The sequence below is a fragment of the Bidens hawaiensis genome, unplaced genomic scaffold, assembly GCF_021521415.1.
Source record: "Bidens hawaiensis isolate Kalapana, Puna unplaced genomic scaffold, B.hawaiensis_p1.1 tig00029625_1, whole genome shotgun sequence".
Classification (NCBI taxonomy): Eukaryota; Viridiplantae; Streptophyta; class Magnoliopsida; order Asterales; family Asteraceae; genus Bidens; species Bidens hawaiensis.
This window is the reverse complement of record NW_027494909.1, coordinates 122,507-194,595: the sequence shown is the minus strand read 5'-3', so window position 1 is coordinate 194,595 and position 72,089 is coordinate 122,507. Positions and strand designations below refer to the sequence as shown.

General features: G+C 36.4%; 4 protein-coding genes across 6 annotated transcripts; 3 read left to right on the top strand and 1 right to left on the bottom strand.

The window, feature by feature from the left end:
* Nucleotides 1–39,834: 39,834 nt before the first annotated feature.
* On the top strand, nucleotides 39,835–43,526 carry LOC143579157 (sugar transport protein 8-like). The gene is made up of 5 exons (XM_077062540.1): nucleotides 39,835–39,967; nucleotides 41,088–41,294; nucleotides 41,498–41,817; nucleotides 41,911–42,534; nucleotides 43,086–43,526. The coding sequence occupies exons 1-5, from the start codon at nucleotides 39,835–39,837 to the stop codon at nucleotides 43,524–43,526; spliced, it is 1,725 nt and encodes a 574-aa protein (XP_076918655.1).
* Nucleotides 43,527–48,529: 5,003 nt separating this feature from the next.
* Nucleotides 48,530–61,141, top strand: LOC143579155 (endoribonuclease Dicer homolog 3-like). Its single transcript, XM_077062539.1, has 20 exons — nucleotides 48,530–48,618; nucleotides 49,039–49,225; nucleotides 49,342–49,476; nucleotides 49,599–49,733; nucleotides 49,811–49,880; nucleotides 50,491–50,555; nucleotides 50,650–50,781; nucleotides 56,231–56,383; nucleotides 56,468–56,597; nucleotides 56,691–56,796; nucleotides 56,927–57,119; nucleotides 57,386–57,546; nucleotides 57,629–57,847; nucleotides 57,912–58,066; nucleotides 58,142–58,407; nucleotides 58,494–59,067; nucleotides 59,154–59,383; nucleotides 59,470–59,679; nucleotides 59,769–60,245; nucleotides 60,319–61,141. The coding sequence occupies exons 1-20, from the start codon at nucleotides 48,530–48,532 to the stop codon at nucleotides 60,928–60,930; spliced, it is 4,299 nt and encodes a 1,432-aa protein (XP_076918654.1). The 3' UTR covers nucleotides 60,931–61,141.
* Nucleotides 51,054–52,783, top strand: LOC143579160 (endoribonuclease Dicer homolog 3b-like). Of its 2 annotated transcripts, XM_077062542.1 has the most exons (7): nucleotides 51,054–51,267; nucleotides 51,381–51,486; nucleotides 51,560–51,755; nucleotides 51,832–51,962; nucleotides 52,039–52,256; nucleotides 52,404–52,515; nucleotides 52,604–52,783. In XM_077062542.1, the coding sequence occupies exons 2-7, from the start codon at nucleotides 51,422–51,424 to the stop codon at nucleotides 52,776–52,778; spliced, it is 897 nt and encodes a 298-aa protein (XP_076918657.1). In that variant the 5' UTR covers nucleotides 51,054–51,267; nucleotides 51,381–51,421; the 3' UTR covers nucleotides 52,779–52,783. The 2 variants fall into 2 exon arrangements, with proteins under 2 accessions (XP_076918657.1, XP_076918658.1); XM_077062543.1 differs by lacking the exon at nucleotides 51,054–51,267 and having other exon boundaries at nucleotides 51,297–51,486.
* A 3,233-nt stretch (nucleotides 61,142–64,374) lies between the features above and the next one.
* On the bottom strand, nucleotides 64,375–68,087 carry LOC143579162 (uncharacterized). Of its 2 annotated transcripts, XM_077062544.1 has the most exons (8): nucleotides 67,554–68,087; nucleotides 66,772–66,854; nucleotides 66,482–66,582; nucleotides 66,025–66,404; nucleotides 65,744–65,938; nucleotides 65,470–65,663; nucleotides 64,692–64,845; nucleotides 64,375–64,612 (listed from the first exon to the last, which is right to left on the bottom strand). In XM_077062544.1, the coding sequence occupies exons 2-8, from the start codon at nucleotides 66,831–66,833 to the stop codon at nucleotides 64,394–64,396; spliced, it is 1,305 nt and encodes a 434-aa protein (XP_076918659.1). In that variant the 5' UTR covers nucleotides 66,834–66,854; nucleotides 67,554–68,087; the 3' UTR covers nucleotides 64,375–64,393. The 2 variants fall into 2 exon arrangements, with proteins under 2 accessions (XP_076918659.1, XP_076918660.1); XM_077062545.1 differs by having other exon boundaries at nucleotides 66,025–66,400; nucleotides 66,482–66,854; nucleotides 67,554–68,086.
* Nucleotides 68,088–72,089: the final 4,002 nt, after the last annotated feature.

Here is a 72,089-nt window from a genome sequence, read left to right as displayed (position 1 = left end):
CACTTAGTTAACTTATTCAACAGTCAAATTTCCTGTAGCAGAAATTTGAGAAGTTAACTAGTGATCTTTATCGAGTTGTCCAACCAAGTGATGAATCCCTTAGGGATTTTGTTACGAGGTTCGGTTGGGAAGCTCTGGAAATTCCTAATCTTGACATGGCTACTGCTGTTGAGGCCTTCAAGATGGGACTTCAGAGAGGCTCCCCCTTTTATGATGATCTTGTGATGACTCCTTGCAGGTCTCTAGATGAAGTAAGGAACAGAGCACTAAGATTTATACGGCTGAAAGATGACAAGAGGATCCAGGATCGTCTAGGGAATCAAACAAAACAAGAATTTCCTGACAAAAAAGATCATCCTACATGAACAACAGAAATCCATATAACAAGCTCAACAACCAGAACGTACGAGCTGTTGAAGAAGGAAAGGATGATGAAGATTATCCATGCATCTCCGAGTACTGTTTCTCCGTAGATTCCCATGGCTTGATTTGTGCCATGAAGGATCTAGGAGAGAAAGCAAGGTGGCCCCGAAAGAACGAAAAGTCGACTTCCTTCAAAGATAAGTCTAAGTGGTGTGCCTTTCACGAAGACTTTGGCCACACAACAGAAGAATATATCGGCTTGAGTAGGGAAATTGGATACCTCTTGAGCGATGGTCACTTTAAAGAACTCTTGGGAAGGAAAAAATCCAGGATCCAGGATCCTGAAGATCTTCCACAAAAAACAACGCCGCCACCGCAAGACGCTCATGTGATCAATTTTGTCTCCAGAGACTACGAAATGTTTCAAGATTCGGGTGCCATAGAAGAAAAGCCCGCAAAGGAATTCGAGTTGGACGATGAAAGAAGGCTGCTTATCCCCATTACTCGAGTGACTGATCGGAGAGTCTTCTTCGACTCAAAGATCCAGGATCCTCAGAAGGATGAGCTGGATGTCCGAATGGTGAATTTCATATCTGGAGGTTCAGACATTTGTGGAACTTCCTTCTCTGCAGCAAAAAGACTTGCCAAAGAAGTCAAGATGGATAACGGTGACCAACCGATAGTATCCACTACCTTAACAACAGACGAAAGGATCTTCTTCGACGAGGAAGAAAAACTAAACATCCAGGATCCTCATCATGACGGTTTGATCATTACTTTATTTATCGCTAACCATTATGTACGCAGGATCCTAGTAGACGGAGGGAGATCAGTCAACATTATCCAGCATGATGTCCTCAAAAAGATGAACATACTGGACTCAGAGATCATTCCTAGAATGTCAGTGCTAGTCTGTTTCAGTGGTGAAACCAAGAAGACATTGGGGGATATCAACCTACCAATTTATATCGAAGGGTTAAATTCATACCATAAATTTTGTGTTATTGATAACCTTTCTTGTTGCAATGTTATTTTAGGTAGGCCCTAGCTGCATGGGATGAAGGCGGTAGCCTCAACATATCATCAATGCATCAAACTGCCTACCCCTTGGGGAGTTGTGAAGATAGTTGGTGACCAAGCGGAGGCCAAGAACTATTATTCTTCATCAATGAAGCCAACAGCCAAACAAACTATATTGTAGCAACTACAGCAACATCCTAGGGACGTGCTGGAAGCTCGGGAAAAAGACCTTAAAGAAGTATCATTGGACCTTGAGGATCCAGGGGTAAAGGTGTTCCTAGGATCCAGTATCCCCAGCAAAATCGAGGAGGATTTAGTATCCTTCTTGGGACAAAGAAAATTTACCTTCACCTTCAAGCACTCAGACATGACAGGTATTTCAAAAGAGGTAATCACTCACAAACTAGGCCTTGATTTATTTGTTAAACCCGTCCATCAGAAGCGAAGAAAATTCACTCCTAAGAAGAACAAGATCATACAAAAAGAGGTTGAGAAACTTCTTAAGGCCGGTATGATCAGAGAGGTTCAGTATCCTCAATGGTTGGCTAATGTGGTTGTAGTTTCAAAAAACAATGGAAAGTGGAGGGTATGCGTTGATTTTATAGATTTAAACAAACCATGTCCCAAGTATCCTTTCCCGTTACCACATATAGATTCCATGGTGGATGCAACGGCAGGACATGAAATGCTTACCTTTATGGATGCTTCCTCTGGATTCTAACAAATTCAGATGGAACAATCTGATCAAGAGGATACAGCGTTCATGACTCCTACAGGCATATACTGTTATACTGTTATGCCGTTTGGACTGAGAAACGCAGGGGCAACATACCAAAGACTAGTCAACATGATGTTCAAGGATCAGTTAGGTAAGACTATGGAGGTCTACATAGATGATATGGTGGTGAAGTCAAAGAGAGCTGAGGATCACCTCAGAGATCTTGAAGAAGCATTCAATATCCTCGACCAATATAACATGAAATTGAATCCGGCAAAATGCCACTTTGGTGTTAAGGCTGAAAAGTTTCTGGGATATATGGCGACTAAAAGAGGAATTGAAGCAAGCCCCGAGCAGATTGAATCCATCCTCAATTTAAAGTCTCCTGCAAACGCAAAAGATGTCCAAAGGCTCACCATGAAGAATAGCCGCTCTAAACAGGTTCATCTCAAGATCCTCCGAAAAGTGCAAGGACTTCTATGATATCCTTAGGAAGAATAAGAAATTTGAGTGGACGGAAAAGCATGAAGCTGCACTTACAGCCTTGAAGGATTACTTATCCTTAGCTCCAGCTCTAATGAAGCCTGTAGATGGATAATCCTTATATCTATACTTAGTTGTCTTAGGTAATGCAATAAGTGCCGTCCTCGTCAAGGATCACGAGGGTGAATAGCACCCAGTGTATTATGTAAGTAAGAGTCTTTTAGACGTAGAGGCCATGTATTCTCATCTACAAAAGTTAATCCTTCCTTTAATTATGGCTTCTACTAAATTAAGACATTATTTTGAGACTCATACTATTATTTTGAGAACTAATTATCCTGTTAAGAATGTTCTCAGAAAACCAGAATTGTTAGGTAGGATGGCTAAGTGGGCTGTAAAGCTGAGTGCATATGACATTCAGTATGAGCCTAGAACAGCTATCAAATCGCAGGCACTCGCAGAATTTGTGGCTGATTTCAGCAGTGACATTCAAAAAGAAGCCGATCTAGAGGTTCAGCAACTAGATGTAACCAAGGATCCTTGGATCCTCTTCACAGATGGAGCATCCAACGTAAGAGGAACGGGATTGGGCATACTACTGAAATCACCACAGGGGGGCATAATACCCCAGTCCATTGCATGTGCATTCCAAGCTACCAACAATGAGGCAGAATACAAAGCACTCATAGCAGGTTTACTTTTAGCCAAAAGTATGAGGATCAGGTATCTTCAAGTTTATATGGATTCTTTACTCATTACTAACCACTTTAACGGTTCTTATACCGTAAAAGGTGAAAATATGATCAAATATTTAGAAATTGTGAAGGAATTAGGAAAATCCTTCGAAGTGTTTAATATAGTACAGGTACCAAGAGAGGAAAATGTTGGGGCAGACGCCTTAGCAAATTTAGCCTCATCCTTGAAAATTCCAGAAGATATGAAGATCCCAATTATTCACATACTCTCACCAGCAATAGGAGAGCAAGAAGTTGGGGAAATAACAAGTGATAAGCAGATTGTACTTTGGGATCCATTATCCTCAGCCAGTAAAGGATCCTGCATCCTCCCAATCAAAAATTACATTCAAACTGAAGAAATTCCAGCTATCAAGACCCCTAAATCCTTAAAACTCAAGGTATCACAATACATTTTATTAGATGATATGCTATACAGAAAATCTCTTGCAGGTCCATACTTGAGGTGCATCAAGGATATTGAAATCCAAGAAGTACTTAAAGACTTTCACGAAGGAGATTACGGCAACCACACAGGAGGAAGGGCATTATTCTCCAGGATACTTAGAACGGGGTACTTCTGGCCAACAATGAAGAAGGATGCAGTAGAGTATTCGAAGAAGCGTGATGCCTGCCAAAGGCATGCAAATATCTTTCATAAACCAGCAGAACAAATGTATCCTATATCCTCTTCATGGCCTTTCATGAAATAAGGAATGGACATTGTTGGGAAGCTGCCAAAAGCACCGGGTGGAAAGGTATTTATGCTTGCCATGACGGACTACTTCTCTAAATGGATCAAAGCAGAGGCATTCGTACAAGTCCGAGAAAGGGAAGTTATATCCTTTATTAAACGAAATATTATAACTAGATTTGGCATTCCCTCTGAGATTATTTGTGATAATGGTTCCCAGATTATTGGGAAAAGAACAACTAACTTTTGTGACAGCTGGGGCATAAAGATGATTACTTCAACACCAGTGCATCCTCAAGCTAATGGTCAAACGGAGTCTAGCAACAAGATCATCATCAACAACTTAAAGAAAAAGCTAGGATCCAAGAAGGGAAAGTGGGCCGAGGAACTACCATATGTTCTTTGGGCCGACAGAACAACACCCAAGAATGCAACAAGCCAAACACCCTTTTCATTGGTGTTTGGATCAGAAGCGGTAATCCCAACAGAGATGGTGGTTCCTACAGCAAGAACGAGCATTCGTTATCCTGAAACCAATGAAGAAATCCTTCTTGAAGACTTGGATACTATTGAAGAACTCAGAGACCTAGCCAAGATCAGAATGGGAGCTTATCAAAAAAGGGTAGCTGGGGCATACAACAAGAATATAAGGATCAGAAGATTTCAAGAAGGAGATCTAGTCTTGAGGAAAGCCTTCCAAAATACTACCAATCCGGCTGATGGAAAGTTAGCACCCAAATGGGAAGGACCTTATCAGATCGAGTCGGAGGCAGGAAAGGGGGCATATCATTTGCTCACAATGGAAGGCAATAGATTACCAAGAGCATGGAATGCTATCCACCTCAAGAAGTATTTTTCTGATCAGGATCCAGTATCCTGAGAGGATACATTATCTTTAAAGGATCAAGGATCCTCGAAATTGGTAATATCCATCCGATTACTTATCATTTTCAATTTCTTATTACTAATTTAAGGATAACGTATTCTTAACATTTTATCTTTTCCAAGTTTTAAGTATCAATGCAGGGTTATAATAATATGTTCGATGATCAAGAGGTTGGCCACCTCTCCTTTACGTTCAAGGTACTATCCTATTTCCCTTGGCCTAGCCCACGTTTGGGTATGACCTCCGATGGTCATATCCTGTTTGATCCCGGAATACCAATCAATAACAATAACATATCTCAATCTGTGAATATCCGATTAGTACTAGATCTAGCTCATAATTAACACCGATTCAGTGTTGTATATATATATGTATATATATTATAAATAGATTAGTAGTATAATATTAAGGTGAAGCTTGAGAGAGATCTGGACAGCAAAACTTCCCAAAACCTTTTTTCAAAACTTACATTAAAGTGAACAGTAGTTCACTATATATAGAAGGCGACCTGGTTCGCTAACATCCCCTAGCGAACCAGCTTCCCCTTCGTTACATAATTTAACATAGCGAACCACCCCCTTATTCGTTAACATCCCCTAACGAATCAGGAGGGAATACATTATAATGTCTTAGTTCGCTAACATCCCTAGCGAACTAGACTTAACTTTAACGAACTAGTCTTAGTTCGCTAACATCCCTAGCGAACTAGACTTAACCTTAACGAACTAGTTAACAATAAACATTAAATATTACATTAATTAATAAATAAAACATTAACGATAAATACAAAGACTCTAGACGTTAAACCGTGCACTAACAGACACCCCCTCGTCTTGAGCTCTTTGTGTTTAACTTATTTGAAGCGCTTGGACTGCCAGTCTCTGCAACTATGAATTCCATGTTCGTGACACACACGAACGACTCGTTGGAATTGCATAGCCAGGTCGTAATCTTCTTGGCGTTCAAACAAAATCTGCTTCCTGTGTAGCACGTCGTTGTCTATCTCTGATAAATTACCCAACCACATCGGGTCGATTATCTTGATGAGCTCGGTCTGCAATCCTCGACCACGAACAATAACGGCCTCGCGCAGTACGATTGTCATAGTACCAACGGTTGAAAGACAGATAAATATCTTGAGGCATTGTCTTCACAGGAACCTTTTTCATTGTCTTTGGCGGCTTTACTTTCAAGACAAGTTTCTTCTAGCCGGTCCTTGGATCAATCTCATCAATGCGCTTACGTCTTGTGACCTGGGGCTTGAATATTTGAAGCCATGATTGACCTCGAACAGTAAGTGTTGATGAAACCACCCAGCCGTTCGGTGACCCCCACGATTGATAAATGGACGTCTCGCGAGGGTACGTACATCCCACGATTTATCAAATACTGGACACCCTTTTCCCACTTGACTATACATACTTTAAGGTCACAGTCATAAGCCCATGAAACAATATCACCGTGTACCTTTGAAACAGTCTTGAAGGTAGTCACCTGATTAGTCTCAATCCAAGCAGCAGCAGTATCTTTTCTTTCTTGATCTACATAACGATAAGCACTGATAATTTTACCCACTTTATGACGTTTGAACCATCTTTCTACGTCATCATCAGTCACTTCTTTGAGTGAAGGAACTGTTCGCTGCACAACCTTTTCCAGTTCATCCTCAGTCTCTTTAATTACATCTTCATGAAATACCAGAGCACCTTGATCAACGTTTGCGTGTTGATACAAGTCCGGGTACTCTTCAGCAGTCACATCCTCCATCTCAATCTCTTCATCCTCATAAATAAAATCCGTATCCATACACAACGGATCAACTTCCAAATCTTCCTCAGTTATCACTTCGACATCGGGCTCAGTCTCTAAAGCAGTCAACTGATCGTCATTCAGCCCAAGCAGAATCGAAATCTGCTCCCGTGTCAAGGATCTAACCACAAACTCACCAACCTCTATCTCATCTCTGTTTACCACACTACGAACCACCCCTGATCCATCAACAAAAATCACTGTGTTAGCTGCAATCATTTCAATTGGCTTGGCAGCTGTTGGATCTTGATAGGTAATTATCTGCTTGCTCGAATCCTCACCGCCACTAACACCAGCACCAGAGGATGAACCATGCGATTGTTTAGGCTCACCTCCTGCATCAGATTCGTCAGGATCATCATCGTCATTCTTAAGTTTCTTGAGGGCATCTTCTTTACAAGTTAATTGTAAGATCAACTCTTCTTGTTCCTTTAATTTCACCCCCTGAGACTCAACAATCGTAACCAAAGATTTAGTCTCCTTCTGACAGAAAGAAATATAACTCATCATTCGTCGTTGATTCTCCATGAGTCGTTCTTGAGTTTGACGGTCAGCTGCCATTTGATTTTCATATAGATTTAACAGATTTAGCAGCATTTCAGTTTGACGACCTGGTGGCAAGTTGTATACGGATGGATGAACAGGTTGAACGAGTCCTTGAGGCCGAGTAATTCTCATGAAAGAGATATCACTAGGCGGAGGTGGAGGAAGAGTAGTTGTTGGCGGAGGAGGAGGTCTCATTGATGTGATAGGAGATACTGTAGACAACACAGCAGGAGGCCTCAGTATCTCGGTTAACGCCATTTGAGGAATAAGACCGAGCCTCTCATGTGACACCATCGTCGTCGTCAAGGTAAGCATCGGAGTGCCAGTAGTTAGCGGCACCGCCGAGCTTTGAGGAGTTGATTGACGTGGTGGTGGAGTTCCAATAATTACCCCAGCCCCAGCACACGGGGCTTCTTTGATGGTTCACCAGTAGCTACAGCTTTACCCTTTCTTTTTCTTTCCAGCTGAGCTTTCATGGTGGCAGCTAGAGCAGCATCGACTGCATCCTGTTGTTCTTTAAGAGCTCGTTCACCAGCTCCACCATCACCATCACCATCATCATTGTCACCATCATCATCTCCACCATCATTGTTCCCACCTTCTCCCCATTCACGCTCGGAATCCGAATCATCATGGATCCAGCGCTCATTAAGAGGACATACGTAATCCGGATTGATTATATGACCAATCATCCATTTATCCTGTGGCTTTTCTTTTCTATATATTAACATACGATGCACCGTTTCAGCTTTCATATGTTCCATATCAAGAACATCGTTCACCAACGATCGATCAATCACCAAGTTCGGAATCAAATCCTGAATAATTAGCTGTAAAAAGAGAGGGTACATCAAGAACTTCTTTGACGGTAGAGTTTTCTGAACTTGCTCTTTCAGATGATCAAAGATGAGTTCTGAGTAGTTGAAGGGCTTGTTCAGGATTAGAGCAACAAATGCCGATTGCAAACTTAGTCTACACTCATCAAAACCACCGCGACGTCCACTCATACAATGAAGTAAAACATGTAGCAGATACTTGTATGGTGGACACAACCCATTCTTGTTCAACATAGATTTACGAATATCACCTCCATAATTCAAGCATGTGAATAAACCCCTAACCAATGTCCTGTCAAATTCACTCGGGTTATCATCATTATCGTCAAATTGAAGTACCCGACGAATGACCTCAACATCAATCATACCTGGAATCTGATTAATTGTATCTCGAACCCAATTATCTTCCTCAACATATTCCGCCGTGTTCCAAAACTGCCTGATTATACTAAGATACACTTTAGGTTTAGCAGTGATTGCATAGTGTATCTTTGAACGTCGTAAGAAAGTCAACACAGCTCCAAACGTTCTCAAATCAGTCACATCTTGATCAACATAAGCACAAATGTTGTGCTTCTTATCGAACGGCAATAAGATCACTTCAGCTTGTTGATCTTGTTGTTGTGGTTGTCCTTGTGGAGGTTGTTCCTGTGGCGGTTAATTTTGTTGTTCTTGATCAGCCATGTTTTACTGTATAAATAAAACCGAATATGAGAATAGATATCAGAATATATAATCAAAAGATATGTATAATTAATCTATTTACGTATTAGACTATTTAAATCCTATAATTAAAATAAATGAATATTGAAATTAATTTAGATTAATTAATTAAATTTTTTTTTTTTAAATTGTCATTCGTTGGGAATCACACTGATTCGTTATAATAAGATAACGAATCAGGCGATTCGCTATCAAGTAAATGTTTTAACGAACTGAACATAGCGAATTACTATTTAATTTTAACGAACTACACGCTAGTTCGTTATATTTTAAGCGAATTCAAATCTGATTCGTGTAACATCTTATTCGCTTAGCTAGTTCGTGTAAAATCTTAACGAATTGGACACGAAACAGTTCCAATTCGCTAAGACTAACGAATGGTCATAATTAAGACTTGTTCTTTGACTTCATAAAGTCAAGGTCAAAATTAGGATGAACACAGATAGTCAACAATAAGAACCCGGGGATGATTAGGCCATAAATATCGTCGAATCATCACAATAATGAGCTCGTTGTACTCGGAATTACATACATAATCGAATATGTATGAGATTAAGACTCAAAATCTCTAAGTACATAAGTTAGACGAACCCACAGTAAACACCAATAACACGAAACAATAATTAACCCGGCAAAAAACAATCAAAACATGAATGAAGCCCACCAAGGGTATCAGAATATGATTCCGATCACAATGACATCAAAAACATACAGTTATTAACATAAATTACACACAAATAGGTTTCAAAACTTAGGAAACCCTTAAACTCTTAAAAGTTTATAATTTAACTATCAACTCTTAGCCATTTTTGACGAAAATTATATCGCCAGGATCGGCTATACCTTAGATACCCAAAAATATCTTTGAAATATCCAAACAAGAAAGTCGAGATTTCAGAGAAAATTTGAACAAGGTTTCTTAAAGATGAAGGAAGAAGGCAAACAGTGAACACCTGTTCGTTTTCTTGTCTTATATAACTTAGCACGCAACCCAAGGTACAGCTTGGATGAATCAGACGATTCATTTAAATTAAAGTTAACGAATTGGCCCATTCGCTAACTCAATTCGTTACCTTATGTTGGCGAATCGCTACTTGATTCGTTAAATTAAAGTAGCGAATCAAGTCTTGATTCGTGACGCGATTCGTTAAATATACGTAACGAAGGGATGATTCGTTACAGAGTGCGGAATCGAATTAGGTTAGCGAACCAGAGGCTAGTTCGCTAAAGAATCACCTAGTTCGTTATCCATAAATAACGAATTGGATTTTAACGAAATAAACTCTTTTATTTAATTTTAAATTAAATAATTAAATGAATTAATTAAAGAATTAAATAAATAAATAAATTAGGTTATCGAGAAACCCTTTTATCCCGACAACCAAATACGTTAAGAATGTTTCAGATTTCCGAAACATAACTTAAAATTATTTAAGTATTTTGTACAAAGAAGACGAAAATATTTTTGGTATTTTGCAAAGATTTAAAGAATGTATTGCCAAAAAAAATAGACAATCTTTTTGAGTTTTTCAATGATTTTATCAAAAACAGTACATATTTTTGTATTTTTGTTGAGTTTGAGCAGAGAATCATATTGACCAAATTGCCCTTCCATCACAGTTTTATATTTCAGCGATATTATGACTGGCGATAAGTCGGTCATTGGTATTGTTATCCACATAAATCTAATAACACACATTCAAGTATTTTTGTGATATGATTAAATAGTTCAATTAAAGCACAGAATATCAGAAACTATCAGCCTCTAATCTCGGTTCGAGCTTAATTTGATTTTTGCCAAATCACCCCAACTTGACTTAAACCATTATATTGTTAATCAAAATTTTGATACCTATTTTGAAATTTTGAGCAATGCATCAAGTTTCCTTTACTGTGAGTGAGTATGCACGAGTCCATCTGTCGGCTTACATACATTGTATCCCCTATGGTCTGTTTCTTAATGGTATTAAGACGCACGCAAGGGAGGAACAATTGTATGACTAACAGCGGATATTGATCAAGTCAGTAATTTAAATTGTACGAAGTACAGCAGTGATCAAGTTTAATGACTTTGGGTTTGCTCTAGAAGGCGAGTGAAATATTCATGCTTATGAATACCCAGATGGTTAAGCCGAATAAAGACTCACAGTGTCAAGAATCTTAACGCTTGTTATTTGCTTTATTTTATTTTTGGGTGATCAAAAAATATAAGGCTTGAGTATGACTGGTTATTACATTTCTGTCATCCTCACTGAGACTTTTGCTAGAGACTAACACCCCTTTCAATTTGGCATTTCTTTATGTTTATATCACATACTTTACTCTGCTGGGTTGTTTTAAGACCTACCAATGCACCAATGCAATTAAGCACACAGTCTTTTAAGCTTACTTTTTGCTGAATTTGGGATCAAGATAACCAATGTATTATCATGTTCTCTTTTTGCATCAAAAACTCAAAATTTTGAGGAGCATAAAATAAAGAAAAGATAAATTTAATCGCCCCAGTTAACTTAAGTTTATAAATAAATGGCTAACCATCAATTCACAAGTGAATCATAGGACCAAGACATGCAAGCATGCTTCGCAAACTTAAATAACAGACGTAATTTTCAGCGAGAAAATAATCTAAAAACGTCTGCAAAAATCTTTTTGGTTTTTCTTTGTACAAACTTTAAAAACACAATTTTTTTTTTCTTTTTCAAAAAAATTTTATAAACAAAATCACTTTCACAATCTTTTTGGATTTTCGGATTTTTCTGTACAAAACATTAGTCACATTTTTTTTTTCAAAATTTTAAAATGTTTTTGGTTTTTCTAAATATTTGAAGAGAAAAACAATAATGAACAAAAATCACAATATTTTTAAATTTTGGAATTTTTTTAATGTTTTTGGATTTTATCTAAACAAACGAAAACACACTCTTTTCGTATTTTCTAGATTTTCACCGCCTAAAACCAAAATAAATTTTAAAAGAAAGATATGACAGAAAATAAAGATAGTCATTCTTGTTTAAGGATATCAGCGAGGATCTTCAATCCGTTTAAATCAAGCAAAAATTTAAAACGCGTTTTGTCAAAAGCTTTAGTAAACAGATCGGCTTTCTGAAAATCAGTATGTACTTTCTCAAGAACAACTAATTTCTTTTCATAGCAATCCCGTATAAAATGATATCGAATTTCGATATGTTTCGTTTTAGAATGTTGTACGGGATTCTTGGTGATACTAATAGCAGCAGAATTATCAATCAAAATAGTAGTAGTAAGAAACTTCAAACCGTAGTCGCGAAGATGTTGTTGTATCCACAAAACCTGGGAACAGCAACTCGAGGCTGCAACATACTCAGCTTCGGCGGTTGAAGTGGAGACCGTTGTCTGCTTCTTACACTGCCAGGAAACAAGCCGGTTTCCTAAAAATTGACATCCTGCAGTCGTTGATTTGAAGTTGATCTTGCATCCTCCATAATCTGAGTCTGAGTAGGCAGTAAGAACAAAAGTATCATCCTTGGGGTACCACAACCCGATGTCTGGATTTCCCCTCAAATACTGAAGAATTCTCTTGACTGCAGGTAGGTGATTCACTCGTGGACTTTCTTGATACCTAGCTCAAAGACAAACAGCAAACATAATATCAGGGAGAGAAGCCGTTAAATACATTAAAGAACCAATCATGGCATGATAGAGGGTAGGATCAACAGAATCCTCCAATTCATCCGGTGATAAATTGTGCCCTACTGGAAGAGGAGTTGAAGGGATTTTTCTGGCAGAAATCTTGAATCGGCTCAAGACGTCGTTCACATATTTAGTCTGGTGAATAAAAATTCCATGAGCAGACTGGTGAACCTGCAACCCTAAAAAGAAATTCATCTCTCCCATCAAGCTCATCTCGAACTTTGTTTGTATGGACTTCTCGAACTCCTTACACAATGTGTCGTTTGTAGAACCAAAAATAATATCGTCAACATAAATCTGGACTAGAAGAAGATCATCACCAACAGTTTTATGAAATAAAGTGCAGTCAACAGTTCCTCGTTTGAAGCCATTATCAGTCAGATGGTCGGCAAGCGTGCCATACCAAGCTCTCGGGGCTTGATGTAGACCATACAGGGCCTTGTTTAATCGGTAAACACGGTCTGGATAATCAGGATTTTCAAAACCAAGTGGTTGTTGGAGAAACACTTCCTCGTGTAATTCACCATTGAGAAAAACATCCATTTGATAGAACTTGATATTCTTATAAGCTGCATAAGCCAGGAAGATTCGAAACGACTCTAATCTTGCAACTGGAGCATATACCTCTGTGTAATCAATACACTCTTGCTGATGAAAACCTTGCACCACTAGACGTGCTTTGTTTCTGAAAATCACCCCTCGATCATCCTTCTTACATTTAAATACCCACTTAGTCGGAATGGCTTTCTTGACTCTAGCAGGTTTGTCTATTAAATCCCAAACACCCAAACGTGCAAACTGCTGTAATTCTTCTTGCATAGCTTCTACCCAAGAAGGATCTTCAAGTGCCTTACGAGCTGTCGTTGGCTCAACTTGATATAGAAAGCAATTGAATTTAGCAATATTCACAATTCCTGAAGAATGTAAGTTAGTGTAAGCACACAATATGTTATTATCACTTGACGAAGCAACTTGATGACGTGTACGAACGCCCACATCAAGTTCTCCAATGATATTTTCCTGTGGATGATATCCATGAATCCGAAGAGTGGGATTCTCAGGAACAACAACATTATCAAATAAGTTAGTGTAATGTTCACCCAACTCGGGAGATGAAACATTATCACTGTCAAGATCAATAACTTGAATTTCAGCTTGATCATCATCAGAAGAAGTAGAAACATTATCAATAGCAACTGGATAAACAACTTGAGATTCTTCAGTTGGAGCATCTGGTTGAGCTTCAACTTCATTAGAACTTGAAGATCTTGGAATGGTCAAATGATCTTCAAAGTATGCTCGAACCAGATCTTCATCGATGTGTTCAGTCGAAGGAGTAAAAGAATTAAATAAACTATCGTAGTCAAACATCCAGTCTGGACCTTTCCCTTGAGGAGGAGTTGTGTACTTTTGACAGTCCACATGGTACCATTCTTCAACACAACCAGATGTGAAATTAAAAACCCTTTTCTTTGGAGATGCATATCCCAAGAAATACCCTTCGATAGCTTTTTCTTCAAATTTACCCGAATCCTTCTTCAATATTGTACACGGACACCCAAATGGTTCTAGGTACTTTAAATTAGGTTTTCTATTATTTAAGATCTCGTAGCTGGTCTTCTTGAGTCGTTTCACTGTTAGAACTCGATTAAGCGTATAACAAGCTGTATTCACTGCCTCATTCCAAAATTGGACGGGAAGCTTTGAATCAGCGAGCATTGTGCGTGCAGCTTCAATCAGAGTTCTATTTTTCCTTTCAGCAACACCATTTTGTTGAGGTACATAAGGTGCACTATATTCTCGGTGAATTCCCTTTTGAATACAAAAGAAATCCAATATAGTGTTTTTAAATTCAGTACCATTATCACTACGGATTCTCCTCACCTTTTGTTTATACTGTGATTCGATCTTAGTAATAAGATTTTGTACCAAAACCGGTGTTTGATCTTTTGAACTCATAAATAACACCCATGAATATCTTGAATAATCATCTGTCACTACAAGACAATACCAGTCTCCAGAAATACTCGCACGATTCATTGGACCAAACAAATCCATATGAAGTCGTTCAAGAGGAGTATCAATGGAATTCAATAACTTAGAGGGATGTGTCTTCTTCTTCTGCTTGCCCTTTTTGCATGCAACGCAGTGATCAGATAACTTAAAATTCCTTAACGAGACACCCTCAACTAAGTCATTTGCAATTAAATAATTCATCTTTCTGACATGTATGTGACTCATTCTACGATGCCATAGAATCGAGTCTTTCTCGGTTGCTTTCGAGACAAAACATGTTTCGATTGATGTGGATACCTTGGATCTCATATTTAAGACATAAATATCATTTGATCGTGGTGATCGCATGACAACCATGTCCTCGGGAATAACATAACCCGGTTTCAAGATAAGACATTCTTTGTCAGTAAATATCGTAGTGTATTTTTTATCACAAATCTGCGATACACTTAATAAATTATGATCAACCTTATCGCAATAATTCACTTTCTCAAACGTAATGTGACCATTTGAAACTTCACCCTCTTGTGTGATCATTCCCCCAGAATTCCCAGCAAACGCTACATAACCCCCTTGAATATTTCTTACGTTGGTTAATAGGTCGAGATTCCCAGTGATATGACGAGAACATCCGCTATCCATGATCCAGTTTTCACCAGAAATGGTCTTGGATGAACCCTACACACAAACAAAAGTGATTAGTTCAAAATGGCAGCCCAGGCCTCAGTCTTGGGCACCTTTTGGTTTTCTCTTTGATCATTAACTTTAACAGATTTCAATTGTTGTTCAGCCACTTGTGAATAAGTTACCGGCTTCCTAGACTTTCGTCTTAAGTAAGCTGCCTGAACAATGTTTGAATTCTTGTTTTGACATATAGGTTCAGTTGGAATGAATTTTGGTTTCACTTGACCGTGTGTCTCATTGACATGAAGAACCTTCCGAGGATTCACATCAGAGAACAAAATATGAGTATCATCAGCATACGACACAGGTCGTTTCAGGATCTCCTTGACCAATGGAATTGGCTTAGATTTGTCCTTGATAAAAGGATGAAGATTCTGATAGTTCTGCTGACTACAATTCCTCACAACATGACCTTGTTGACCGCATAAAAAACAAGTTCGCATGTCTACATGATGATGTTTAGAAGTAATTGGAATAAATGATGCAGATGGTTGATGATGACTCACATTTTTAGTCATGCTCTTAGCAAACTCATCAGATAATTCAGATTTCTTCTTTAAATAAAAATCTAAATTAGAACAGTTTGAAAAGCTTTTTAGTGTATCTGTCCCAGTTGACTTCACAAAGTTAGTCTTCTTAGCTTGTTTTAAAAATTGTTTTGCCTTAGTCAATGGATCACATTGAACTGATGTTTTTGTTTGAGCATACACACGTTCAAGTTCTTGAATTTTTGAAGTTTCATTGACAAAAACACTCTCAATAAGTTCAGGTTTGATAATACTTATCGGAATATCTTTTTCAGTGAACATCGTATCAATTCCGTTTAACTTAAAAACTCTAGCCGAAGAAGACTTAGAACTCGGAGGATTAATGAAACGCATTAAGTCCTCGTCAGAAATCTTTGGTTTAACTGACTTCTTTATCCTCACTGGTTTGGTTTTCACAGTTTCTTCCTTGTTCATTTGAGATTTGAATGAACCATACACAGCTTCCTCAAACTCTTGAGGTTCGCAAAGAATATGATTAGAACTAGGAATGTTCTTATTCTTGTGTATTATCTTAGGTTCAAACACATCTTCAATAATCACTTTATCAACATTTTCAACAAAGACCTTTTTACTTTCCACATGAGGTTTTTGAGGAGCAACTTGGGGTTTGACAATTTCAGGTTTAACCAATTTAGGTTTTTCAGAAATCACATATTCTTTTTGAATCAAATCCTCTTCTTTTCTTGCAAAAGAATTAATTTTATAATCATTATGAAAAGGTGGTGGAATTTCAACAAAACCAATACCTTTCTTAGAATCTTTTTTGTTTTCAAGATACTTCAATAATTTCATTCAACAGAAAAGATGAATTCCTAAATTTTCCCAATTTGTTCTTCAATTCAAGAACCCCATTCTCAAGCTCAGTTATCTTAGAACGATGTTTCAAAATTTACTGAAACTTTTGGTCATTAATGGTCATTTTCACAGATAACTCGGCTTTGAAATCGTGGTTACTTGTCGACAATGCTTCAATATTTTCTCGAGATCTCCTTTGAGATTCAAGAGATTGTCGATAAGTATCCTTAAGAGAAGCAATTTCTCTTATAAGATTATCATTTTGTTTTTTCAATGCTTCTAACTTAGATTTGTTAGATTCACAGTCAACACATGATGCTTTAACAAATGAAGTAGTAGAAATAGAATTACTAACCTCATTGATCTTGGCCATACAAGCAAACATTGATTCAGAAGGCTTGTCGCAAGAGTCGTCAGAATCAGATCCAGAATCATTATCGGAAGACATCTCACTACTAGTAGCATCTTGACAATCTTTATGTAACCCAAACATAGCCAAATTTGCTTGAACATCATTGCATATTAACCGTTGTGACCAATCAGTTCCATCTGCTAACATTGCTTGTGTTGTAGAAGAAGATGGTTTCTTTTTAGCATCACTTCCTCGTGGTGTAGAAGCATTTTGACTTTGACTACGAGGTCCAGTGTATTCTTTCCTTGGTTTGTCACATTCCTTTGCGAAATGCCCAAATTCTTGACAATTATAACACTTTACTTTTGATTTGTCAAAACCCAACTTCTTGTCTAAAGCTGGAAGATCTTTTCCAGTTCTCTGCATGAATCTTTTAACTTTACGAACGATCATAGCCATGTTCCATTTCAAATCGATGATTTCTAGATCATCTGGATCTATCTGATCATAGTCCTCATCTGTTAAATCACTTGTGGCAATTTTACTACTCACTAAGTTTTCTATGAAGACATAAAAGCCGTCAGAAAAGCAAAGTTTTGCTCAGCTTCCTTCATATTAACACTAGGTGGTGTAGCAAATGGATTGGTATTAGTTGAATTTTCAGAACCGCCCAAATTACCAGCAGAGTAAAAACAAACTTTTGGATCATTAAACATAGTTGATTCTTTTTCACTTGCCGCATGAGTAAGAAAAGTAGTGATTGGAGAGATTGTTGAACTAAGAGGCATACTTCCACCATAGAAAGCTGGATCTTGATTTTCTTTGAAGGATTTTTTACACTTAAGATCATATTCTCTAGCTTCGATCTTTTGTAGAAATTCAAGTGCCGTCAAGTCTTCATTCAGAAAATAATCATTCTCTTTCAAAACCATTAGAAATGTTGAGTAGGAACTTGGAAGCACACTTTTAATAGTGTCAATTTTATCTCTTTCAAAAATTTCCATTTTCATCTTGTCCATTTCAGCTATTAAATGACTAAATCTTGTAGTCATCTCTTCAACTGTTTCTCCTTTCAATAAATTAAAGTTTCGAAACTGAAACTTGAGCATCACTTTCTTACTCTCAGCTGTGTTTCCCATGCTTCTCATACGCAAATGTTGAAATAAAGACGCACATCTCTTGATACTACCAACTTGATGAAAGATATTTTCTGATAATGCCATAGTCAAAGTAGAATATGCTTTTATCTCGATTTCTAAAGCTTTCTTCTCTTCTTGTGAGTATTGAGAAACAGCTTTAGGAGTATATCCAATAGTATCATCACCAATCATTGGTGTAACATAAACTTCATCAAGACAATATGAGCAGTCAGGATGAACAGATCCCAAATGTGCACGAAACCGAGGTTCCCACTTGGCAAAGTCACTGAACTTCATCAATCTTGGACATTTAGAATGTGAACCTATCTCGGTATCAAGTTGCAACATCTGTTGCATCAACATGTTTTGAGACGCTAATGCATACATACCGGCCATTTTTGAAAAATTTAAGTGTTTAACGAATCAAATAATGAAATAGCTTAACGAATCAGTGAACAGTTATAGCGAACTGTGATCAGTTGTAGCGAACTGTGAATAGTTATAGCGAATCAATCCTTAACTAAGTTAAGACTGATCAGCAACGAAGTACCTTAATGAATGAGGTGAGTATTTTAACGAATCAAAAGTCAACTTAACGAGTCAACTTAACGAAACACAAATAAGGTTAACGAATCACCCTGATGGAGAAACAGATAACGAATGAGATGAAAGTTTAGCGAATCACAAGTCAACTTAGCGAATCACAAGTCAACTTAACGAATTGACTAAACGAATCACAAAGGATTAGTTTAGCGAAGCACAAAGATAATCAGTAACGAATCACTAAGAAATGCTTAGCGAATTAATATAACGAATCAGCTACAGTTGATTAGCGAATCACACTATAGCAAATCAGGTTGTTACAACCGTTTGTAACAAACTCTGACACCTTATGCCACGTGGCAAAGGTTGTTATGACACAAATCCCAAGAAGAACACGTGTCACACGAATCGGTTAATCTAGTTAGCGAACTAGATTACACGAACCAATAACTCACACGAACTGGCTAACGAACAAGGTAGCAAAGTAACCAATCTGATAACGAATCATGAGTAAACAGATAACGAATCATCAAAAGGATAATAACGAATCATGATCATCATCAAATCTTCAAATCTTCAAACTATTTTTCCAGAAATTATGAAGATCAACCCAGAAAACCAGATTTACCAAATCCATAATACTATCTTGTTTCTCAACCAAAACGCACAAATAACCTACCAATACACGCGTAAACAAAATCCGAATCCAATACATATAACTTCATAACCGATTAACACCTTAAGCCAAATCAATTTGACCAAAAACAAACACCCTGTTTCAGACTTAAACTGAAACCAAAACCAATCCACACCTCAATTCCTTTAATCCACACCTATCCATACCTTAACCAACACAAATTCCATCCAAATCGTTCATAATTCAACCAAAATAAACACAAATTGATTCAAAAACCAAACAAAAACCGAAAAACTTAATAAACATAACAATTAAAACACCAAATCAAGTGTAAAGAGCACCAACCTGGCTCTGATACCACTTGTTTGATCCCGGAATACCAATCAATAACAATAACAGATCTCAGATCTGTGAATATCCGATTAGTACTAGATCTAGCTCATAATTAACACCGATTCAGTGTTGTATATATATGTATATATATTATCAATAGATTAGTAGTATAATATTAAGGTGAAGCTTGAGAGAGATCTGGACAGCAAAACTTGCCAAAACCTTTTTTCAAAACTTACATTAAAGTGAACAGTAATTCACTATATATAGAAGGCGACCTGGTTCGCTAACATCCCCTAGCGAACCAGCTTCCCCTTCGTTACATAATTTAACATAGCGAACCACCCCCTGATTCGTTAACATCCTCTAACGAATCAGGAGGGAATACATTATAATGTCTTAGTTCGCTAACATCCCTAGCGAACTAGACTTAACTTTAACGAACTAGTCTTAGTTCGCTAACATCCCTAGCGAACTAGACTTAACCTTAACGAACTAGTTAATAATAAACACTAAATATTACATTAATTAATAAATAAAACATTAACGATAAATACAAAGACTCTAGACGCAAAACCGTGAACTAACATATCCTCTAAGGTTTAAAGGCTTTCACCTTTCCTATAAATAAAGTTTATACACTCTCGCCTGGAGCGCACGTAATCCAACGTATAGTCCGGGGCAGCGGGACCAGTACACGCTTAGTGGCTGACAATTTCGTTGTTTTAGGCTATATGGAGGATCCTACAAATTATGGTAGACGTACCATACCACCGGTTTATAACGTTTTCACGTTATCTCAAGACAAAGGTTTCTAACATTTTCATGTTAGCTAAGGTTTATAACGTTTTCAAGTTATCTTCGTTTGGGCTAAATCTCGGGTTGGGCGAGTCCCCAGTTAACATCCGTATTTGGGCTTGTCCCCAGTTTTGGGCTTGTCCCCAGTTTAACACCTGTTTTGGGCTTGTCCCCAGTTCACGGGCTTGTCCCCAGTTACATGGGCTTGTCCCCAGATTACACGGGTTTGTCCCCAGTTGCACGGGCTTGTCCCTAGTTTATTATTTGGGCTTGTCCCCAGCTTAATAGGTTTAATCCCACTAACACTATGAGTTGTTTGCAACAGATTTTATAAGTTCATTATGAGGATCAAAATTCTAAGGATCCGGAATCCTAAAGTTATTCCTTCAAGGATCACTAAGAGTTCAGTACTTATGGTAACATAGGTCTACCTAGACCTTCTGGTATGGTCTCTATTAATGAATCTATGTGTTATCTTAGTTGCAATAATTTTGGATATTTCAAGTTAGTACATTACTCCTTTGAAGATATTTTATTACTAAAATCTTTTATCTGTTTTTAAGGATACTTTATCCAAAAATTTGTCCTTTAAGGATATTCTTTTGCATGACTTTTTTCAACTTTTAAGGATATTTTATCCTCTGATTTTTCTTTAAGGATATTCTATCCTAAGTAATTTTCATAAGGATCTGTTATCCTAAAATCTTTTACTTAAGAATATTTTTCAAAACTATCAATAATACTAAAGTTATATCTAACAAACTTTTAGAAATAAACAGCAGGCAAATAGTTAAAAGATTTATATTAATTAAAATAAGCCACATGGACTTAACCAAAATTCTTAACCTGGACTTCACCATGCAAAAGATGGACCATCCATCCAGGTTACCTAAGTACTACTAACATTTCATAAGTGCAGGAAAATTAAAAGACAGGGGCAACAAAGGCTTCATCCCCACAAACAGAGGATCCCTCCACCTTTGTCACCCCCGCAAATTGTCTTAAGGATCATGGATCCTTTACCCTAGTTGCTACTGTTTATTACAGATCATAGTAATTGTTCATAAAAACATCATAAAAGCAAAATAAAACGGGCTTGGGCCTTGTCTTATGTATCCTTCATCGCCCGTTCATGCATTTGCTTCCACCTCCACCGTTGTCCGATTTCCTCCTTCAGCTTCTTCCTGACCCTTCACACAGCTCGTCCCTACTTCACCTGCTTCCACCATCATACCTTCAGCCTCATCCTCACCTCCACCCAAGTCGATCAAGGCTTGCTTCCATTATTTGATTTCCCATGAAGATTTGTCAAAGGATGGATCATTGGCCTCAGTCACCAGTTTGATCCTAGCCTCGAGGACCGCCTTGGATGCCCAGACCTTCGCCTCTTCAGTAGCCCGGTTGATTTCGTCCTGCATTTGGACTGCCAGGGCGGCATCATGCTACTCTATCTGTCTCTTCTCTTTGGTCATCTTTGAGAGGGCCTTATCCTTAGCAGCAGCCATAGATCTCATCGCAGCAAGGGTCTCTTCATGCTTTACAACAGTCTTCTCATAATGGCTTCAGGCGGAATTGATGGCCTATAAAAGAAAGCAGGGTAAGCTTGGGAGGATACTTGGATAATAAAGATTAACAAGAATAAAGGATCCTTACAGTAGAAAGCATTTCCAGAATCTACTTTTTGGCATCAAAGGGGTTCTCTGGGTCTGAAATCTTCTTCCTCTTAGCTCCTGACTTGGCTCGGGTTGTGATCGAACGAGGCTCGGACGTAGGGGTTGATTTCGGGGTCTCTTTCTTGGTAAACATGCAGTCGATATCCTTAAGGGAGAACTTGGAAGCAGACTTTCCTGATTTCGGAGCACCTGTAAACAGCAAATGACAGATAAGTTTTCAACTCTAACACTTTTTAATACTAATAATTATTACTCTTACTTGACATGATTGACTCTGAGTTTGATCCTTGAAAAGCTTCAATAAACTTTGCTTGAAAGGTTCTGATTGCAGGATCCAGTGATAAGAACTTCTTCACTCTGTCTTCAACTCCAGGTAGATCAGCCAACAAATCGAAATTTTCAACTACACAAGCAATAAAAATTTTTAGCAGAAGAATAAAGTATCCTACCTGGGTTACCTAAGGATCCTAGATCCTACCCTTTGGTATCCACTTTTTGGGAAGGTTAGTTCCACCCGGAATGGAATCCCTTCTTACGAGGAAAAATTGTTTTTCCAGAGGGTACCGTTAAGGGTGACTTTGAAAATAGGAATTTCTTGGTGAGGTTTCGATTTGAAGACGAAGCGTTTGGAACCATTGGTAACAAGATTGTACAGGTATGCTAATTCTACTAGGACGAACTCGACTCCTTCTTCTTCGGTTACCCTCTCTATGGTATGAAGGGTTCTCCACAACATCGGCATGGTCTGTATGTAACTAATTACCGTAGGGTGAAGAACCTTTGGGTGAAATCGGGAAAAGGATACTTGTAACCTATCAAAAATGGTTGGCCAGAAAGCAAACCTAGTTTTTCGAAATACTATCGCTACGGGCTGTAGGGTCGAAGGGTCGGAAAACTTTATCAGCTGGAAAATGTGATAGGATTTCATCGATTTCCGGATCTGTGAACTTACAGGTCTCGGAAGAGGGAGCTTGGAGAATGCATTGTGGATAAAGATCATCGGGGTCAGTATGATTGAAGGAAGAAGACGAAGAGGGTACAAAATTAGTCGACATGTTGAAGGAAAATAAACAAGATGAAAGAAGGATACCCGGGAGACTCCTGGATCTGCGGTTATAAAAGAGTTATAATCATCGCATATATAGGCGGCGTATAATTATGGTTTGTGGATATTAAACCGCCTGACACACGTCTAATCACCTTCTTTTTTGCAGGGATTTGAAATTCAAAATGACAGCTGTTTTACACAATCACCCGCCATTTTGGGGGCAATTGTTAGGGCATGAATTTTATGCTGAGGATCCTTAATCCTTAACTATCTTATGGATAGATTATCCTTGATATATGTTTCAGGTTATAAAGGATCGACGATCCTCGGTATTATTTGTTTACTAATGATTGTGTTTAGCATGGTGATGTGTTAGATAGGTATGACGACTTTAAGACGTGCAAGCATCAATTATCCTCATGGAATATTCTCTAGTTGGTGTATGGATACAGGATCCTTACTCAACATTGCTACTAATGGATGATTATTATATGAAGACTGATGTTTGAATATCAACAATGGTTCCTAGACCTGGTCCCCCACTTATTTCTTTACTGAACGGCTATTAGCACGTGGTCAAAGCACACGATGATGAAGAGTGGAAGACTAGCAAGATTATAGGAATAGTTGTTAGTTAGTTACTTATTATTTTTCTTTATATAAGAGAGTTATGATTAACAATAGGCAGATACACATGCTCACATTTACACTCGTATTCTAGCCTCTAGCTCATAAGAACACACACACGTAGCTTTCATTGTAACTGTTGATCAACAACTCCAACCCTTGTAATCACCTTTTACTATTAATAAACTTGACGGTGATAGTTTTCACCGTCCGGGGGTTTTTTGTGCCGGAGAGTACTATAATCACGTACCATCCGACCAAAGATTACCTTGTTAATCCTTGATCGAAGCAATTCGACCAAAGATTACGTTGTTAGTTTTTGACCGAAGTAAAGGTTATCGTAATTAAGGGTTTTTTCCCTCGTGATCAAATCCTTGTGTTCGTCAAAATCTCAGTTATACAACCATTAGTATCGTCTTAGCACTATACCTCACTTGACAGATTTGGATACATTATCCTTAGCTGATTTTTATCCAAAACAATACCGTGCGAGTAGAGATCATCGGGCTCGGTACGATTGAAAGAAGAAGAAGAAGAAGAAGAAGAAGAGGATACAGAAACAGTTGACATATTGAAAGAAAAATAAAAAGGAGAAAGAAGGATACCTGAAAGACGGCTGAATGTGTGGTTATAAGATGCTCATGTTCATCGCATATATAGGTGGCGTATAATTATGTATTAATAATAACCACCTGACACAAGTCTAATCATCTTCTTTTTTGCAGAGATTTGAAATTCAAAATGACAGCTGTGTTACACAATCACTCGCCATTTTGGGGGCAATTGTTAGGGCATGAATTTTATGTTGAGGATCCATTATCCTTGAATATCTTGTGGATAGATTATCCTTAAGATATGTTTAAGGTTATGAAGGATCAATGATCCTCGGTATTATTTGTTTACTAATGGTTGCATTTTGAATGGTGATGTGTTAGCCAGGAATAGCAACTTTGTTATCCAGTCTACCATATATTTTGCTACAAGTCACCTACATGCTCGAGACTGAAGACTAAGCTAATGGGAGAAGTGGCAGAATAAGAGGACTTATTGCTGAGTCACTGATATAATGCTAAATATTTATATTTACCGTGTATATTTTATTTAATATTTTAATTGTCTTTTTTAGTTTTTAGTCAATATTTGTATACTACTAACATTTTTATGTGTCGTAGGTTCCGGGAGTTGATCGTGATTAAAAAGGGCAAAAAACGAACTAAAACGAGCCAAAACGGAGATCCGTAACGCGTCAGGAAGGAACCAGAGCAGAGAACCAGTATGACCGGCCCCCTTGGAAAAGCACGCCGCTCCGCGCGGAGGGGCACCCTATTTCCCGTCGCGAACGGCCGCTTTCTTGGAACTAATTCACAGCCGCTTGAAATTCGTTCGTTATAGAACTAACACTATATAAACAAATATAACAAGTGTGCAGCAGCATCAACCAACGGAAAAACGTAGTCACGGACTGTGCTATAATGCACCCCAAAAAGGGAAGAACTCCTTCTCAATCCCATTCGTACCATGTCTACTTCTTTACTATGGATCATGTCTTCGGAGGCTAATGTCGGTGAATCGGTTAATATGACATAGATCAGAGAATGGTTAAATGCTTCTTTGGGAAAGAACTCCTTGCTAACTGCTTCAACTTTCGACTAGGGCAGCAGCTCCCTCTTGCACAACTCCCCCGAACAGCCCAGATCTGATTCACTTTCAGAACCTCTTCGTTGATTCCTAACCTTAATAGCTTATTCAAAAAGTTTGGCGCCTAGGGAGTACTAGTGGATTTTTATTTCGTTTTTGCTTAATGTTGGGCCTTGTTTTGGGTATTTAAACACCATTAACTTAAACTTAAACATAACCTGAAAGCCACCAGTCGAATTTGGGGGACCTTGGAGCATACTTTCGAGTTTATTGGTGATTTTGAAGGCAAGAGAACATCCGATGAAGAGCTAGATGTTTAAGATCGAAGAATACAGGTTATATCGCCTTTAATCTTTCGTTCTTTATTATTTCACCATGTTTTCATTATTATTTGTTTTGTTTGATTTAGACTTTAAGATGCTAGGCTAAATTCCATAAACTACCAAGGTCGTGATGAACCTTAGTTCGGTTTGATTTTATTTGGATTTTGTTTCGTTATAGATTTTATGTTCTAAGTAAACGGTTGAGTTTGATTTAATTGATGCGTTTGATTGCTTCGTTCTGTTTACTTGAATTTATTGTTTTACACTGCCCTTGTTGATTGTTTCATAGGATAAGGTTTTGTTAGGTCATTTACTGTGTGTTCTTGACTAGTTTGTGATTGAAATCGAATAAGATCATAGAAACAATAAAATCAAGTAAACAGATAAAAGTGAGCTGCTAGTCTAAAAAGCTGTAAGGTGATAGGCTATTAATGGATCTTTGCTTGTCAGGATTGCTAGATTTAGTTCTTCGTAAGGAGTCTATCTAGGTTTGATTGTCAGCTTAGTCTATTAAGTTATATGAATCTGCTTGGCTATCTTTGAATTCCGCATTGTAAGGTAGGTTTTCGTCATAAAGATACTTAGAATAAGCGATTAAATAACCGTATGGAAGTTTAATATAAAACTGGTGAGTCTTAAAACTTGTTAGAAATCCATAGGCGTCTTCTTGAAGTTCAAGGGTCATGTTCGGGTTTTCTGTCAAGTGTGTATTTTATAATCCCAGTTCCATAACGTAAGTTTTCCATTTAATTAATAACCGCAACTTTGGGGATTCTAGCCTGGGTAGTTATCTTTGTCATCTGAATTAATCTAAGTGCTTAATTGTTTATTAGTTAAAAATTAATTAGGGTTAAGGTTTATTAATTAGTTAATTAATTAATTTAAGGTTATGTTTATGTTTTATTATTATATTAATTAGGTTTAGGGTTAAGTATTTTATTATTAGTTTAATAGTTAATTAATCATTAGTTAATTATTAGTAAGTTAATTAATTTTAGTTAATTATTATTTAGAGTTTTAATTATTAGTATTAAATTCCCCCTCAAATATATTTAGTAAATAGTCGTGTCTTGTAGTTGAGTCTTATTTGCTAGTTTCGTAATTTAAAGAGTCTCGTGGGTTCGATATCCGGATTTACTTAGCTGTACTAGAGTCGACAGGTCCGGTTAGTAGTTTAAGTTAAGTTTAAGAGTCTAAAATTATTACTTAGTGTCTAGATTAGCTTATTTTTAGTTAATAATTATTTGACTACTTCAAGCACTTCAAGTTTTTGGCGCCGTTGCCGGGGACTCTTAGCGATTGCGTTATTTGCCTTATTTGGACTTAATTGCTACATACGTGCTATTTTTTTAATTTTCGTTTGAGTCGTAGGAGTCTAAGTTAATTTTAGTTTATTTTCGTTTTTAGCTTTAAATTTTTAGTATACTTACTTGGTCTATTGCGTTTTCAGGTTTATGCCACATCTTCGTTCGCAAGGACCACCGCTGGTAAATCTGGATTTTTCTCCGTTCAATACCGAGACCAGCTCGTCAGCAGAAAAACCACCGTCAGAAGCTACTTCTACACCAAAATCGTCACCGCACAGTTCACCACCAGAGAGTCCGAGAATTCAACCAGAGGTTCAAACGGCTGACGATAGGACAATTGCTGCTCAAGCCTTCGATGGCTTAACCGGAAACCAGTCATGCATCGTCGTTCCCGCGATTGACAACCCTAACTCGTGCCAAATTCCTTCATACGTCATGAACAACATCGTTCAAACTAATCAGTTTCATGGGAATGATGACGAGGATGCACCGGCTCATATTAACCGACTTTACCGCGTTTTGAAACTTTTAATTTGCAATGTGCTACTGAAGATGCTATTTTCTTACATCTTTTTCCTTTTTCACTTGCAGGTAAAGCAGCTCTTTGGCTCGACACTCAGCCGCCTGGCACATTCACCACTTGGGAAGCACTACGTTCTGCTTTTATCAATAGATACTTCCCACCGGCTAAAACGGTTATTCTTCGTGATCATATTCACTCGTTTCACATGGAGCCAGATCAACAATATTTCCATGCTTGGGAGCGTTTTCAGAGTTTGCTTGCCCGTTGTTCACAGAATGGTCTTACACCATGGGCTCTCGTGGAAAAATTTTACAACGGGCTGACTTATGAAACCCAAGTTCGTTTTGACACTGCTGCTAGAGGAAACTTAATGGCAAGGAAAAATGTCGCCGAATGCAACGAGATGTTTGGAAGCTTCGCTCAATCGGACCTCGCCAAAGGGCCACTACGCAGGAATTCCACCCCCGTTGGCAGTACATCCTCATCTTCTCGAGGTGTACACCAGGTTAATTTGGATACTACTATGGCCGCTGCTTTAGAATCATTAACCCGAGAGGTGAAGGAACTTAAGACGAAGGTGGACAAGTGTGAGTTTTGTAGAGGTGGACATAGCACTTTGGAGTGCCCGGTGATGAATCAGCAAGTTGATTATGTTGGTGGTCAGAATAGGTTTCCAACAACAACTTCAACAACAATCAGAATTGGAACACCTACAAGAACCCAAATCTGAATAACTCTAACTGGCGTCTGCCAGGTGCACCACCCGGCTATCAAAATTCTTACAATCAAGGACAAGGTCAGTACAATAATAATAATAATAATAACAATGGTACTAATGTTCAAAATAATATGTAGGATTCTAATGGGATCATGGGACGTCTAGAGGAGATGATGAAGCAAATCTTGGAGAGAGATCAAGTCACACAGAAAAAGTTGACCGAACACGATATGCTCTTCAAGAATCAACAATCTTCTATTCTCGATATTCAAAGAACCTTTGGTGATATTGCTCGTCGTCTCGATGAAAGGCCTCAAGGATAGTTTTCGGGTTCTACTCAGACGAATCCGGCCTTCTCAACTGAAAGCAATTACTACTCGTAGCGGAAGGGTTTTGGGTCCCGAGGTTGTTAAAGAAAAGGTTGGAGTTTAATAAGAGAAAGTGATTGACGAAGAGATTGAGATGGAGGCTCCGGGTAAGTCAAAAGGTAAAACACCAATTATTGAGCCACAAGTTGAGAAAGAGCCCATCGTATTTCGGCCACCACCCGAAATTAATATTACCCATGTTCCTTATCCCGCTCGTCTCAAGAATCAAAAGTACACGAGGGAATACGACCACTTTCTAGATATGTTCCGACAATTAAAGATTAATCTTCCATTTGTTGAAGCTCTCCAATACATGCCAAAGTATGCAAAATTTTTGAAAGATTTACTCAAGAGAAAAGATCAGTTGGGAGAGATTTCATCTATTCCACTTAGCGGGGATTGTTCGGCAGTTGTGTTGAATCGGGTCCCGGAAAATTTATCGGATCCGGGTGTGTTTACAATCTCATGTACGTTCGGAAGTGATATGATGAGTCAATGGTTGGCGGATTTGGGTGCGAGTATTAATCTTATGCCGTATTCGTTGTTTGAGAAGTTGGAGTTGGGTGAGCTTACACCGACTCGTATGTCGTTGTCGTTGGCGGATCGTTCGGTTAAGTATCCGCGAGGTATTATTGAGAATTTACTAGTGAAAGTTGACAAGTTTGTATTTCCGGTTGATTTTGTGGTGCTTGACATGGAAGCCGACGAGAAGGTCCTCATTATTCTCGGCCGGCCGGTTTTTAGAACGGCTAAGGCTCTTATTGATGTGTATGAGGGGCGGATCACACTTCGGGTTGGCGATGAGAATGTTACTTATGATATTGCGAAGTCGATGTAGCACCCGGGTGATAGTGATGATGTTAGTGGTCCATGCCATTCGGTATATTTTCTTAATTCTTTTATTTCGGGTTTTGATAAGTGTCTTGATTATATTTGTGGAACCGATTTGGTTGGGATGGAGTTGGATGACGAGTTGACGGAAATTATGGAGGAGGATGAGGAAGACGTGGTAGATGATGTTTCTTGTTCGGCGGAGATTATGGAGGTTAGTGAGATTATTTGTGAAAAAGAGGTCGAAAAACCCGCTCCGTTGGAATTAAAGGTTCTTCCGCCACATTTAGAGTATGTGTATCATGAAGAGGGCTCGGATTTGCCTGTTATTGTTTCGTCTAAGTTAAGTGAGGAAGAAAAGTCAAAGTTGATAGAAGTGTTGAAGATGAATAAAGGGGCGATTGCATGGAGACTTTCAGATATTCAAGGTATTAGCCCCGCTTATTGTACCCACTGGATTTTGATGGAAGATGAGTATAAACCAGTGGTTCAACCCCAAAGGCGTTTGAATCCAAATATGCAAGAGGTTGTCAAGAAAGAGGTTCTTAAGTTGTTAGATGCCGGGGTGATTTACCCGATTTCAGACTCTCCATGGGTAAGTCCGACTCAGGTTGTTCCAAAGGAAGGGGGGATGAAGGTTGTCATGAATGAGAAGAATGAACTTATCCCTTCGCGTACGGTTACCGGTTGGAGGGTTTGTATTGATTACCGGAGATTGAATGATGCTACTCGCAAAGACCACTTCCCGTTGTCGTTTATTAATCAAATGTTGGAGCGTCCCGCAGGTTAGCACTTTTATTGTTTTGTTGATGGTTTTTCAGGTTATTTTCATATTCCAATCGCACCGGAAGACCAAGAGAATACGACTTTTACGTGTCCGTAAGGTACATATGCGTATCATCGCATGCCGTTTGGGTTTTGTAATGCTCCGGCTACCTTTTAGCGTTGTATGGTGGCAATTTTTCAGGATATGATAGAGACGTCCATGGAGATTTTATCGATGATTTTTCGGTGTACGATAATTCTTTCGATAATTGTTTGGGTAATCTTGAAAGGATGTTGAAAAGGTGCATTGAAACGAAGTTAATGTTGAATTGGGAAAAATGTCACTTTATGGTGACGGAAGGGATAGTTTTGGGCCATAAAATTTCAAGAGACGGTATAGAGGTGGATCGAGCGAAGATTGACACGATTAGTAGGCTTCCTCCACCAAAAAATGTCAAAGCTATAAGAAGTTTTCTTGGTCATGCGGGTTTTTACCGGCGGTTTATTAAAGACTTTTCAAAGATTACCTGCCCGATGACCCGTTTATTAGAAAAAGATGTCCCTTTTGTGTTCGATGAAGATTGTTTGAAGGCGTTCAAGTTTTTGAAAGATCAACTCGTAAGTGCTCCTATTCTCGTGTCACCGGATTGGAATTTACCTTTTGAGCTCATGTGTGACGCGAGCGATTATGCGGTTGGAGTGGTTTTGAGGAAAAGGCGTGATAAACATTTTCACCCTATTTATTATGCGAGCAAGACTTTAAATGATGCCCAAGAGATCTACACCACCACCGAAAAGGAACTTTTGGCCGTTGTGTTTGCATTTGACAAGTTCCGGTCTTATCTCGTACTTTCAAAGACCACCGTTTTTACCGATCATGCAGCTTTACATTTTCTCTTTCACAAGAAGCCCCGTCTCATACGGTGGATTCTTTTACTTTCCGAGTTTGATATAGAGATTAAAGACAAGAGGGGAGCGGAAAATGTTGCGACGGATCATCTTTCCCGTTTAGAAGATCCGAAGAGAGAAGAGATTCGCGAAGAGGAAATTGGTGATCGATTTCCGCATGAGTCGATTGATTTTGTTACGGCCGAAAAGCAAGGTTTGCCATGGTTCACCGGTTTTGCTAATTTTTTATCTACGGGCCTTGTGTTGAAAGGGATGACTACTCAACAAAAGAAGAATTTTTTTCCGGGATGTTAATCGGTACGTTTGGGATGATCCTTTTCTTTTCAAGATTGGTGGTGACCGAATTCTTAGAAGATGTATGTCGAAAGAAGAAGGGTTGAATATTCTGAAGCATGCTCATGAAGGTTTAACGGGCGGTCATCATGGAGCGCATGCCACGGCTCAAAAGGTATTTGATTGTGGTTTTTATTGGCCATCGGTTGTAAAAGATGCGGTGGAATTTGTTAAGACTTGTGACGCTTGTCAACTCATCGGAAATATTTCATCAAAGAACGAGATGCCTCAAAACCCCATACGAACTCTTGAAATTTTGATGTTTAGGGAATCGATTTTATGGGACCGTTTCCCATTTCCGGTGATCACAAGTACATTTTAGTGGCAATAAATTATGTTTCTAAGTGGGTTGAAGCGCAAGCATTGGCCACAAATGATGCTAGAGTTGTTTTGAAATTTTTAAAGAAGTTTTTTACTCGGTTCGGAACTCCACGGGCAATAATTAGTGATCGAGGTACTCATTTTTGTAACTCCTTCATGGAGAAAGCATTAGCTCGTTATGGAGTTACTCATTGCACCTCTACCGCTTACCATCCTCAAACGAATGGTCAAGTCGAGAATGCTAATAGAGGGGTGAAGAAAATTTTGGAGAAGACGGTTGGATAAGTCGGAAAGATTGGTCGGAGAAGTTGGATGACGCACTATGGGCATTTAAAACCACATACAAGACACCGTTGGGTACTACACCGTTTATGTTAGTTTATGGTAAAGCATGTCATCTCCCCGTTGAGTTGGAGCATCGAGCGTTTTGGGCGTTGAAGACGGTAAATGTTGATCTTACTGAGGCCGCTAGAAAGAGGTATTTTCAAATTCATGAGTTAGAGGAGCTTCGTGATGCGGCGTATTCTCGATCGTTGGATATTAAGGAAAAGACGAAAGTGTTGCACGATCGACGTTTAAAGGGAGGTAAAAACTTCAAGAAAGGTGATAAAGTATTGTTATATAATTCTCGATTGAAGTTCTTTGCAGGTAAGCTGAGATCCAAGTGGATGGGACCGTATTTGGTGAAGGAAGTATTCCCATATGAAGCGGTGGAGTTAGAGAATCCGGACAATGGAACTTCGTGGAAAGTGAATGGCCATCGTCTAAAGCATTATCTTGGAGGGCCAGAGAATTCAACAGAGGTGGAGGAAACTCCACTCGATCCATCGAACTAAATCATCGAAATGGGTTCTTGAGTGAAAACTCAAGTGTAGAGTTTGTATAATTCTTTTACTTTATTTTCGTTTCGTCGGGTCACTAACTTTAGTTTTTTGTAGTTTTATTGCGTCGTCGAGTCATTACAAGAGATCATCACCAACATAACGAGAGGTTTTACAAGGATTCGGAAAATGCCAGGTAAGTTTTGCACGTAAAATTAACATAAAATGGGCATAAGAATGAGTCGGAAATTTTATAAATTTTTTCTAAGGCATAATGAGGCTCAAAACATTAAAAACTTTCTGTCAATAAACCCCGTCGCGCGCGCGACGAGGGGTCTTTTTTTGGCCTCCGCGCGACGCGGACACAAAACAAAAGGTATATATATACAGCTCCGGCTAGGCGCTGCGCGACCGAGAAGAAGCATGGCCTCCGCGCGGCGCAGCGCCCTAGCCCATATATCCGAATTTTTTATTTATTTTTAACACCATATTATGCATAATCTTCATCTTTTTATCAAAAGTCCTTCCCTCTTCCAAGAACCCTAGCCGAACACCCTTTCTTCCTCACCACAATCATCAATTTTTTCACTATTAACCACTAAATTAAACCTCCTAATCACTTCAATATCACCCTAACATCATAACCCACCATTAATTCTAACCTAAAACTCACTAAATCTCTCACTTGCACACACTTTATTTCTTCAATTTTTGCAAGTTCATCCGAGTTTACACTACTATAAGGTATGATTTCTTGTAACTTTTGTAATTTTTCTGCCTTCTTAATGTTAGTTTTAGCTTAGGTTTTACAAACTTTGTTGTCGGGTTTTGTTCAAGTAAGTTGTTTAGGTTCGTTGTTGGGTGCGGTTTGGTAAGGGCTGGCAGTTTCGTTGAGTTTTTGGGTGCGGTTGGTTGGGTTGGACTATGTTGAAAAAAAAATTTGGTTGCGGCCGGGTTGTCGGTTTGGGTTTAAACGAGTGTATCTAGCGTTGGAATTTGGTTTGAGATGTTGAACTTTGTTGTTTTAGTTGTTAAAAACGAGCCGGAAAATAAGTTTTAAGCAATATATATTTTACTAAAAGTGTGGTTTTTCGCTCGTTTTCGACTAAATTTTGCGGGTTGTTGGCACTTGGGTTTAATTGGGACAATTAAAGTGCCTGGAGGAGGTGATGTTTGTTGAGTCGGTATGAATGTTTTCGGATTTATAAGCTAGTAAAAGTCCTAAAACTATTGGTTATCCGTTAGCTTTTAAGTAAATAATTAAACCACTCGCACTTACTTATTTTTCATCTTAATGAGTCGGTAAAATGCTTTGTAACCCGAACTTCCAAAGTTTATTTTCTTTTCAGTTTTAATTAAAAAAAAATAAAAATTAAAAAGTCTGAAAATTAAAAAAAAATATTTTGTTTTATTCTTTTTAGTTTATTTACTTACTCCCATGTTTGTTTGCTTGTTTAAATGTGTTTAGATGTCCAAAGAAGCGGGGAAGCGTAAATGAGGACCGCCGCGCGACCGCGAGGTGAGCCGGAACCGATTATTTTCATGGACCCGAGGGCTCGGGTGATTGAGTACCAACCTGGACCGATTGTGTATAAATTAGCTCCAACCCTTAAGAAAAGTTCATTACTTAAGTCTGACGTTGATTCGCAAGAGTATGATCAAGTATGCAAGTTAATAAATTCGGATCTTCTCACGTTCAAGACGATTAATTGGGATTTAGTGGATTCGGTTGGTCAAAGAGATAGGATTGAAAAGTTATTGGGCCCGAAATTTTTGGTCATTTTAGATTTAAACGAACCGCAATACCATGAGCTGACACAAGAGTTTCTGAGCACGTTTAAATACAAATATGGTAATTTTGCTCAGTCAAATGCGGTGTCGTTTTCTTTGGGAAGGAAGTTGTATAATATGACTATCGCACAATTTGCGGTAGCAAGCAGATTTTATACGGTCGAGGAGGTGAGAGAGCCGGGTTTTGTGACGGGTATTAGGGGTGCGTTTTTGAATAAGCACAATGTGAGTTTCGATCAAGAAGAGTTGGCTACTTTTTTGTACAAAATTTCTATTTGTTCGTTTCCGGGAGCAAATGTGGCTTCGGATATTCGGGATCCAGTGCTTCGGTTTATTCACCGGGTCTTGGTTAATTCTTTGATTGGTCGTGGTTCAGGCAACAATAAAGCAAACTGGTTGGATATTTTTTTCTTGATGGCGATGGTTGATCAGGTTCCGATAAATTACGCGAGTCTTTTAGCGTGGTCGTTTCATCGGACGAGACGTGGGGAACAAAAAATAGGTCAAAGTTGGATATGGGCCCATACATTACACGTATTGCAAGATATTTGGGTGTGTTTGATAGGTGTAAACCGGAGATTATGAGATTGGGACCCAGAAGGGAGTTTTTAGAGGTTAATTTGAGAAATGCGGGAATTTTAAAGGGTCTGACCCGTTAGAGTGGGAGGATGTTAAGATGGGCCCACAGATTCATCCACCGGCGAGGACCGCGGCTGCTGAGGCTATGAGAGCCGGACTACCAACACATCACCAGAGGCCGCTTCACAGATCAGAGAGACCGGGTGCTCAGTTCCCGGTCAGAGAGCCTCGCCCCGCGGATATTACTTTAGATTCGTTATCTGACCGGATGGAGTCCGGCTTTGATCAGGTTAGGGGGTATGTGACCGAGAGTCGGGAGCAGCGGGAAGGTCTGATGCAGATTATTCAAACAGCAGAGGTTGATAGAGGCGAACCAAAGAAGGCAGGATGAGCACATGAGATATATGATGACTACACTGAGGATTGTGCTGCCTGCTTCTCTTCGACAGCCGGATGCTTCGGGTCCGAGTGGGTCAAGTGCCCCGGATGGTTCGGGGTATGGTCATGGAGTACCTTTTAATGGGTCGGGTCATCCAGAATTTGATAATGTGAGCCATACCACATTCTTGAGCAGGAGTCGGAAGAAGAAGAGGAGGATGAGGATTGAGTTTGCAATGACGAGCTGACATGGGAGTTTATGTTTTTATGAAGTTTTTATTTTATGATGTTTTTTTTTTGTTTTTATTTGGTCTTTACGGATATTATTTTTGACTTTTTGGTTGGGTTGGCGGGTTGGAAGTTGGTGGATGCTTGAACTTTATAAGTAACATTTATTTTTAGATTTTATGTTTGATGTTACTTAGGTTTGTCGAGAGGAGAGGCCGTGTCCGTTCAGAAAGAGGGAATGAGTTACCAATTCATGGTTAGCGGTCGGTGAGGAGAGCACCCATGGAAATAGACTGGCACATTGACAGTCTCGCATAATACCAGCTAAGTCTTTTCCATTGTACTTTGTTTTTATGTTTTTATGTCTTTGTTTTTATTTTTTAGGTTTTGTGCTTTTTATTTTTATAAGTTTAGTTTTGTTTTAAATTTTTTTGAGTCATGTTTCCCGTGCCCACATTGAGGACAATGCAAAATTTAAGTGTAGGGATGGGACACAAGTGTTTCAACTAATTTTAGTTTTGTTTTCGTTTTCATATTTGATTTATATAAAAAAAATTGAAAAATGTTTTAAAAAAAATGTCCCTTGAGTCTAGTTTTTGTTGCGTTAAAGTGGGAGATGATGATTTTATTGGAAATTGGTTTTTCCAACTACTAATAATATGAGATAAATAAAAGAAAATGCACTTAACTTGGGATGTGTAGGTAGGCCCAGCCTTGAAAATGAAAGGGCAAATTTGATAAAATGGTTAAAACGGAAATCTTTTGTGGGTAAAGTGTTTTTTCCGTGGAAAATAAGTAATGAAAGGTCGGGCCATACTCAAGCCTCAAATTTTGGTATGAAAAAAGTGGAAATGTCATAAATTTTAAAAAATCTGAATACGTTATCATATGATGCTTGGGTAGGTTTAATGTTAGAGTATGTCGTGTAGCCTGTGATATAAACTTAAACCTGCTAGTTTAGTGTTTTACACCTCATCGGCATATGGTTTTATAACCTTAAATCTTGTATTGATGGGATGCTTCGGGTCCGGAGATCATGGGTTTGTATGCAATCTATTCATCTGGGTATTCACAATTCCTAAGTGGGGTTGTGAATATTTAAATAAAGCCAAAAAGAGCAAACCTTATAAGTCTATAAACATGATCACAAGAGTACAAAAGTACAAATTCACTACAGACTTGATCATCCACGTTGTTAGCCATGTGGGGTCCCCTTGGTCGTGTCTCATTACCATTAAGAAACGGGCCACAAGGGACACGCTACATGTAAGCCCTACAGATGAAATTTTGCATACTCACTTATGGTAATGGATTTGGGGTATTGCTTGATAACGGGGGTATGTCGTGTTGTGGGGAACACTAGCTATAAATTAATTGAACCTTAATCATATCTAATGGCTGCTTGGTAGACTTTGATGCTTAAGCTTAGGTGGATAAACAATACCATTGATCGTCTTAACTATTCATGAAAAATAGAGCAACAAAAATTTTAATTCTGCTAATTTTGAGGTTTAAGTCAAGTTGGGGTGGTCTGGTCCTGTAAAAGCTGAAAATAAGCGGGTCTTAATTGTATAAACCACTGAGTACTATTATTGTCGGATCTTATTTGTCCCGATAAAGATTAAGGCTTGGGTTTAAGTGGGCAACAATATCGATGATCGCGGTTTTTGCGTTTTTCTGAGCTTTAAAATTTAACCTATATGTTTGTTAGACTGTAATTTTCTGATTCTGATCCAACTGCATCAAACTTTTTCAGGGACGAAAAAAGAATAAGTGTGGGGATATTTGATATAATGCTAAATATTTATATTTCCCGTGTATATTTTATTTAATATTTCAGTTGTCTTTGTTCGTTTTTAGTCAAGATTTGTATACTACGAACATTTTTATGTATCGTAGGTTCCGGGAGTTGATCGTGATTAAAAGGGCGAAAAACGAGCTAAAACGAGCCGAAACAGATATCCGAAACACGTCAGGAAAGAACCGGAGCAGAAAACCGGTCAGACCGAGCCGGTCTGACCGGCCCCCTTGGAAAAGCACGTCGCGCCGCGCGGAGGGGCACCCTATTTCCCATCGCACGGCGCCTAGGGAGTACTGGTGGATTTTTATTTCGTTTTTGCTTAATGTTGGGCCTTGTTTTGGGTATTTAAACACCTTTAACTTAAACCTAAACATAATCTGAAAGCCACCAGCCGAATTTGGGAGACCTTGGAGCATAATTTCGAGTTTATTGGTGATTTTGAAGGCAAGAGAACATCCGGTGAAGAGCTTGACGTTTAAGATCGAAGAATACGGGTTTTATCACCTTTAATCTTTCGTTCTTTATTATTTCACCATGTTTTCATTATTATTTGTTTTGTTTGATTTAGACTTTAAGATGCTAGGCTAAATTCCATAAAGTACCTAGGTCGTGATGAACCATAGTTCGGTTTGATTTTATTTGGATTTCGTTTCGTTATGGATTTTATGTTCTAAGTAAACGGTTGAGTTTGATTTAATTGATGTGTTTGATTGTTTGGTTATGTTTACTTGAATTTATTGTATCACACTGCCCTTGTTGATTGTTTCATATGATAGGGTTTTGTTAGGTCATTTATTGTGTGTTCTTGACTAGTTTGTGATTGAATTCGAATAAGATCATAGAAACAATAAAAATCAAGTAAACAGATAAAAGTGAGCTACTAGTCTAAAAAGTTGTAAGGTGATAGGCTATTAATGGATCTTTGCTTGTCAGGATTGCTAGATTTAGTTCTTCGTAAGAAGTCTGTCTAGGTTTGATTATCAGCTTAGTCTATTAAGTTATTTGAATCTGCTTGGCTATCTTTGAATTCCGCATTGTAAGGTAGGTTTTCGTCATAAAGATACTTAGACATAAGCGATTAAATAACCGTAAGGAAGTTTAATATAAAACTGGCGAGTCTTAAAACTTGTTAGAAATCCATAAGCGTCTTCTTGAAGTTCAAGGGTCATGTTCGGGTTTTCTGTCAAGTGTCTATTTTATGATCCCAGTTCCATAACGTAAGTTTTCCATTTAATTAATAACCGCAACTTTAGGGATTCTAGCCTGGGTAGTTATCTTTGTCATCTGAATTAATCTAAGTGTTTAATTGTTTATTAGTTTAAAATTAATTAGGGTTAAGATTTATTAATTAATTAATTAGTTTAAGGTTATGATTATGTTTTATTATTATTATATTAATTAGGTTTAGGGTTAAGTATTTTATTATTAGTTTAATAGTTAAGTAATCATTAGTTAATTATTAATAAGTTAATTAATTTTAGTTAATTATTATTTTGATTTTTAATTATTAGTATTAAATTCCCCCTCAAATATATTTAATAGATAGTCAGGTCTTGTAGTTGAGTCTTATTTGTTAGTTTCGTAATTTATAGAGTCTCGTGGGTTCGATATCCGGACTTACTTAGCTGTACTAGAGTCGACCGGTTCACTTGCCGGTTGGTAGTTTAAGTTAAGTTTAAGAGTCTAAAATTATTACTTAGTGTCTAGATTAGCTTATTTTTAGTTAATAATTATTTGACTACTTCAAGCACTTCAGTCACCAATTGATGAGTACTAAGGGCAGGATATATTATTCTTGAAGACGTGTGCTTGGATCAAGATTTATGGCTAAGTCTGGATCCAGAATCCTTACTCACTATTGTTATTAATGGATGATTTTCGTATGAAGAGTGATGTTTAAATAACAGCAACGGCTCATAGACTTCGTCTACCACTTATTTCGTCATTAAGCTTCTATAAGCACGTGGTCAAAGGACACGATGGAGAAGAGTGGAAGACTAGCGAGTTTATAGGACCTATTTGTTAGTTAGTTATTATTTTCTTTTCTTTATATACTGAGTTGTGATCAACATTAGATTCGTTCGCACTTACTCTAGCTGCTAAGTTATCTGTAATCACACACACATAGCATTCATTGTATTCATTGATCAACAACTCCACCTTTATAACCTATTTTTGATATTAATAAATCGGTGATCGACGAGTTGTCATCACCCGGGGTTTTTTTCTTTTGATCTGAATAAGGTCAAAAGGTTTTTCCTCGTAATAAATCATTGTGTTCATTCCATTTTTGCTCATATAATTGTTGTTGTTACCACAGCACTAGACCTCACATTGACAGATTTGGATACATTATCCTTAGCTGATTTTTATCCAAAACAACGAGCACGAGTCAAACAAAATAAATATAAGTGTAAACCGACAATATATCTAAGTTCACCTCGGCTAATAAATAACTGGTCGAGACACCGAGGGCTAACGAACAACGCTATGTGATAACACGAGACTGGAACCGACAACGACGTTATGGCGCCGGCGGCTGCAGCGGTGCAAGACGACGCATGGGAGCAGCAGGTGGCGGCGGCGGTTCGCGGTGGAGCAGGCAGCAGCAAGCAGCGGCAGTGGCGGCGGTGGCTTGCGGTGTGGTCTGGCGGAGACGGTGGTCCGGCAGGGAGCAAAAGGGTCGGCGGCTAGGGTTGAGTGCAAGAGAGAATTGAGATGGTGGCTAGGGTATTTTCTCTTATGTCCTTCGTAATGTTCTAACCCACCATCACCTCCACCAACAATCGTCACATCCGATGACGTGTCTGGTTCCAAAGGGAAGGAACCAATTCAGGACACCGAGGGTCCATTATCACATAGTGCACCGCATCAATCTCCAACTCCACCTTCGCCATCTCCTCCTCGCATCTTGTTTTCTTTTCCGCCACGTGAATCAGGTGGTGGGGAAGCTTCCCACCCGTTCCTCAAATTAACTAGTTATAATAACTAGTTAAGCTAATATGGGTCACCAAGCCCATTTCTTACTATCAAGCCCAGTCCATTATTATTATCTCGTTAATATGTCAAAAGCCCGGTAAATAAGCTTAAGCGGGTTTCACGTTCGTTACCCAAGGTGTAACAATTACGGGTCAAAACCCGATCGACCGCATCGAATTAATCGAGTCGGTCCATAATTCCAACACTTTGTTTCATAAATTCCAAGAGAGATGATCAATACCTCCTGAGATAAATGAATCGTAAAAGGTAATCACCTATTTTTTTAGTGTTACATTTGTATAAGGAAATAACTTGGTACTTTTGGATTAGTGCAACCCATGGTGCATCTAACGGAATTATAAAACGACATTTGAGATAATATGTAATTGAAAATGAGTCGATGTGATGGAAACTTATTAATTTTGAAATTAAACCCAATTTGTTTTAAACTAAAATTAATTATACTTCGTTTTCCAGGTTGTAAATTTATATATTTTGAATAATAATAAGCTAGAAATGAGAAAAAGTATGTTTGTTACTTAATTTTAAGACGTGGTTTATGCTGGCCATGCATGGTTAATCAATATATATTAAAGACGTAAAAGACAAAGTTATTCCAAACATTTAGATTATTAAAGTATATATATATTATGTAAGGTACGTGAATAGGTAGAGAATTTATCAAAGCATCCGTACTGGATTAAATCTGCGACAGAACACTGAGAAATATAAGGGATATGAGATTGACATTTTCGGATAAAATAATAATATGAAAGTTTCAACTACGATCTATAAATAAGGCTTTTTCTATAACAAACCAAACACACATAATTGTCACACGTACGTATACACCACCATACCATACATACCATACCATGCCTGCCCAAGTAATGGCTGCCACCGGCGGGCCGCGGACCTGCCGGCCAAACTCACCGCTCAAGTGGTTGTCTGCTGTATCATCGCTGCCTTCGGTGGCCTCATGTTTGGTTACGACATCGGCATTTCAGGTAATATATAATATTATCTTCCGTTTAATTATAAATAATAATATTACAAACCCTAAAACCTAGATCCATGGTTCCCATGATTGTAATTTGTTTAGAGGGTTATAGATCGGAAATGTGGAGAGAATTAAATGAAATGATGGATTTGGTTATAATCATAATAATAATCATTTTTAATGTTTATTAGTATTAATATAATATTGTAGGAGGAGTGACATCAATGGATGTGTTCTTAAAGAAGTTTTTTCCGGCTTTTTACAAAAAAAAGCATCATGTGAAAGAAGACAATTACTGTAAATTCGATGATCAACTACTGCAGCTCTTCACCTCCTCTCTTTACCTTGCCGCCATGGTTTCGAGTTTTGCCGCATCCAAATGTTGCAAAAGATTTGGCCGCAAAATCACCATCCAATTGGCCTCCTTTTTCTTTTTGGTTGGTGTTATTCTCAACGCTGCGGCCATGAACATTGCCATGCTTATCACTGGAAGGCTTTTGCTTGGTGCTGGAATCGGATTCGGTAACCAGGCAATTAAACTACTTACTTATAAACCCTACATTAGTTTTAAAACTAATGGTTCCCCGTTATAAAGTCACAGTGTTTTGGTTTATAACTTGCAGGCTGTGCCACTATTCATATCAGAGATCGCTCCGAACAAGTACCGAGGTGGTCTTAACGTGCTCTTCCAGTTGCTAGTCACGGCTGAGATCCTAGCTGCAAACCTAGTTAACTACTTCACCGCCAGCCACACATATGGCTGGAGGATTTCCTTAGGTGGTGCAGCCATCCCGGCTCTTTTTCTAGCCTTCGGGTCCCTACTAATTGTCGAGACTCCCACAAGCCTAATCGAGCGAGGATATCCGGATCGCGGATTGGAAACTCTTCGAAAGATCCGAGGGGTTCAAGATGTGCAAAAAGAATATGATGAAATAGTGAACACCACCGAGTTAGCTAAACAAATCAAGCACCCGTTCAAGAATCTTATGAAACGATCAAGTTGGCCGCAGCTTATCACCTCAGGAATGCTTCAGATTTTCCAGCAGTTTACGGGTATCAATGTGATCATGTTTTATGCACCCGTTTTGTTTCAGACAATGGGGTTCCATAGTGACGCGTCGTTACTATCCGCTGTTGTCACGGGTAGCATTAACTTGATTGCTACGTTCGTGGCGGTTTTTTGTGTCGACAAACTTGGAAGGAGGTTTTTGCTTATTGAAGCTGCCATCCAAATGTTTATTGCTCAGGTAATCTTAAAAGTTTATGTGAAGACATTGAAAAGAAAAGAGTATATATTTTTTTACACTTATTATTTCCATGCTTCAAATATTAGGAATGAAAAAAATATTCCTACAAATCTTGAGGATGATACAAATTTTTTTGAATGTTTTGTATGGTATACCGTTCCCATGCCATAAAGGGGTAAAATCTAACAAGGGAGTAATTAACACGTAGAGTTGGATTTGGTAACATCTAAGGTAACAAGTAGGTTGCCAATTAAGTGCCTAAATGGTCAGTACAAGGTTTGGAGTGCTCGACAAATGTTTTGTGATCACCCTTTTTGTTAACAAGGCAAGGACTTTCACAAAAGTCACACATAAAAAGCTTGTATGTTTGAAGCATTAATTGCTATACATTTAAAAGTGTATTGAGATAACTTGTTTTTGGTTGTTTTGAATAACTTTTAATTATGTTTTTTTCAAAAACTATTACTATGAGCATCTAAAACCTTTTTTTTGTTTTTTTTTTTTTAATTTTGAACTCTTTTATCTCACAAGATTAAGGTTTTTATGCACAGGTTGTAACAGGAGGAATACTTGCAGCATACTTGAAATCTACCAACTCTTTACCAAAGACATACGCGTATGTGGTGTTGTTCTTGATATGTGTTTTCGTATCCGGTTTCGCATGGTCTTGGGGGCCACTAGGGTGGTTAATTCCAAGTGAAATATTCCCACTAGAGACTAGAACAGCAGGTTTCTTCATTGCAGTGAGCATGAATATGATATTCACCCTTATCATAGCTCAAGCTTTCCTTACAATGCTTTGCCATATGCGGGCGATGATATTCTTCTTCTTTTCTGGATGGATTGTGGTTATGGGGATTTACGCGTTCGCATTCCTACCCGAGACCAAAGGTGTTTCGATCGATGAAATGAACGAGAAAGTGTGGAAGAAGCATTGGCTTTGGAAGAGATGTTTCAAGCAAGAAGGTGATCAAACCCGGGACAAGCCTTGATGCATGTTGTTCCTGTTGTTATCTTGATTTATTTCATATCTATCAAAACTTGTTTACTGAGACGGAATGTTTTTATTTCACATAGGTTTGTGGATCGTTTTATTAGCTACATTAATTTTGTTCTTTAGTTTTTAAGTTTCAGTTGGTATTATCCAAATTATTATAAAAAAAATTAGTTTAAAATTTGCTTTCACAGTTGTCTTGTCTATATAAGTTCTTTAGCTCTAACATCTTGTTGGTTCTGGTTTTCTATAATATTATCCGCGGTTGAAAATATGTAAGTATAGTAATAGGTTTGTTTTTGTTAATTAGGTTCATATATATTTGGACTATTTACTTCCTAGATCACTAATAAGAAGACGTCTCGTAGATGAGTTGTTTTTTTTTTTTTTTTTTTTTTATGTAACTTGGAAACCATGTGTATATGATTATGTATACCATCCTAAAGCAGTTAAAATAATGATGTCAACTTTTTATTATTTTATATTTTTCATTTAAAAATGATTTAAATGTAAATATATAGAAAGGATAAAGTGATCTGTATATGTGTTTTCATATACTGGAATAACCATTCTATCTTATATTCCACATGACATCTTTATATAGAGAGAGTTCACAAAGATATGTATGGATATGTGATAGGCAAATTTAGAACACATACTCGCACGCTTATGTATGGTAGTAACATAATGAACCGTAAAACATTGAGCCAAAAACATACCCCAAATAATATGAAATGTAAATCAATCTCAAGATATATCGTGCGTTGATGAAATGCGGAATATAACCACTAGCTAGATACGTAGCACCAATGTTAACCAAGGACTATGTGCACAACATAGCTCATGCAACGATGACATAATCCATATGATGTCAGCAACAACAAGATGAGCAAGAGCTCGCAATCCTGTCTTAGTACACTAGTACTACACCAGGCAACAATGTGTTGCTTCTTGGAACATTGATTGGTAAGGTTGAAGCCAAAAAAGACCCGATAAGACGGTCGAAATATAGATATATAATCGCTATTCCATTTTTATTTCTTGTATTATTATCTTTAGTTAAATCAGAACACGTTTGTTAAATGATGAGCTAGTAAAAATTCATTGTCTATGTGGCAGTGACATGACAAAACGTAATATACTTTTTAATTAAACCATAACATATAGTCTAAATAGTTATTAAGACCTGAGAAGCCGCTACACGTGTCAACATACCCTTATATATCCCAACCAAAATTCTAAACATATGGGAAACTAAAATACATTGATGAGCAAAGTTAATACAGTATTAAGTAATCCAATTATACCTTTTCTCCAATTAAATATCTTTGTTTCTTCCGTGAAGGCGTGAAGTACTCAGGGCCAAGTGTTTAAAACATCATCACTTTGCATACTCATTTAGGCCTTCGTAGGTCATACAACTATACAAGGCCCGATTATACTTTTTTTTAAGTTGTAATGAACCGCAAAGCGTAAAGACAATGTCTTTTTTTTTAATGGTCAACAAACATAGAATGCCTAGGTATTTCGTACGGGATGACTCAATGGCTAAAGGCCACTGCTAGCTGGCCCAACTCAGCCGTACAGAGCTTTTAAGTGCCTCCAAGTTATCTCCCGTTTCGGGGAAAACGCATCCGCCCGAAGGCCCATTGGTGGTAAAACCCGGACGCCCTCAGGATCGAACTGGAGATCACAAAGATTCTAGTCTTCATTCATTAAGAATTAAACTTGGGTCTCTATTGAGAAACTCAAACTCCCTACCACTACACCACATTAAAAATGATCAAAAACTCCTTTTAGCTTATTTCATCGTTCAGGGAGACCCTCTCTTCTTTCATCGAACGCCAACACTGACTTCTTACTCGAGTGATTCTCTTTCTCCTTTGTAAACAGCTAACTAAACGCAACCGCAAATAGAGCGTCTTGCCTTCACAATCTCGAAGGAGAAATGTAGTCAATGCGGTACATAGATGCTATCCCTTCCCACTGCTCATTCTAATGCAGGGAAGGCTCGTTGATACCTCCTTTTCAATACCGTGAATGGCACACTCTAGTCGGCAGGGAATGAGCTATCGGAAGTTGCTTTCAGCTCTGGAACTAAAGTTTTGTAAAGGCACTGTTCTAGTCATAGACTTTTCAAGACGTCTAATGCATTTGTCTTAACACCTGTTTACTTTGATATAAAATTTTTAACGACGAACATCAACTGAGTGGTGTTTTCGCCAGCACACCTGTGATGTAATACTGCTTTAAATTAAAGTGTACTAAATAAAAAAAACAAATATATAGAATAAAAAAGAAAAGTCAAAAGAAGCTCTAACGCAACCTACTAAAGAACTCATCATCACCATCTTCTTCATTTTTCTTTTCTTCGGTGGTAGTCAACAGCGGCTGCTACCGACTTACCCAGTATTGGCTCTTAGAATTCGTGTATCCTTGTCGAGCTAGAAAAAATATAACAATTACCTTACGAACTAAATAATACAAACTTATTTTTCTAAACAACGATTAAAGTTATAGCAATAAGCATAACAATTAGCAAAATCATAATATTAGAATTAGTTTACGATATATAGATCACCAAAACATATTAAACATATATATGCATATTGTCGGGAATTTTCTAAACTTTTGTGCCCAATAAAAACATGTGGGCGCTCACATTGCCCATCTTAAGAGCCTCCACTGTACCTACCGTCACACCCCACAACACATCGTTCCTAGCTTCATTGCCCGACGATCAATGCGTTCTTCAATTCGTATGGTATTAAATCCATTAATTTATAAAATCCACGTTGTGAAAAGGATCTTGAATTCTTGATCCATTTTCAAGAAGTGGTGTACGACAGAGTGACCCATATATGAAGAATTCATGATCCTTTTAAATGATAAAACAAAAATACGACTTATTCATATTTCTTTTTTGTGACCCATATAGTTATCGATCGTTGATCATGTATGTATTTAGGGATAATTATAATATCTACCTTGTATGTAGCTTATTTTTCTTATAAAACTTTTGTATATGATAATTTTAAATCATGAATCTTTGTTTGGAGGCATTTTTTCCTTTTATAAATATATAATTACTTTGTGACGAAAGAAAAACGTGAGTTTTTTATTAACTTTTTAGGAAAACTCGTTTGCTTACATGATAATGATATAATTTTATTTTACAATACCTACCTTTTAAAACGTAACTTGTATGGTGTTGAATTATTATTACATAACCACAAATGCATAATACAAAAAAAAAATTAAAAAAAAATAAGTAAGCACCAATTCTATATTTAGTAATAATAGCTTTCGTGGTCCATCTTTTTATTGGGAAATCACATGACTATAGCTGGCGTTTACTATTACAAGGATGCTTTGAGAACATGAAAATAGGGTAATGTTTACCATGAATGTAAAAATAATAAATACCTTCAATAATTCACCTATTTGGATTATCATAATTTAACTAGTCTAGAATAGATACAATCTATTTAATAACTGATTGGACGTCGCAATAACAAAATTTTTAAGCAATTATATTGTATTACTATGACAGAGCCCATGTGATACACGGGTGATTAAAAAATATAACAAAAAAGTTAAATTTAATAATAATATATAATAACATATCTTATTTATGTGTTTTATTTTATTATAAAGGGGAAATTGTAAAATGAAAAACTTATACACTTAGCAGCTTATATGAAGGGTTTAAACTTGTACACACGTAGCGGTCACATTTAAAGAATTAAAACTAGCTTCAATATTAGGTGAACACCGCTACGTCTTTTAGTTTCGAGGTTATTTTTGGGTGGTTACATTGTGTACACAACGAAGGTGGGGTGAAGGATGTGTGTGTGTGGTGGGGGTGTTGTCCAAGCAATTGTTTTTTTTTTTATTTATATTGAAAAAAAGTAATAATTATGTAATGAGCAAATGGAGGTTGTTGAGCATTTTACCATCGCACCACTTTTATGCAAAACTAGTCATTGTTAACTATGATGTCACGTGTCAAATAGCGTATGATAATGCTCAATTATCACTACGTGTGGTCTAATAAATAAACATACATTACTTTTCAGTTCAAGTCAACTTTAAAAAACAAAAGAATAAAAACTGACACGCTAATTAAAGTTCTGTCATTCAATAATATCAATATACTTGTTAAGATGAAGTCCTTCCAAATAATAAGAGTTCACGGTTCATAATAAATAAGATGATGAAATAATATGTGGTTAAAAAAAGAAAATGCAATTAATGACGTTGTAACACACAATTTTACTACACTTTTAACATATTATGAAAGTTGAGGGACATTTTTCTTGCACAAAAAGTTTGACTAAGTTGGAACTCATAAAAATTAGGTTACTAGATAAAAGTTTTTACATTTTGTTTTCTATAAACTATAGAAATTAATTAATTAAATGATATGACATTTTAGTATCATTGAATTTCATAAGAAATTAGTGGTGAAGTTTGGACTAAGACTCCTGAGGACTCAAAATGTATACAAAGTTTCACAAGTGAGGTGGGGGGCTTCATCCGAAAACGGCTAAACCTACACTGCATATAAAAAACTTTGGACGAAAACGGATAAATTTACACTACTGCGCAAAAAAGACAGAGGGGCTTCACCACTGATAAAAAGTGAGTATTAAAATATTAGTTATTAACTATACTCACATCAGTGACATACTACACATCATACACGCCCAATAATGTTTATAAGCATATGGGAGGAGCGTTCATACAAATCATACAATCTGTATAAGTTGTTGTTCTGACGTAAGAATTGACTGACATGACACATCACGCCTTTACAAACACATACGACGTGTATGACCTTTTATCGTTCTTTAAACAACCCGTACGATGGTGATCAATATAATGTACACGTAACATTATATTTTATTATTATTATTATTATTATTATTATTATTATCCCAATATTCATGCAAGCTTCCTCAAAACCCTGTGTGAAATTGTGGAGCTCTCATCGGAAACATGCAGTCACCGGAGAGTTCAGAACACCCAACCAACACTTTGAAGAGAAATCTCAACACCATGATGACCGATCGCCAGCAACCCACATCGTAAATACTGTTTCAACTTAAGTTCTTCATTTCATACCAAAAATTAAAAAAAAAAATGTGATCTAGCTAGCTATATTTGAAATCATCATGTTATGATTTATTTATATGGGTCTTTTAGTTTTTTGTTAAAGTTTGTAAGCTTCCTCCATGATTCCCTCAACTAATTTACATCCAAGTCTCTTTGATTTATGTGACCAGTTTTGATCTATATATATTTTTTTTTACTATTTTTAGAAATTAATCTAACCTAAATCTATGAACAAAGAGGAGAAAATATGAAAAAATGTTATTATAATTACAAGTAATTGCTACAATGAATCTAACTATTTAACTAACTAGTAACCTTTAGCTAATTACATTTTGTGCTCTTTAACAACTTTCATTTGATATTCCTAATTTTGCTGTTGTTGAATTAATTAGGTATCTGGTGGATGTGTTTAACATGGCTATGCGGCGAAATACTATAGCACATCTTGACACTGGTGCCGAAAAAACAACGATCGCCGTCATGATCGTTAAAGAAATTGCAACTTCTCTTAGTAAACATATATCTGATCAAAAGAAACTGATCATCTTCTTAGCCCCAACTTTTGATCTTGTTGAACAGGTGTACTATGATTATTATCTTGTTAATTAATTAAGTATTTATAATTATTAAAGTGTGCTTAGTTGAATATATAGAACATTTTTCATTTGTAACTTAAGTTTGACTCCAAAGTACAGAATTTCAATGATGTTAGGGGAAAAACAAGCCTCTTGGTTGATTTTTATCATAAGAGTAAAGTGACAAAGATTGATGGAAATCATGTTGATGAATGGGATGCTGCCACTTGGGAACTTGAAACCAACAAAAATCAAGTCAGTATTTGTTTCTAAGTTTTTTCGTGTCTCAAAGCGGTTTCGATGAAAGATTGAAAGTTCACTTATTTACTATTTGAGTCTTATGTTTAAGCTACATTATAAACTGTGTATATTCACAGGTAATGGTGATGACACCTCAAGTTTTGTTGGATGCCTTGAGGAATGGCTTTATGAATTTTGAAATGATATGTTTGTTGATTATTGATGAGTGTCATTATGCTGGTGGTGATCATCCATATGCAAGTATAATGAAGGTAAATATCAATCATCTAATTTTAGCTTTATGGACATATGTGACTATGATTAAGATTCTTATCTTTCTTTTGTGAAGGATTTTTATTTCAACTCTGTTAACAAGCCAAAGGTTTTTGGCATGACTTCATCACCGGTGACTAAAAAAGGTTAGGCCTTTTCTTCTCATTTTTTAAGTAACTGGATTGAAAAGTCTTAGTTGTAGAAGAGTGTTGAATTAAGCAGTGTGACACTCAGATGGTTTTGATCTTCTAGTATGTTGTTGGGATGCAAAGTCTCTTCCTTCAAACGCATCTATCCATATATACAACCTTTTTGAGCAAATCTTGTTCTTCAAATGACCTTAATCTTTTTAACATTTCCATTACACGTGGCAAAATGCACAAATCGGGCGAGTTGGGTAACTGGTCAGAACACAATCGATTTGAAAATAAGTATTTTTATTTTATTACGAATGAGGTTGGATTGAACCAATAAACATATTTTTCTTTACTTCTTAGGATCATTAGTAAATAAATTATAACTTTCAACCCGTTTGACCCTTTTTCTCTTTAGCTAATTATTTGATTTGACCGACTTGTTTGAGATCAAACAAATCTCAAATCAATCAATTAATGAGAATGGTTGGGGAGGATTGAGAAGTTGGAGGGGGTTTTTTTTTTCTTTATGTATTTGTATCTTAATATTTTGCACCTCATTTTTAAAATTTTTACTAATTGACATATTATATGCACCTCTGTAATATGATTTCTGCATAAGGTGTCTCTTCAGATGAGGATTGTGAAGCACAGATAACCACACTTGAAAGCATCTTGGATTCGCTGGTAACAGTTATAGTCATTCTACAAGTTTAAGTTTAACCTTCAATCCAAAGTTTTTTGGTATACAAAATTTGATGATACCATGATGTATATGCAGATTTACACCATACAAGACGGGACAAAGGTGGAAAACGTCACACAATCTGCCTCACCTAAATATTCTTTCTATGAGCCGCGCAAGGTTGACTTTGAGGATCTAAAACTCAAACTGAAATGCTCGCGATTGAAGGTCATTTGAAATATCTTGATTTGTTTCACCATAAAAAGAATTATATCATTCTGTTTCATTTTCTCATCCATGTTTATTTCCTCACAGTTTGAAGTGCAACTGCTTGAGATGCAACTGACATTACAACGACATTACAAAGGCACTCAAGAAAAACATGTTAATCTTCGAGAGAGGCTGTCTAATGATCATGATAAGATTATTTATTGCATTGATGAATTGGGTCTTCTATGTGCTTATGAGGTCTGTTTACAAGACTAAATTTCCGAAAAGAAATCATGTTCCTATTTTATATATATATAAACTTGGCACTTGAGTTTAGTTAATATATGATTACATTATATATGATCGTTTTGTAGGCTGTTAAAATTTGTTTAGTGGAGGCCCAGAAAGCCATACCAACAACTGATATCTTTAAGGATAGCTTTTCAAAATGTTCCGCATTTCTTGAAGAATCGTTATCAATACTTGCGAGCTATTTGCCAAATGGTATGTTATTTAGTATCATCTTTTTTCACTTTTCATGTTTGTTTGGTAATATAATTAGCCTACATATGTTTGGAATGATAATACTGTGTAATTCAATTACGTTATTTTTTCAGGCCATGGAAACATTTTTGATGCCGGGTGTAATTTCGAAAAGATGGTAACAGCCGGCTTTATCTCACCGAAACTATACCAGCTCTTTACACTTTTCTGGTCATTTGGGTAATCTTTCATTTTATAATTAACCTTTGTAATAGTTATTTTGGTAACTATTTATTTGATAATTGACTTTCAGGGGAGCTACAAAAGTAACTTGCATCATTTTTGTAGAAAGAAGTATAATTGCTAAAGTTCTTGACATGATATTGAAGAAAGTTGCAGACTTGTCTCATTTAAAAGCTGCTGCATATATGACTGTTAGTTCAACGTCGGTTGATGCAATGCCAGCAAAACTACAAAAGAAGACTCTTGAATCTTTTCGTTCGGGGAAGGTATATTTAAATACTCATTGGTTTTTCTTATTATTTGAATCTTAATTAAGTGGTACTTAATATGACACTCACTTAGGTGGAACTACTATTTGCTACTGATGCTGTTGAGGACAGGATTAACGTGCCTAAATGCTCAACTGTGATATGTTTTAACATCCCAAAACGGGTTCGTCAAAGTGGGTCCCAGTTTATTATAATGCTTGAGAGGTAATCAAAAGTTGGAAGTTTTCATGAAAATGTACATTTCTTTTCATATGCTTATTATATCGTGTGTTAGAAACAGAGGTAATGAAGAACAATGGGAACGCGTTTGTGGCATCCTTAGAAGTGGTCATTCCATGAATGACAATGCTATACAAGAACGAGACCCCGATGCATGTGTTGCAAAACCATGTAACTTTAAAGAAGCAGAATCATCTAATGTTGACAGTCTCATTCATGGTGCAGATCCTCCAAAGAACAAATCTACTAAAAAAGCCAAAGCATTACCTTCTGTTGCAGGTAGGATGCACTAACTAAAACATAATTCTTTAATCAAATTATTTGGGCCTTTTGATGGAAGTTTATTTTGTTTATAGGATAAAACTTTAAGAATCTCTCTCTCTCTTTTTTTTTTTAATTTATTCTGTGTGTTTGTTGCATTGGCAGTCCTAAAGTCAATTAACACACAAAAGGGAGGACCAAGAGCTTCACTTTTTGAGTTGTGCTGTAAAATGAAGTGGTCAACGCCTATTTTGACTTCATCCGAGGAAAAGTCCAAGTTAGTAAACAATCAACTTAAATCATTGTTAGAAGCTGTTTCCTTAATTATTGTTTTATTCATGTTTTACATTGCCATTATTTTGCAGATCTTTTAATAGCTTTGAGTCCAGTGTAAGTTTAAGTTTTCCGGATTGTGGTATCATTGAAGTGACCGGTGAGCCACGAGCGGATAAGAAGAGTTCTCTTGACTGTGCTGCTTTACTTATGCTCTACGAGCTTCAGAAGCGCGGAAAACTCAAAATCGGGGAAGAAAGTGAATAATGATAATTATTATTGCTTAGTTAACTAAAATAAGAAGTGGGATATAAAACCTTATCTATTGATTTCAAGTGGCCTTTTAGATTTGTGGGTGAACATTATATTATCGTAAAAAGGCCAGTTTGAAAAACAAGATATTATGATTATATATGCATATAAAGTTATGTGTTTAAATGTCTGAAGATAGTAGTCAAGTATACACATCTTTATGTGATCTTAATTATCACTTATAACCACAAAAACCAGTAACCTTATAAACGTGTTGAACTAGGGTCGTCTTGGTCAACCGATTCACCAGAATTAGCATCTTGATGAAGTGGTTTACGAAAACCAACTCACTATGTTCCCAACATGAAAAGAATATTACTGTTGTGAAAATGTAAACAAAAAAGTGTTTACGGGTCAACCTGATATGACAAACCATCCAAGTGTAATAATACATAGAGATGGTCGCCCCATGCTTCATGGCATACTCATATCTACGTTCTCTAAATTTATATATTGTTTGATGATTAGTCAAGTATGCACTCGGGTAGACTCCATTCAGTGTATAATTTGTGTGGATGCTTCAAGTGCTAGTTTCTTCTTTGAAGGAGGTGATTCAGGCTAATCAATAATATGCATGGGTCGTTAGATCCTTCCTTTAAAACTCCAAGTAAGCATACGTATAAAAGAAGAATTAAATTGTTTACTTTTTAGCTTATCATGTCTTAAGTAACCATGGTTTGATTATAGAGTGTTTATATTTTTAATCGGGTCCTGCCTCCTAAAACCTAGGTATTTATGAATTTAACCTTTTTTGTTGTCTTGCTGATCCATCTTTTATATGTTTTTTTTTTAAATTACTTAATTTTTTTCATTATGCTTGTATTTTCTAATCTCTTATGCTATCTAACGTGTTAAAAGAAAAAAAAAAGTCAGGACCAAAATTTATGGGAACGAACTAGCCATTCATGAATACTAATGAAGTTATCTTTGTCACTTTTTTTGCTATTTTCCTTAGGCCTTACTACTCACAATTTGCTATACGGATATTGATTTGCATTGTCTTTTAATAGGTTCAAGTTAAAGTTAATGAGTATCGAAAAAGAAAGACCTACAAGCTTACAAATTAATCCATAAATGTGATATTTAAATAAGTTACTACTATGGGACCCTGACTTTTTTTAAACCATTTGTTGACCAATTTCTAAAACCATAACATATTTGACCACTGACCTTTTCTAACCATCAGTTAATCTTTTTCCTAAAAACATATCAATTGTTGGGAGTTGGACCAGTGATCAACATCATTTTACAACTTTCAAAACCCATGAAAGACCCACCCATTAACTTCTTTTTACTTTTATTTTTTAACAATTAGCTTCTTTTTACTAGAATGGAAGATTTTACAAATTAATTTCTAGAAAATGGTTGTAATTTGGAAAAAAGAAGTATCAATCAATCTAACTATAACAAGAAAAATGATTTTACAAATTAAATTAATAATAGCTGTGAGATTTCTAGTATTTAATTTAATTATAATGAGAAAATCTCCTTCTTTCTTACCTTGTTTTTAATCGTCAGTTGAATCATTAACCGACCTTTAACCATTCAATAATCTCCATTTCATCATTAGCGTTATGTTGCGTTCTCGAGTTTCACTTAATAAAAGAATTGAAAAGAAATGGATGGAAAGAAAGATTGAAACATATGTATACCCAAGTTTTATTTTAGAAAGAATGAAAAGAAAATATAAAAAACCTTGTGTTCCCAAGTTTCGTTTAAAGGGAGAAATGAAATGAAAAAAAAATATGATGTTTTAATGTGTGGATGCTTTATTTTTAACTAGTTTTTATCCCTCGTATTACGGTGGTTGTTTTACATTATTCGTTTATAATTTTTATATACTTTTTGGATTTTAATTTTATTTATCGTACAAAATTTAATAATATACTTAGTATTTGATGATAAAAGAGTTTTATAAATAAATGAGATGTTATAACGCGTCGGTTTGCTGAGACCCATGACCCGCTTACTATAAAATTGTTTATAATTATAAACAATATATATCTTTTTTTAAAGAAATCATATATTAATTTTTAGTATATCCATATTTTATAAGATTTTTCATATCAAATATTTGGTGAGATTAAATATTAATTTAATGAGATGTTATAACCCGTTTAAGAAATATATGGGTTTGGTGAGACACATACTCGTGAATTCGGGTCAAATGCATGAGAAACCTTCATTTACAAATAATGTAATCTGGTGACTTGAGAGAATGTAGGAAGCAACCAAAAAGCTTTTAAAGGTTTTGTTTATATATATTAAAGATTTGAAACGAATTAGATGGAAAGAAAAAGAAAAGAAATTTAACTATATTATTAAAGCAAGATGAAATTTTCACGCGACATCATTTTAAGGCATTCACATAAATGTCACGTAGATGTCATATGAGTAGTTTCATATATTATCACCTCTTTTTCTAAACACAATATGAAACATGAACCCGTTTAGTTATGTTGTAATTCACGACCCAATTAAATCATTTACCGGCCTTTAACCACTCAATGATCTTCATTCCACCCTAATAAGGTAACTCAATCCTCTTATCCAAAGCGAAACCCCTTATCCATGACACTCGTCTTTTTTGAATTGAAGTTTGAAGTTTTTAAATGTCTACCTTTTTACCACTTGAACTAGAAAGTCTTCTCCATTTTAAAAAGGAAAAAAATAAAAATAGAGAAAAGAAAGAGAAAATCTCAGGTGCTTGAACTGAATCTTAATGTTCATGCAGCAAGCAACCTGCTCTGCTTCAACCAATCAAAAACATCGTACGGTGAATCTTGAATCCTTAACACCTGCAACACGTTCACACTCGGAAAACCCTAGTCACTTCCAACGTTAGACCAACTAAAGTAAAACTGTACGGACGAAAACACACCCAACTTAACTTTGTTTGTGCTTCTCATTTGATCGGAAATGCAGTCGAACACAAACCCTTTGAAGAGAAAGTTATCTGAAACCATCATCAACAATCGCACACCGTAACTAAGCAACTTTATTATTATTATTATTATTATTATTATCATTTTCTGATTATTTGTGTTGTGTTGTATTTTTGTGAAGTTCAAAAGCGTCCATGATTCTCCCAACTAATATCACCCCCGTAGAGTAAGTAATATAATGTCGTTCATTTCTGATGGATCAAATTTTATTTTAGTTTCATTCATTGTGTTATTATTGTTGAAATTAATTAGGTACCAGTTGGATGTGGAGAATAATATTGTCTCAAAATCTGCTTCATTAAAGTATCGTTTTTATAACCCGAGCAAGGTTCACCATGTGGATCTAAAGTCAAAACTGCAATCATCCCGGCTACAGGTTGGTTAATATAATTTCAAACATCTTTACTTTTTTATGAACAATGAATATTATATGTAATATGATTCTCTGTTTTTTGGGCACAGTTTGAGGTGCAGCTGCTTCAGATGCAAGTTACTTTGCAAACACAGTACAAAGACAGTGATCAGAAACATGGGATTCTTCGAGGCAGGCTGTCCGATGACCATGCTAAGATTACTTACTGCATTGATGAGTTGGGCCTTCTATGTGCTTATGAGGTCGGTTAATTTATATGAGTAAATTTCTTTATTTTTGCTACTTGAGTTTAGTTGTTGTTATATATGATATATGCTGTTTTGTAGGCTGTTAAAATTTGTATGGCGGACACCACGAAAGCCATAGAAAAATGTGGTTTCTTTCAAGAGAGCTGCTCAAAGTGTGTGCATTTTCTTGAAGAAGCATTATCTATAATTGAGAATGCATTACCAAAGGGTATGTTATGGTACCACATTTTTTTTTTACCTTTATGGAATAGTTAGTTTTTTTTGTAGTCCTTGTACTTCAATTTATTTGTTATCTTTTCAGGCCATGAAAACATGTTTAATGGTGGATGTGAATTTGATACGATGGTTGCAGCCGGCTATATCTCTCCAAAACTATATGAACTCTTTAAACTTTTCCAGTTATTTGGGTAATTCCTCATTTCATAATGGAGATCTGTTTACTCATATAAAAACAGCACGATTATAAATTTTACTTTTGGTAATTACTTAATTGAGATTTGACCATTTTAATAACTATTTTGAGGGTTGTATTTTCAGGGGAGCTACAAAATTATCTAGCATCATTTTGGTAGAGAAAATTACAACCGCTAAAGTTCTTGACATGATCTTGAAGAGAGTTGCTGACCTGTCTCATTTTGAAGCTTCATATTTGACCGCTAATGCAACATGTGTTGATGAAGTGTCAACAAAAATGCAAAAGGAAACACTTGAATATTTTCGTTCTGGGAAGGTACATTTATCTTGTTTCCGTGGGATGTTGCATATTGGGTGGGTTAACGGGTCACAGTGGGTAGCTTTTGGTACATTTTGTAAGCTGTGTCACGGAGATAGACAGACTTTTCTGGTAAAACTTTTTGAAATAACTTTTCAAGTGTCTCCTTGCAAAACTCAAAAACAATTTTCCTTATATTTTTTTCTATTTAGTGTCATAAAATTTGTGCTTTTGATCAAAGTCTTTGACAGCAAAATGTTTCTCTTTTGATGACCCTCATTTAGGTGGATCTACTATTTGCTACGGGTGTTATCGAGGAGGGGATTGACTTGCCTAAATGTTCAACCGTGGTTTGCTTTGATATCCCAAAAACGGTGCGTAGCAATGCTCAGTCATGGGGAAGGGTTCGTCAAAGTGGGACCCGATTTATTTTCATGCTCGAGAGGTAAATAAAAGTTGGAAGTTTTCATAGTTTATTTTCATATTCAGTCATTCTTATCAATTATCATAAATCGTGTCAAATATAGGAATAATGAAGAACAAAGAGGACACGTTTGTGACATCCTAATAAGTGAGCATTCCATGAGTGACTATACTAAGAAACAAGACCCCGACACATGTGCTGTAAAACCATGCAACTTTAAAGAAACAAAATCATCTTATGTTGAGGCAACTAGAGGAGCTTCTGGCACTCCTGCTGATTCTAGTGTCAGTCTCGTTCACTATGCAAGACCCCGAGCTGATGAGTATGATTAATTCTTATTAGCCTGGTTAATATCCATATATATATTTACATTCATATAACTCGAGTCCTTTTTATAGGCCATCATCGTCATCATCACTTTCAAAGCAGCTTGTATGCTTGGAGGCCTCTAAAAAGGCACACCAAATAGGTGATCATGTGCCACCTAATAATGAAGAGAACAAATCTTCTAAAATAACCAAAGAACCGCCTCCTACTGCAGGTAGGATGCACTAGTAAATGAAATATTTTTGGCCTTTGATGGAATCTTGATTATTATATATTATTATTGTTATAGGAACTACAAGAAGGAAAGAATTACATGGTACAGCACCGATTCGAGCCGTGTCCGCAACTTGGAGTGATGATGGTGCAGATCTTTATGCTTATATTATCAATTTCACATGTAGCGTTGTCGACATCAAGTTTTCCAGTTTAGTTCTTTTGCTTGAGTCGAAGCTCGATGATGATGTGGCAAGTCTTGAAATGGAGTTATACCTGGTGTCAAAGTCTGTCAATTGCAAAGTCTCTTCATCTGGGAAATTGCATCTCAATTCAGAACAGGTTTGACTAAAACTTTGTCAATTTTCTCGTTTGAACTCTTGACATGTCTTTTTTACTTACTTTAAATTTTTAATGATTTGTTTTAGGTTACAAAAGGCAAGTGCTTCCAAGAGTTGTTCTTCAATGGAATATTTGGCAAGTTGTATGTTGGGTCCAAACATTCAGAAGAGCCAAGACAGTTTTTACTAGCATCCGACAAGAAATTGTGGAATTCATCATACATGTACTTTGTTTTGCCGCTGGAGTCGTCAGACCCGTTCAAGATCAGCTGGAAAGAGATTGATTCATGCGTATCTGCTATTGAATTCGTCAAGAAATCTCCTTTTTCAAGGGCCGAAAAGCAGAGTGTTGATTCAGTCATGATAGATGCTGAAAGCACAAATATGGTTCACTTTGCTAACAGAGATGTACACAAAGATGATGATGTAACAAATGTGGTAGTCCTTGCAATTCATACCGGAAAGATATACTCTATTTTTAAGGTTGCCAAAGATGAAACCGCCGACAGTCCTTTTGATGGAGACACTACTAAATATTCATCATTTAAGGATTATTTTAAACAGAAGTATGAAATTGATCTAGTGTACCCGGGCCAAAGCATGTTGCTGCTTAAGCAAAGCCATAGGTCCCATAATCTTCTTGTGGACTTCAACGGTGAAGGTTGTTTAACCTTATACCGTTTTCTTATTTATAAGTTCAATAATCTTAACTCTCTCAATTGGTGATTTACTTATTGATTTTTGAAGGTATTTTACATGGAAAAAAGATAAAGGCTGGTAGTTGTAAGGTGAACACTAACAGACAGATGTGTTATGCTCATTTACCACCTGAACTTTTGGTTATTATCGATGCAAGGGTTGATATTGTTAAATCCTTATATCTGCTGCCATCATTAATGCATCGGCTCGAGTCGTTTATGTTAGCTAGCCAGCTTCGTGAAGAGATCAATAGCCAAATTAATATCCGACTCTCATTGGTTAGTACTGTTCTTTCCACACCAAAACACAAAAGATAGAAACTACTTGTATTCTTTTTAGTAGTGTAATTAATTGTCTTGTTTAGATTTTGGAGGCGATCACAACTCTTAGATGCAATGAAAGCTTTTCGATGGAGCGATTGGAGTTGCTTGGTGATTCGGTGCTCAAGTATGTGGTGAGCTGTGATCTTTATCTTCGAAACCCGAGCAACGATGAAGGACAACTGTCTGCTGACCGAACATGGCAAGTTCGCAATTCTACCTTGTATGACCTGGGAATCAACCGCCGGTTACAGGTATGCTTTGTGGGTTGTAATCTATGCATATTTAGCTGTACGTTTAACTGCAAACTGATGCATTGATGTTGTGTGGTATTTGTTTACAGAGTTACATAAGAGAGATTCCATTTGATCCTACCCGATGGACAGCGCCAGGTCAGCTTCCCTTAAAACCCTGCCCGTGTGATCATGGTGTTGAGACCATAGAGGTGCCTAATGATGCCACATACCACACCGAGGACCCAAAAGTTTTCTCGGGAAGATGCTGCGATATGGGCCACAGGTGGTTGGTCTCGAAGACCATATCTGACTGCGTTGAGGCCCTTGTTGGAGCCTACTTTATGGGCGGTGGGCTCAATGCTGCTCTACACTTCATGAATTGGATGGGTATAAGCTGTGAGCTCCACCCATCACGTGTCAATGAAGCCCATAGAATCGCTTCACTTCATGCATACACCCCAAAACTCGATGTTCTTCAAAGTGTGGAGTCAAAGCTCGGTTATACATTTGCGGTCAAAGGCTTGTTATTAGAAGCCGTAACTCATGCGTCTTATCAAGATCAAGGAGGCGGATACTCGTACCAGGTGCATTATTAATTACAGTATTAGAAGCTGGTATATGTACTTTTATTTATTTATTCATTTATTTATCCTACAGAGGTTAGAATTTCTTGGTGATTCAGCATTGGACTTGCTTATCACATGGCATCTCTTCATTGAGCACAGTGACATTGATCCCGGAGAACTGACTGACTTACGGTCAGCATGTGTTAACAATGAGAGCTTTTCCAATGCTGCTGTGAGAAGAAATCTTCACGGACACCTCCAGTATCGTTCGAGTGCCTTACAAACACAAATTTCAGATTATGTGAAGTTTCTTGCAACTGATTCCAGCACACTCCAGACAAGAAAAGCCCCAAAGGCAATTGGTGACCTGGTGGAGAGTATCGCGGGGGCCATGTTAATTGATACAAAGCTTGATCTTGTTGAAGTTTGGAGGATATTTAAGGAGTTATTATCTCCAATCGTCACACCAGACAAACTCGAGCTTCCACCTTATCGGGAGTTAATGGAGTTTTGTGACTCCAAGGGTTATTTTGTAAAAGACTCGTGTAGAAGCAGTGGTGACGGTGTGATAGTGGAGTTAAGGTTGCAGCTTGAAGATGCTTTATTGGTTGCAGATGGTACTGGTAACAAAAAGAAGTTTGCAAGGGGCCAAGCCGCTCTTAAAATGTTAAGTCAGATTGAGGTTCGGCTTCCTTTCTTTTAACATAATTAATTAGACGATTAAATGTTGATGTTAATGCTGTTTCATTTGATCTGATAGAAAAAAGGAATTTCAAGAAAGAAGCAAGGTCGAGACGTGGAAGTTGGTGGTAAGAACATCAAAGGAAGTGATACAACTCGGTCGAAAAATATAATTCCTTTTGATCCTCCTGCAAATACCAATGAGGAGAAAGAATCAGCTTCTAAGACTGAAATCCCTGGTAACCGTCTAGAAATTTTGTTTATTTTTAAGACTTTGTGTCTTTTTAATTATTGTATTCATTTTAATGACAGTTTTAAAGACAATTAACACAAACAAGGGAGGACCAAGATCATCACTTTTTGAAGTGTGCAAGAAAATGCAGTGGCCAATTCCTACCTTTACTCCATTCGAGAAAAAGTCAAAGTTAGTAAACATTTAATCCAAGTTATGATTCAACATACATTTTTTCTTATAATTATTTCATTCATATCGTAACTGGATGGTGATTTTGCAGAACTCTGATGGAAATTGGTGAAGGTGCCGATAAAAGAACCGCACACAACAGCTTTGAGTCGTCTATAAGTTTGACGATCCCCAATTATGGGGTTATCGAACTAACAGGTAAGCCACGAGCGGACAAGAAGAGTTCTTTCGACTCTGCTGCTCTGCTCATGCTCCATGAGCTTGAAAAACATGGAAAAATCAAAATTGAGGACAAAAGTCAACATATTCCATAGTGCAGTCAACTTAATTATAAATTAGGAGATATACAGTTATCACTTGATGGCCTTTTATTTTGTATTGTAAAAAGGCCAAACAAGAAATTATGGTTATGCATTACTAATTTATTAGAAAGATCTTTATAATTGTAAGGACTCAAGTGTTATATATATTGTTTATTTACTATGTGCAAGTCAACAACTTGTACGCATTATTACTGCAGTTCCACAAATGATGCCTGTTATATGCATCTTGATATATGTGATGAAATGTATCAAGGGTAAGTTTTGTACTTTGTATCACCCTGAGACAATGCCAACTTTACTCTTGAGGGAAAATATCAAGTTTATTATCAAGCTTATCTTGAGGGATATATGTGAACGTTCGTTTATATCCGTTTTTTTTATGTTTGTTTACATGTTAATATAAATAATTAAATACTACTTATTGGTTTTATAAATGTCTGTTTGTGTTCATTTATGTTTGTTCATATATGTTAATTTATGTTTATGTAGTAATCTTCATGTATGCTTGTTTATGTTCATGAACCGTTCGTTTAAATTTTAAACAAACATATGTGAACATGAACATGTTCATTTATAAACGAACGAACATGAACACATATATTTGTTCGATTAAGTTTCCGTGTTCGTTTAAAGTTAAATTGATGAATATGAACATGCCCTTGCCCGTGTTCGTTCGATTCGTTTGTAGGCCTAGATGTTAATATGAGTGACAATTCCATATATGGATATGTTAATATGATACGAAACGACATGGAGTTATATAAGTTTGAGTTTGAGCTTAACATGTTTCGAATTTTAAACATGTCGGCACAGTTAAATTTGTGTCTAAACAGTTTATACACTGTTAACCTATTCATGACATATTTAAACATGTTTATGCTAAAAAAACAAACGCCTTGTACTTAAATTTTCTTATTCATATATGTTAAGGATTATATATTAATTAAGAATTTATGAGCTTTTGTCAACTTTTGTTTCACTACATACATGATATTTATCGTGTCACTAAACATGTCTCTAATCAGGTCAGCTGTAATGTGTGTTTAAATTATTATCATTTCATGATCGTGTCTAGCACAACACGTAATTGTGTCTCTATCCTATCGTGTTTGTCATGTTATGTCAATCCTAGATGTTAATGATATAAGATTTGACATATCATGATTCAAAATATGAGTCTAACGTCATGTTTTTTTTTCAAATAAATTGTTGTAACGATATATGGATGTACTTATACCTAGTTAGTAATAGTATAGACTGGAGTGGTTTGAGTTGATGTTTCGTAATCACTGAAACACAACGCATACAAATAGGCATTAGATATGCTTTAACTTTTCATTAAGTGCGGGAGTTGAAATTCTACAAGATTAAATCATGAAATATGATGGATAAAGATAGGGTTTAAAGACTATAGCTCGACGACCTGTAACACGTGTCGCTACTCACTACATCCCTTGTATTATTTTTTCCTAAGATTTTAGACGATTGCTAAGCTTACACATGAGCTATATGTACACATTCATAAAAATGATAATATAATGTGGATTTGAAAGATATTAATATAACGTGGAGAGATTTAAATGGTGTCATAATAGATTAGAGCCCGTGTTAAACATGGTTGGAAAATATAATAAAAGTAAAAGACTGTTATATGTAATACATAATTAAGTTATTTAATATAAGAATTTTTATTTATGACTTTTTTAATATAATTTTTTAATATATTTGTGCACTATTAATTTTTATTGCATGGAAAAACTTATATTAATGTTAAAGCAATAGACTTATTACTATTACATCCCACAAAATAATCTTTTTAGATTTCACAAAACATGCAGAGATCATTTCTATATTGGTAAAGGTAAAACCATGTAACTATTATTATCATATGAATTATATTAGTTTTAATTTTCATTAAGGAATACCAAACATATATTCTTATGAATGTTGTACACGGGTCAATAACCTTGTATATCAATAAAAACAAAATTGTTTAGCACATTGAATATTCACATATATTTAAATAAAATCCTAGATTACATAGAAAGCGTCCAGAGTAAGATTCTTGATAAGCTTCCAGGGCAAGATTTGAATTTGAAATTTCAAAATATTACATCCTTTAATTAGACTCGACGGTATAATAGGAAACAACCTACATAGCATCTAGGTGGCAACCAATGTGAAGTTCCTAGAAGGATGTCATACGGAGAATATGTATTGTTCTAATATATTAGCTAGTAAGATTATCTTAAACGGTGTCATAATATATTATTTGGTTGAAGGTTCATCGTTTAAAAATATTTATTGAAATAAGAGTTACAACACATTCTTAAATTAGAATAATATATCTATCAAAATGATATCAATTACTTACAACATGATCCCAATTTTTATCTATATCTCAAAATTTAATGGACTAAATTTCACAAGGAACATCAGTTAATTTTTTTATTGAGTTTTATATATTACTCGACTCACGCATGGCCAACCCTACTGCTAAGAAAAACAAGGAGGCTCAATTTTATTTCTTATATATGTTATTCGACAGCTTTTGTTTTGATATAAACTATCACAACTACAATTTGGGAAATTGACGTCACATCTTCCTCTACTAGCCATAGTGTTGTTGTGGTTTTGCTATCGTAACCGCTAATGTGTGTAAAGACTCTTGAAAATAAGATATTACATATAACTTTGAAATATATTATAAACTGATAAGATTTGTCAATGTTCATTGACTATACTCGAGTCAACAACTCGTACACGTTATTACCATAGTTTCCAGGTACATGTTTCAGCATTTTAAAGATTCTTCGACTTCCTAAAAAGTCAACGCGCTTGATTTTCAAGTAACCACACTCCGCGGTTTCTTTGCTTGAGTACATGGACCGAAGCTTGTCCGCATGCCGAGAATCAGTGTGGATGGCTAACTCTATCTCAGATGTTGACATGTTTTCCTAAATATAACATGAACAATAACCAAATGTTTAATATGTATCATTAATGTTTTTACATATGACCAATAATAATTGTTACCTGATAAAATGAGTAAATATGATCTAGCAACTGTGTACATTTGAACCCCATGTCACTGAAAAACGTCCTGGAAGTGGGGCCCATCTCGCCCAACCGGTCCACAGGAAACAATATTGTAATGAAGTGGTTACCGAAAACCAGCTCACTTTTCTCCATGCGTGAATAGAAAAATAAACTAATTCGTTAAAAAAAACAACAAATTTTTTTTGCGGGTTAACTAAACACCATGACCCGCTTGAGCCTGAGCCCGAGCCCAATTTAAATCGCTACAAATCTGCCTATATTTTCACTTGTACTCCTACGTGAATCAACACAAGGTGTAAGAAAACTAGGGGTGTAACAAACTGAGCCGAACCTGAGCTTAAGCTCGGCTCGTTTAACTTACGAAAGCTTGAGCTCAGCTCATTTTTTAGTATACATATGAAGGAGCTCAACTCATTTTATATACCAAATAGTATTTTTAAAATTTATATATTTTTTTATATATTTTCTGTTAGTAATGCTTATATAAAAGATAATATATACTAAGTAGGTTTTTTATTTGGCATAATTTTACATACTATTATAATTATTATGCAAATCTATATTTAATATTTTTAATCAAACTTGTATAAATAACATACATTATTCAGCTCGAGCTCGATAAGCGAAGCTCGATTTTATTAATTAAACGAGTTTATTTGTAGGCTCGAGTTTAGCTCCTTTAAGCTCGGCTCAGTTCGAGCTTTTCTGGAGTAACTCACAAGCAGCTTAAAGAAAACATAATGCAAAAAGTAACCTCTCGGACAATGGTCGTAAGAAATTCACAAAACACGCATCGGGTCCGTTAACACTTTCGTTTGCATCATCCAAACTAAACGAGTCCATACAGACAGATGCAGTTGACGGCGGCTCAGACATAGTCCAGTTGATTGAATCAAGAAGGATGGTTTGGGCTAACGGTTTTACCGGTCTTTGACTTTGACCCACAAGCTTCAAACACAATACAATTTTCGAGTTTCATTACATGCTCAGTTTCATAAAAAATTTCAACATAAATGTAATGATATTACCCGTCGATTCCTGACCCCCTCTTTTGCAAGTATCGCGATTCTTTCTTTCTCTTTGTAGCTTGATTTCTTGTTATAATCGTGTTCATCCCGAGAAACATTCCCAAGAATCATTCCTACGTGGCGTGCCAGGTCATCGGACAAGTGGACGAGCCTTTGTGACCGAGTCTCCTTCACTGTCTTCAGAACCCATTGAGGCTGAAATGTATCATGTACCAAACAGTTAATAACTTAAAACATATAAACACGTACATCATATATGCATAACATTCAACAACAATTACCGTAACGATATTATTGGAATGGCCAACATATTTTAGAACCGAAGAACCGTCACACACTACAAGAGATGCATCATGACCAACTGACCATTGGTTTGTTACCATAGCACCTTCTTCGATTGCAGCTTCGACAACCTTGTTCCGAAGCTTAGTTGAAACATCCGGGTCAACATAAATTGTTTGACCCGACAAAACCGAGCCTCTTCTCTTTTGCTCTTCGAATGAATGTAATTTTGATTTTGTGATCAAGTTACGTTGTTTTACATTTTCAAGCATGGCAACGGAAAGACAAGGATTCCCGCTACGGCTCATATTTAAATTATCCTTAGCCATGTGATTGTCTCCAAAACTCTTAACAACGTACAGCGATTCGTTCAGTCTTACTAAACATATGGAAAAGAATAATTTTAGTTTGATTAACAAAGTATTTTTTGTTAATTAGAAGTATAAGTTTTTGTACCGTTTCTTCTCACACTATCGACAAACCATCCAAGTGTAACGATGTATGCACCCTCTTTCGCTCCGTGCTTTAATACATGCTCGGATTTAAGGTCTAGGGAGCTGTATATACAAGTTAAGTGTTCAATGTGAAATGATATTAGTTAGAGGGGTATAGATTTTACAACATTTGGAATAAGTATCTGAGTCATCTTGACATAAGCATGTTCTAATGCTAATGTATACGGCAAAATCGACAGAAAATCACAAGATAAATATTAAAATGAAGATGGAAAAGGATATTTGAACTACCAGATGTGTACAACGAGGATGAAAATGAGGAGTGAATTGACCACCCAATCTCTCAGTTGCATCCATCACTTGTTTTCTTGCTTCTGTAAGTCAACATCAACAATGAAAAAGTCAGAGATTTGGCCAGCAAGACTTTTTCTAAACATTATGTAAGACAAGTAGATGAAACCAAACACCAAAGTTGATTAGTTCATATATATTACAACCATATAAGTTGATTAGTTCATATTAACTAACAATATATCCACTTCATGCTGACAAAAGCGAAATAACCACCGAAATGACTTTATGTTTTCGTAAAAACTGAACTTTCGGTTTTGCATGTAACTATAAACGAAAAACCGAATCAGACTTATAGATTTTCTACTTTTATATTAAATTTGAAGTATTTTGTAGCAGTTTAATACATGATTTAACCCAAACGGTTTAACCGGAATGTATAATAATCAGTTAATTATTAACTAACAAAAACAAATTATGACCAAATTCATTATTTTAGGTTAACCTTTTTTTTTTCAGTCCAAAATTTTCAAGCCAAGATAGCAAAACCAAAACCAAACTCTACACCAACCAGAAAACCAAAAAACCGACTCATGCACACCCCTACGTAAAGTTTTAACTTGTTTGACCACGAGTCAAAATCGTTCAAGAACATCAACCAAAAAATGTGCAATCTTTAGGACCATGATCACTTGAAGCTCAAATCAAAGATATAAATGATAAGATTACAAATTTACAATACAATATATATGATTAAAGCCTTAAAAGGGAGATTAACTCACCTTTAGATAAACCAGTAACACAAATAAGCAAACCAGAAAATGGAGCATTTGAGTTTGTCTTTGGCTTTGAGGTTGATGAACGTGGAGGTTGAAAATCTTTAAAAGAATTAGAACCCACTTTACAATTAACATCAACATACATCTTTGAACATCCCTTGGTAGTAACAACCTCCATATGGGTTTTCAATATTTTGAACTCAAAACAAAACAAATGATCAAGAAAACCAATAACAAATGGTTGGTTTAAAAAGGTTGGAAATTAAAAAGGAGAATATAATTAAAGGGGTTTTGTTTTGTGTATTGAAAATATGGAAAGGGGTATTCAAAATTATGAAACCAATGGAGTCAAATCTTCTGGAATATTATTATTATTATGCATAAAAGTGGTTGTAAGCATGAGTTTGTTAAAGCTTTTTTGATGGTGTCGGGTCAAGAAAAAGATGAATTTGGGTGGTATTTGAAGTGACGAGTGACCACTTTATAGATTCACGCCATTGAAGATTTCTGTTTCATCAATTGCAATGATCATGACCTTTGTTGTGTTGCTACAAATTTTCAAATGACTCCCTCGCTTTAAATACAAAAATATATTTTATTTAATGTAGTTTTTTGTTTTTATGCTAAATATTTATGTATATGGAAATTTATATAAATGAGTATTTGGATGGTTAAATTTATCAAGATAAAGGTTAGTGTTTTATTTTTGACTAATACATGTTCACCGAATGGTCGCGGAGGAAATGATGCGTGGATATTTGAGTACTGAGTGTATCATATACCGGTTATGTGGATAACCTAAAAAAGTGTTACGTGGTATCTTTGGACATAATATGTACTTAAGAGTTAGTTTAATGTTTTTTTAGCCGGCGTCTTACTCTTAAAAATTTCAAGTAGCATGTTTTAAGTTTTCATGTGAAACATATGATATATACTGGGTGTTCAAATAAATTTATTTGAAGTATTCTAAATTATGTATCTTGTAGATGTTTATTACTTATTATTGTAGTCAATTTTTATTTGATGCTTTTGATTATATTTTTGTGAGTTACTTTTATGTAAACTAAAATAAAAATCCCTAATATTTTTATATGTTAAAGAATTAAATTTTCTTCTTATAACAAGATTTATGTTTCTTAGTAAATAGTAGGTATATGGAAAAAGGGCAACTTTAATATGTGGATTTGTCGCAGGTAAATATGTGTTAAAAGACACATAAAAACACATTAGATTTAAAGAGCGGTGCAAACAAGATAATGTTTTAAGTATGAAATGTTAGAAAAGTCGTTACAATTAAAGCTTGGACACATGTTGAAGATAGATGCTTAAGACTAATGGGAGGGTATAATTGCCGATAAGGTTGGTAAATTAATGGAATGCGTGCTTATGGCATTATAATTAAGTTTGAAAAAGGAAATAAACAAACCTTTTTTTCTAGTTTGTATTTGAACAGATAAATGAATCACGGTGAACGTGAAATCGGAAAAAAAAAAGAGTCAAAATCGGATCAAAATGTAGAAACAATAACGATTAAGTTTTATGCTTTCGTAAAACCCGAACTTTCAGTTGGGTTTGTGTAAAATTAAAAACCGAAAAAAGAGAAACAAATCAAATTAATGGGTTTTCATTTTTAATTTTGAATTAAGTAGTTTTACGAGAATATAAAAATAGTGTTACCCAAAAGAGAGTCAAACCTAAAGGTTTTAAGCTCAAATTTATTATTTGGGTCGATATTTTTACGCCTAGAAACCTTAAACCCAAATGGCAAAACCGAAAAAACTGAAACCAACCAAATCAAACCTAAAGGTTTTCAAAAACTCAAAACCAAAATTGGGTTTTTGGTTCAGTTTTAGCCAAAACCCAACCCATACCAACCCTTGTGGGTTGCACACCCCTAGAATAAACGCAAATAATTAAACAAACAAATTTATATATTCATGCTCATGCTAGTTTAACGTTTTGAATGAAAAACCAACCTTCATGAACAAATTACTAATGATTTTTTTTAAATGTAAATGAGTGAACGGTGCATTCATTTAAGTAAACAAACATAAAATAGTTTTCATGGGATTTTGAATTTAGACAAAATATAAATTATCAAATTTGAAGATATATAACCAAATAGGGATTACGGGAAGGATAGTAAAAGGGGGAATTTGTTAATTGTTATGCTTTTGTCAGTTTTCCACAAAAGCAAAGTGAATATAAAGAATCAAAGCATGTTTTGTGTATTGACATTTGTACAAACTTATTTTTTCAAAATTATGAAACGAATGTTGTCAAAACTTTCTAAAATGAGAGAGTATCTTTACTCTTCAACAAATTTTTGTTGTTAACATTAGTGACATGTTAGGTTTTCCCTACCCTATTCTCTAAACCTTTTTTAATTAATTAATTTCATCTATGTAGATAACTAAACTTTCCTAAATCTTTCATTTTTATTCAATGAACGGCTAATTTAGATCACTGACGGGGCACTGACCCACCCGATTATTTTCATTTCACCCTTAGGAGGACTACACCTATAGGTTTAGAAAACCCTTTGGCCCAACTTGAGCCTCCTATTTTTTTGTTTTAAGACCATCCTCTATACAATACGGTTTTGAAGCCCCTCCACAGTGTCACGTCAGCATCACGTGAGCACTGGGGGGCATCAAAACCCCACCCAAAGATGTCCTTCTGTGGTGAGGGGGCTATGAAGCCCCTTTAATTTTTATTTTTTTAATATAATCACAAAACCAACAAATTTATTAATACAATAGTAATAAAAATCAAACTATATTAAATAAAAAAACATAAAAATAAAAAACATACATATAAAAAAAAGTAGAACTAATATTCCTCGTCCTCGTTTGCGTATTTTGCCATTATCCTTGCTTTTTTTTCCTCCAAAAACGCCCGTGTGGGTCCATTTAGATGGGAGAGATCCTTTGCGAGAAGCTTGAAATCATTTTCTCGTTGCCGCTCCGAGTTAGCTTTCTTTCTTTATGCATGGCTTTCTATTCTGCATGCATCGCTTTTCTTTCTTCATGCATTATCTTGAGTTCATTTTTTTAGTGTTTTTTCGCATCAGCAAACTCTTTAAGTGCAAGCTCCAAGTTGTCAAAACGCGCGCTCACATCGAAATTCATCGAGGATATCGTTCTAGACGAAGATCCCCCACCGCTAGCCGCCTCCTAGGCCTTTTCTCTTCCTACCGGGCGTGGCAACTCATCCGGTTCATAAAAAAAATCGGGATCAATATCGTTTAAGTTAAATTGAGAACGAGCATCCGACCCGGCTTGAGACGACGATTAATTGGCCGAAGTAGACGTTATTTTTTTACCATTTGGACGGTTGCGATGAAGATGTCGGGGCCGGATGCCACTTTGGCGAGCTCGTGCATTTCCTCCAAATTTCCAACATACCGAAATCGTGACCATGAAGGGCCTTGTATTGTTTTAAGCAAGTCTCAATGAGGTCGACATCGTTCATGCAGCTTCCTTTATTGTTTGTAACGCGATTGTTAAATTTGTAGAAGTTCATTCTTTAGCATTGCCTTCCATTTTTTGGAGACGGAATCACCCCCGTGGTAGCGACCTCGACCAATTATCTCAAAGAACTTACTACGTATTTCTTCCCAAAATACCGTGTTGGGTTTACCGTCACCTACGATACATATAAAGGCTTAGTATTAGTAAACAAAAAAAATAAAACATGAAATATATATAAATAATTTGATGATTTACCTTCAATTGAGTATTCGGATAAGTCGATCCACGCTTGCGCCAACGCCGCTTCCTCATCATCTTCCCACTTTTTTCTTTCAACCCTTTCGGTAGTTGTTTGACCGACATCAACCTTCTTTTTATGACTTCATTTGCGACGAACTTGCGGTTCGTCTACTCAGGTTTCGGGAACTTGGGTTTCGGGTATTTGGCTTTGGGTTAGCGGAGGCATAAACGACATTGGCATTCGATACAACATACCGTTGGGAAACAGTTGCATGGTTGTAGACATTGGGGGTCGATGTTGGTTGGCATAGAAAGGGTTATGAGGGTCATTGTTATTTGAGAGCACACTAGCCCAAAACAATTGAGCCGGATCCCACGGGTTCGGGTTTGAGCTCGAGCTTGTGTTAGGGTCGAGCTCGAGCTTTTGTTCGGGTTTAGGTTTGAGAAATGATCCATGGTAGAAAGTTGAGAGATTTTTAGAGTGAAATTTAAGAGTTTGTTTGAGTAAGCATTGAAAATATGGTTTGTATTATATAGAAAATAATTACATTAAAAAAAATTGTAAGTTTACGTTAAGGTAACCGTTGAGGAGGGGGCACCCATTTTTCTCTCCACCGCGCCGGCTGTTGGGACGATGGGCAGGAACGACGCCCCGCCACCAAGGGCACCTCTTGGTGGTGTTCAGCGCCTAAGGGCGTCCGCCATCATCCATCACCGTGCCCCATAACGAGTGGTTTAAGTGGAACTTAAACACAAGACATTCCCTTGTTATAATAAAGAAATTAATTAATTTCAGTAAGTTAAGGCTTATATAAGAATTTCTAAA

Bases quoted from the DNA above. Each gene is read 5' to 3' on its own strand.
- LOC143579157 (XM_077062540.1), top strand. From the start codon at position 39,835: ATGGCGCCGGCGGCTGCAGCGGTGCAAGACGACGCATGGGAGCAGCAG. The intron at 41,295-41,497 runs GTAATATATAAT...ATAATATTGTAG, and splicing joins TTACGACATCGGCATTTCAG to GAGGAGTGACATCAATGGAT. The intron at 42,535-43,085 runs GTAATCTTAAAA...TTTTATGCACAG, and splicing joins TCCAAATGTTTATTGCTCAG to GTTGTAACAGGAGGAATACT.
- LOC143579155 (XM_077062539.1), top strand. From the start codon at position 48,530: ATGCAGTCACCGGAGAGTTCAGAACACCCAACCAACACTTTGAAGAGA. The intron at 57,120-57,385 runs GTACATTTATCT...ACCCTCATTTAG, and splicing joins AATATTTTCGTTCTGGGAAG to GTGGATCTACTATTTGCTAC. The intron at 60,246-60,318 runs GTGCATTATTAA...TTTATCCTACAG, and splicing joins GAGGCGGATACTCGTACCAG to AGGTTAGAATTTCTTGGTGA.
- LOC143579160 (XM_077062542.1), top strand. From the start codon at position 51,422: ATGGTAACAGCCGGCTTTATCTCACCGAAACTATACCAGCTCTTTACA. The intron at 51,487-51,559 runs GTAATCTTTCAT...ATTGACTTTCAG, and splicing joins ACACTTTTCTGGTCATTTGG to GGGAGCTACAAAAGTAACTT. The intron at 51,963-52,038 runs GTAATCAAAAGT...TGTTAGAAACAG, and splicing joins TTTATTATAATGCTTGAGAG to AGGTAATGAAGAACAATGGG.
- LOC143579162 (XM_077062544.1), bottom strand. From the start codon at position 66,833: ATGCAACTGAGAGATTGGGTGGTCAATTCACTCCTCATTTTCATCCTC. The intron at 66,405-66,481 runs GTACAAAAACTT...CCATATGTTTAG, and splicing joins CGATAGTGTGAGAAGAAACG to TAAGACTGAACGAATCGCTG. The intron at 65,664-65,743 runs GTAATATCATTA...TTGTGTTTGAAG, and splicing joins AGGGGGTCAGGAATCGACGG to CTTGTGGGTCAAAGTCAAAG.